The sequence below is a fragment of the Colletes gigas genome, unplaced genomic scaffold (genome assembly GCF_013123115.1).
Source record: "Colletes gigas isolate AHSC1104 unplaced genomic scaffold, ASM1312311v1 Colletes_gigas_Sc00005, whole genome shotgun sequence".
Taxonomy (NCBI): Eukaryota; Metazoa; Arthropoda; class Insecta; order Hymenoptera; family Colletidae; genus Colletes; species Colletes gigas.
Genome location: NW_025106634.1, coordinates 2,804,826 through 2,876,914, shown reverse-complemented (window position 1 = coordinate 2,876,914; position 72,089 = coordinate 2,804,826). Strand labels below are relative to the sequence as shown.

The 72,089-nt window shown below is 46.6% G+C and overlaps 1 protein-coding gene across 1 annotated transcript; it reads left to right on the top strand.

Annotated features, from left to right (window-relative positions):
• Nucleotides 1-26,641: 26,641 nt before the first annotated feature.
• LOC122395177 (discoidin domain-containing receptor 2-like) lies at nucleotides 26,642-61,165 on the top strand. The gene is made up of 8 exons (XM_043392561.1): nucleotides 26,642-26,741; nucleotides 39,493-39,598; nucleotides 44,897-45,128; nucleotides 53,207-53,662; nucleotides 59,112-59,319; nucleotides 59,618-60,169; nucleotides 60,508-60,605; nucleotides 60,998-61,165. Exons 1-8 carry the CDS (start codon nucleotides 26,666-26,668, stop codon nucleotides 61,163-61,165), a joined length of 1,896 nt encoding a protein of 631 aa, XP_043248496.1. The 5' UTR covers nucleotides 26,642-26,665.
• Nucleotides 61,166-72,089: the final 10,924 nt, after the last annotated feature.

Below are 72,089 nucleotides of genomic sequence, written 5' to 3'. Positions count from 1 at the left end.
CACGAAAGCTGTACGAAGCGATAGATAAAAGACTTTCTAAGGTAAATCGCCCATAAGTGTCTCGTGGTATGTCTGTGACTCTCACAGACGAGTGGCACTGCAATTCGATCGCTCTGATTTTCCCTTAACACGTTGACTGCCAGACCAAACTCCTCAAAAATTAAAAGGAAGATTAAATTACTGTCATACCAAAACTGTAAAATTTTGTAAACTATACGAATTAAAATTTGTCTTAGTAATTATTTTTATCAAAGTGTTAAAGTTGAAAACTTGAATTTTGTCTATAGAATGAGATTCTTAGACCTGCGGGAGGTGAGTGACCGTCACTTTAACGCGTTAAAATAACGAAATTTCCCGTGAAAGCGAACGCGGACGGAAAGTTGAAACGGAACGTGGGAGCGAGGGAGGGTGAACCAGAGGACGAGCACACGAGTTTTTCCTATTTACGCGGTGACGTGGGCCAAAAATGCAATCGTCGGTGCGGCGCCACGCGATGCAATTACCGGGGGAATTCTAGGCACGCGGAGTTTGATACCGTCCGGGCCGCGCGCCGCAGATACGCCGTGCCTTTGCACGAAAACAACCCTTCTGTCCCTAGCCGGATGGCCGTCCCTCGATGGAAGGAGGCGCGACTGAAATTCCAGCCGGATATGAGGCCCCCCGAAAAGCGGCTGTCTCCGCGAGAACGTTCCCTGTGTGTACATATCTCGGCCGCCCTTCGCTCGGTTATCATCGCTGGCTGTCGATCAATCCGATAACCGGATTAAGGGCTCCACCGCCAATCAATGCGACTCGAATGTCGGTTAAGAACCGGTGTAACGGTACACTGCCAAAGGATGTTCGATTTCCTGATTCGGCGGCTGCACCAATCGGTAAGACGAGACGCGTTACGCTCCGAACAAAATCAATTCGCTATGAAAGCCGTGCAACTGAAATCTTACCTTGTTAACCTCCTACAATCGCGCCCATATCACTGTTCAAACAGTAGCTGTCTCTTCGAAGCATAGCAACACGCGTAGGTGTATAGCATACGAAAGAGAAGACATGTGTCCAAATAGAATTTATTTTAAATACATTAACGGTCAAGTAATGTCCAATTGCAAAACCAATAAAGATATGAACGTCTCCACCTTACTCTATAACAAGTACATGATATAAATGATATACAAAATAAGCAAATATAAACCTTACGTTAACAGTCACGAGACGAATAGCAGAATGCAGGTTAAAATTAAATATAGAATACTTAGTCCTTGGCTACCTGGGCACTCGTGCTACAGGGTGGGCAGAAGGGTTTACCCGTCTGAGGAATTTCGCTAGTTTCATCGGTTGCCGAATTTTCCCAGCTTGAACGACGTTCCCGGACGACAGTTTGGTAGGAGAAGCTTAGATTAAGGATCTTTTAAGAGACTCGAGTCACTCGCCGGAGAGTCACCGAGATTCAGGTATTCGAAACCCATTATGAAACACGTGGGTTTCCAACCGGTGTGGTCCTGAGGTAACATACTTTAGTCAATTGAAATTCCTTGAGAGTTCGGTTAAGTCGGGGGCAGTCAACGAGGAATAGCAGGCCCTTCTAGAGGAATTCGTTATTCGAGAGCAACGGGGCTCTTAATTTGTTGTCCCCTAGAAACAAAGGGCTTCTCTTGGATAGCGAGGCGTGGGGCTTTGTCGTATTAAGGTTCATCAGTTTTAATTGCAGTTGAACTCGGTTATTGTTTTCCCAAAATATTTCGGTCTGTTCTTCGATCCACTCGACGCGCTACAAAAGGTTCAGCTACGCACGCAAGACTGCGCTCGATAATAGCGACAAACCGTTATCGCGGCCGAAACAACGGAAAAACTTGCAAAAACAACGGAAAATAAAACGCGTAGCTCCAAACGTTCGATAGTGTGTCTGAACCGAACAAAAAATATTGTCCAGCATCGTTCAGCGAATAAAATAAATCTGAACGCGATATTACGATCATGTCTCAAAGAGATCGTGCTTCGTCTGCAAAACCTGGTCAATATTCTTATAAAGATGCAATGGAAACTATAAAAGATTGAATTCTCATAATTGGCGACACCTTCGTACACGATAGGTCTTGTTTTAAGCTTTCAACCACACTGATTCGTGGCTCGTTCGAGTTTATCCAGTTACGACAAAGCATTCTTTCTAACACTTTTCGATGTTTAAGCCAGGAATATCGCTAGAAAATTTGCGGGAACAAGATCGACCGTATAGGTGGAAATTGCGGGCGGTGGTGCAACACGGCGAGAGCAGTCAAGTTTTCTCTGTTTTCGGTTCACATCGCGTGGAAGGTGTCCGGCTCGACGGCTGAAACGGATGCTTCCGCTGGGTCGCCGTGAATAATTCATGGGGAGGTCGGCACAAGAGTAGCCTTCTATAAATAAAGCGACGTACTGCGTTTTCTGTCGCGCGTTATTGTTGCTTCATCGATTAATCGTCTGCGAGCATCATCGACTCGGTTCGGTCGATTTCAATCGGATCGCGTGCAGTCTCTGATGATGTGTCTATTTCCGACGATCGCGCGAGAACAATGTTTCCATCGTAGCCAGTGTTTCCCAACCTTCTCTGATATTCCTTGCTCTCGATATTTATTTTGCCTTCCAATTCAAAGAGTCGATCGTCGCGATATAAATATTCTTTAACAATTTATTTACGGAAGCTCGAGAGCTCCCCTCATTCAATTTTGCAAAACCATCGTTGTAGAAAATGAAGCGTAACGAACCGTGCAATTCGAATTTTGTTCGGCCGGATCGACGATCGAGTTTCCTTTTTCGGACAAATTCGACGGAACGAAGGGTAATGAGAGGAGAGGAACGAAATTATTAAATACGTACCGGAGCGGTTGCGTCGATGTCAGAAATAACGAGACACTCGTGTAACTCTAGCCCCGCGGTCTGGAACAGTCTTCAAGAACAATGAACGCAATAACGGTCGGGTAGACGGTTTTCGAGTTTCGCGGTCGTGGTCGCTTTAATGAAGAACTCGAGGAAGAAGTATTCTCGTAGCCCGGAGATTCAACAACGGACGACGTAATATTTATATCGCGGGCGGAAAAAAGGTCCAAGCGTCGCCTCGCGGCATTCCTTCGTCCCTCTGGCTCCAGCTCCTCCTCCTCCCCGGGGGCTCTTGGTTAAAATGTTTTCCGACGCGGGACGAGGAAATAGCGCGAACAGACGCGAAAAAATAATGTAACACCAGCCCCGGGTCTCGCGACCGGCGTAATCCAAATGGGAAGTTAAAAGGTGGTTGTTCGCCGTTTCCTAGCCATCTTGTTATACGGTCGCGGTCGCGACCACGTTTCAAATCCTCTTATTCGACGAAAAGAGGACGAAAAAGACCAGTCACGGGGGAAGAAAAAGAATGGCACTGGTCGGCGAGAGGGGACGAGCGAAACAGGCGGACGCGGTAGACGGTCGGAGAGAAGAAAGAAGGGCCCTAATAAGAATGCCAATCGCAATAAAGAAGGCTTTGCATTTGATAAGCATCGTAAAAAAGCGCCGCGTAAGGTCATTACGTATACGTATCCGCGAACTGCAACAGCCTACGCCTCCCTGTTCCAGCCTTTCGAAATACCTCGTTTGCCGTAGCTCATCCCGGCCAACGGTGATCCTGGCTGCGATCGAGTCGCGGGGCTGCCTTTGAAAGATCACTGCGGGGACCCTCTATATCGCTGACTATCGGGAGCGTGCTGGTATCGACCCACTGAGAGAGCTGTCGTAAAAAATCCGCGGCGATAAGCTGTCTTTTTTAGGACGCCTCGCCGGATTGAAAACGAGCATCCACGTTGCTCGATCCTCGTATAATCCGTTGGTTTATTCTACGGACTTAATCTTTGACAAATTGAGGAAAATAGCGATTCCTCCGCGGTGTTGCGACGCTCGTAAAACGTTCAAGAATTTCGTAACATTTTTAACCCTTAAGTGGATTATTGGGGTTCTCCACAAATTTAAACTAATAATTATTTAAACTTATCTAATCTTCTATTGGTTCATCATTTTTTAAATGCTTAAAAAGCAACGTTAAGTGGACTGTAAATCTCAGCCAAATGAAACTTTTACCATCGAGCGATCGTTGTCACGTTCGAAAAAGTAACGTCTTTTCCGTGCGTCCTATTAGTAATCCCAACAATAGGACCAGAACGCGACGAAATGGGTGGAACGTAATTTTTCATCCCCGCTGTCAAACCGTCGAAGCTATTTGCCAACGAGGAACGATCGTACGAGCACACCTGTCCACGAGAAAGTATCCTGGTCCTGGGAAGGATTCGATCGCGGCGGTCCAAAGTCAACGATACCGAACAGAAACGTCGCGTTCGAAAGAGGGGGGCGAAGACTGGAAAAACAGCCCGCTAAAATGATGAAGGATCGGTCGGTGAAGATGTCATGTCGGACAACAATCGCGACGCAAAACTGGAAAACGGGCACAATGAAGTCGGAGGACGATTCATTCGCGCAACCATAGTCCAGACAGACAGCTGGACGCCCCGCAGGGATGAAACAGGAAGCCATTGTCGCCCTCGATCCTCGAAACGTGGCAGCCGTTTGCTTTTTTCCTCCGTTCTATTTTTCTTTTTTCCCTTTTTTTTTTCTTCCTTTTTTTTTTTTATACTTTCCAACCGGAGACGCGTACGTGTGTATCGGGCGTGCATGCGTGCGTGCGTTGCCGTTGCACGTCGCGTGCAAATGTTGCCTTTTGAGCGATGCCGGCGCGCACCGAAAAGTAATTACTCCGCACGCGACCGCGCATAGAATCGTTGCTGATATATGGCTACACGGCCAGCTGGAATAACATTGTCCCTGAATATATTCGGCGAGTCCGCGAAACTGCCACTCCGTATGTCGCTATTAAAACCGGATGCGGGGATATTACGCGGCGCGCGACGCGTTAACAGCCCGAAACCGCACACCACTCTCTCTTCGTTCCCAGATTCCCGTAATTAACTGTGAGTGGCGGCCATTTCGAATATTAGATTCGAAGCGGAAGAGTTCCTCAACGAAGCACTCGATCGGTATTCACCGATCTCCCAAAAACGAAACTTTGTTTTTCGATTTATTTTCTTCGACGTCCAGTCTCGACACTTAATTTCTTTAAACGGCGTTAAACGAATTCACAGTTAGGAAGACGTTGAACTCGGTTTGGGTTTTCGTCCAATCACCGAAATTAAGCTGTATCTAGGAGCCTCCGAGACCCGACTGGGACCATCATTTCCGACAAAATAACCATAGGCGGTCGATGTTGCTCAACGCACATGGACAGAAAAAGAGGAAAGAGTCCGTATGGTGTAGCCCGGCAGCGTTAACGCGAACACGTCCGACGCTTAGCGTTAATTAGCGGCCTAATGAACGCAGTCGAAATGAAACCGGGAGCCATTCGGTGAGGTGAGAACGCTAGAACCGGAAACTGGCTCTCGAGGCGTATTCTCTCGCCTTTCACGGACGACAGCCGGCCCGAGGAGAGGTCAGAGAAAGAAGAGGACAGTTGTTTCACCGCGTTGGACCGGTAACGTGTTCGGGGACACTCCTTTTTGCTAATAGCATGCACGCGACCATCCGGACCACACGTGCGCAATAATGGGTAACGCGTGGGTGTGTGTCGGTGCCAGCACAGTCGACCGACCGTGGCCAAGGGGTCTGCGCTATCCAACTTTCCGTCGTTCCATCTGCTCCTTGTTACTCGCGGTTATTAATTAGCTTTGCTCGATGCATCGTCTCGTCCGACACGGCGAGCAGAACGATACGCAGAGGTGTATGGCTACACGGAATATTAGGGATGGAACGGACCCGTAAAGATTGCGACAAATTCAACGGAACAATACTCTTTGTCTATTCTATGAATCGTAGAGATTACTTGTTGATCTTAAGGAGAATATATTGATTCAGATTCATATGTATCGATATATTTTGCAAGATTTAGAACATATGGTTGGTATCTTAAATTTATACAACATTACTAACTGAAAATTCATCAAATTTCATAGCAATAAACTAATAATTTTCGAAGCTCGCGAACCAACTTCGTAGGGCCGTCGTGATTTCTCGTGTCATGTTCCCGTACAAAGGATCGTAATATCCGCGTGGATATTCGTGGGTCCGGGAACAGCAGGCCCGAAGGCGTGTAAAAGGTGTCGGATCGCGGGGCGCGTCTCGCGTGATCCGACAATCGCGCAATTGTAAACCGTGGATCTCTGGAGGAGCGAGACCCGGTGCCAGGAGTATCGCAAACGGTCGTTCCTTGCGTGTTCTTTACGCCGTGCGTCCTCTCGACACGAGATAAAACGCGACGGGGCGCTGCTCGAGGGAGGTTCGAGGGCGATTGTTATTAGCCCGACGCTGCCGCTTCAAAGGGACTGCTCTCGCGTGATCGTCCTTTCTGCAATCTGTTTGCAGTTCGGCTGTGATTGTTGGCGGCGTTTGTAGACGGTTTCGTGTTTCGTTGAAATTAGTTGATCGTACGCGAGCGTCGTCGAACGTGTACTCGACGAGCGAAAACAGCGAAGAGCAACGTCCTAAACGGTCGCCAGAATATTAAAAATTTTTTACTTAATCGTAGGAGGGTCGCCTAAAAGCATCTCGCGACACGCGAGTCGGGTCGTTAGAGTCGTCGTCCAGGGATTCTCCGTGCTCTCTGAAAACTTTCCCAACATGTGTTTTCGACTATTACGAGCATAGTTCCGTTCGACGTTACCACAGGTACCGGTGATACCGGGGGGGTTGGAAAAAAGTTTCCTCGCGAAGAGTCCTTTGCATGGAATCTGGCAACTTCCGTCGCGATCCGCCCGGACAAAGTTCCCCGCGTTCAACTTTCCCGAATGGCCAACGCCAACAACTCCTTTGGCTTGATCGTAAACCGAGAGATCTGGGACGCAGCGTCGCGGAACGAAATTGCCAAACAGCACGAAGATTCCGTGAAAGTTAGGGGCTCGAGTCCGCGAACCGATCCCCGGTGTCAAAACGCTTGTCGGTGACGGTCTGCTGGCTGTGGATCCCGTGGACTTTCGGGGGCCCGTTTGTTCTGGCTGGCCGTCTCGGCGAATCCTCGCGAACGCTGCTGCTGGCAGGCCGGCAGCGTCAGGCTTGCCCGCTGAAATGTAAATACAGGTAGGCCAATCAGCCTGATTGGTCCCATTCGCTCGAATGCTCGTCATTCACCGGCGCATATAGCACGCCGTAAGGCAACGGTGGCTGGTTATGTGCTCTTGGATCGGCCCATTGTTCGCACGGATACGCGCCATTTGTATGCGTGCATTCGTATGCGACCGCGTACGCGAGTACCGGTTATGCAGGCGTCGAACGTTCCGCGTATCGCTCTCAATATCGTTGAATCGATAATTTTCCAGGAAATGCCAAATACTCGTGCATCCACTTTGTATCGAGTTCCTTTTCTATTAGGTACTCCGTGTTGTTATAGAGTAAGGTGTAGAGCGTAATATTTTTAATAAAATGTATAGACAGGCAGACCAAAAACAGAAAGAACCAAGAATTTATAAAATGGTCACACACGTTTAAGAATCACTGTCCCAGTAAATAAGTATTTGTATAGAGAGGGGAATCAAGTTGCAAAAGTGGCTGATTGCTTCCATGAAATGGTGGGTGGCTAGCGTTCGCTGGCCCGCGATACACGGCGGGCAGCGTTAAGAAAACGCCTAGAGAAATCGATTCGCGTTCGGAGGCTTGGTTTCGTAGGCGAGCGTTTTCTGCGTACTCAGGAAGTTCCCTAAGCCGGTTCGTGTACGCGGCCGGGTCCGTTCAATTTGTACGGTCGTTAGACGGTATGGACGAGGATCATTCGGGTACGTGGAAACGCGCCGACGCGACGATTCCTCGTGCTGATCCCCCGTGACGGGAATCGTTGCGTGCCGTTCCCTCATTGTTATGGCAATGAGCGTTCCCGCCGGTATCTTCCAATTTTAGAACGCGCCCTGCAAATTGTCTTCCTAATCGCAACGCGCGTTCCGTTCGCTCGATTACCTGGAAACGTTATTTACGAAATCGTCCGCGTATCGTCACGATGAAATTTCACCGTGCTCCGTCTTGACGGGGGTGTTTGGTTCTCGATCCGTCACCCCCAGGTTCCTCGAAACGAATTAAGTAAAATTGAACCTCGAACTTCGTTTCCAACTATCCCTAGACTTCACTGGCTTCTCGGTTTCGCGTTTTTCCCTGAAGAAAATCGCGACGACGGGAACCACCGCGCGAAAAACCGAACCGGGGGATCAAGAACCGCGACAACGTCGTCCATTCTCGGAGATAACGCATTCTTTCGCGAGCTTGTTTACAAGAAAGTCCAAATCCGGTGGAAATTCAAGGAAGAGGAAAGAAACCGAGAGCTCCACTCGAGAAGATGAAGCGTCGTGTCCTCTTTTCTTAAGTACCAGCCGCTCCCGGTGGCTCCGTCCTCTTCTCCGTCGTTTGCTACCCCGTCGACCGAGCGTTCTTTCCGTTCAGACCACGGACGGGTAAGCGTGTACGCGCGAGAGAAAGAGTATGCGCATCGGCAAGAACTCCGAGTGCATCGGTTGTTATGGGCCGCGCTTCTCTAATCTGGTTTAACTTGTTTACCGGGTCCTCGATAAAGGGGCAACGCGATTCGCGGGTAGCCCGGTCGAGCCGCCTGAAATCTGACTTGGAATTTATTATGCCGGTAAATATAACCGGTGGGAGGACCCGGCCAGGCGCTGGAAAGCCTGACGGAAGGGATGGAGAACGACGAAAGGAGGAGAAACCGCAATATTCTCGTGCGGGCATTCCTAACCGTGGCTGCTGGCGGCACGGTTTTTCGAACGCCCCGTGGAAGTCTCGAACGAGCAGCTGGTGTTTTTACGACCGTGCACGGTATCGGTTATAAACCGGCGTTGTCCTAAAACCATTTGTCCCGCGGCGTTACGGTGAGTCGTTTCAAAAAATTTCCAAGATATCGACCACCGTATATTCCCCGTCAGGCTATCGGACTTTTCTCAACTTTCGACGTTTTACGTTGTCAGATAAGGGCAAGAACGTTTGGTCGAACCCGAGATAATAGAAATATGTACCTTTCTCGCGAGTACTCGACCCACCGTTGACTATCCTGGCGTCTAAGGCATGCTCTGCCAGAATCGCCTCACTAACGAGACTCTCCTCGAGCTGTCACAGAGTGTAACCTTAATATAAACATTTTCTGATCTCGATACCGCGCGAAAAAAATGAAAGATGTACGTCGGTTGTGCATCGTACGCGTAATCGGGGGAAAGCAACGGGGTAAACGACCCGTGTCTGGTATCAGCGGTTACGCGATGCACGACAATGACGACGGCGACAACGAACAGACGACGTCGGTTTTAGCATCGCCTCAGTGTCGCAAGGATCCGCTTTAACGAGGTTGCTCGAGGGGGTTCATTGAGACGCCGGCTGGTTTGGTAACCATGTGACATATCCTCCCACCCTGTGTCCGCGGCGTGCATTTTCCTCTTCGTTTTATTATTCGCCTCTTACTCCCTTCTGTCGGTGGGTCGTTCTCTCGTTGCGTTGCCGTTACCACCGTCTAACCTTTATTTTCTTCTTCCCCGAATTCTCGGCATTATTCAACGGGCGCACGTCTCTCATTGAGGATGCACGCACGTACCGACTACCTGCTACGACGACGAAGACGAGCAGGACGACGGTCCCCGTAGTCGCTCGAAATCCGCGATAAAAACGTCTCGTCTTCTGCAGCCGGTTCTACGCACAGGGATCGCTTCGTCTCTCCCTTCGGAACGGTTCGAATATCTGCATCGCAATGAGCCACGGGGATCGTTCGTTTTTTCTTCTCTAGCTAACCCGCCTCGACGTTTTGTCATTACGCTTTTTCTCCTGTTCGAACGTGGACTCGTTGCTGCAGGTGATGCCCGGGCCAACGTTCATCGAAAAATTCAATTTAACTTCGAGCATATGGAACCTACGGAACCCGACTCTCTCTTCTTGCGATCGAATCGGCCACGCCAGATTTTATGCAGAAGAGCCTCGGCCGGAACTTTGTTCTTTGAACGGTTCGAACTATGTCGGGGCCCGGCGAAATGGATTTTTAAATACTCTCGTGGAACTCTAAATGTAATTACTAGACTGTGGATGTTTATACAAATGCATATACTAATTCAACATTTGTATACGATAGTCATGGCAGAAATGACAACATAGCTATTTAAACAGTTCAAGATGCTATTCTTGGCAGATAAGTTGGCAGATATTGAATTTCTCGGTTTTTGCGGTAAGATTATCGATCGAAAATTAAGAATTCAGCTCCAATAGCGGAGTACAAAACAACAGAAGCTCCGCAAGCTCCGAAAATCTCTCGATGGAGAGAACGGCTTCAATTGATTTTGGCTCGACTGTATCATAGCTGCGCTAGTTTCTTCGAAATTTGCGGAACTTCCCGACAAATTTTAATCGCGCGTCGGGGTAACACGCGAGCAAATAAATTCGTATCTTCCGGTCGCGTTGCGCGGGCTCGAAGCTCGTTAAAAGCTAGCGTTACGCATGCGTTATTATAAATTTTATAGACGCGGTTCTCGTAACTTCGCGCGATTCACTCGTCGACGCTAAATCCCGATTACACGGTCGGCGTTACTAATTGCACGTATCACATTATAAACTTTAATCGCTTTAATTACTTATTGCATGTAATTAAGCGTTTATTGCTGTTGCTTCTCGCGCCGGCCGTTCGATGATTCTGGCTCACTGATGCGCTCAACTCCCACCCCTTGGACTGTTCTGGTCGGCCACTAATGAAAGTTTGAATCGCAATTTTACCAAATTAAAGCCAGACTAATTGTCAACGTTATTTCGAGGCGCGGGCGATCGCTATTTTAATTATTCTTGGGCCACGATACGTTTCGTGATCCAATCTAAACGTTCATTAGCCAATTCGAACGGGCGAGCGTACGAACGGACACGCCCCCCCTTTTTCGTCCGCCGTGCAAAGAGCGAGCGAATTTAATTTACAAACGAATATATGTAGAAGACGCGAGTGTCCCGATAATCGAACGATCGCTCGTTCGATATTAAACTTTGCCTGTTCGAACGTAGATCGGTAGAGTGCTCGAATATTAGGATACGAAACGGTGCACGCTGCACTTCGAGAAGCAAGTCGAACCGAAAGAAATTGCCGGGCGGAAAATTTTGAAACAAAACTTGTTACCACTGTACGTTCAACTTTTCTATTCGACCCTTCGTAGACCCACTGGGTCTTCAAAGAAACAATCGACTTTTGGTAATTGAATTCCAGGGCTCCGGCCGAGGACTCGGAAATTCGAATATTGCAAAACTTGCGAAAAGTTTAATACTTGTTTTTAAAATACGATTCTGAAACATTGTTTCCAATACACTTTCGGTGTCCAGCTACCTTTCCTCTCGTTATAGTAGTTTAACGTATTCCAATATCGTTTTACGTCATTAACGCTTTAAACAGAGTCCCGATATCGAAGAGAATTTTAATTATGGAATAATAACGACGATGAGACTGTAATTAAGATGATTGTCGCGAACCTGGGGGGTCGTAATTATTTTTTTTATCTCTGTTATTATACGCTGTACGCGATCGGGGAGGTAGGATCTACGTCTTGCGACCCAGAAATAAAGTCACGCACGAATTTACCAGGCGTTGGCCTAACGATCGAGCCGCGACGAATGCTCGCACGCGTCCCGTCATTCTTCGCCTCCCCCCGGCCCGTTCTTTATGGGGTGGCGCGCGATGTAATGAGCTCCAGAACTCGGTCGTCCTTTTCTCATTAAAACGCCAGAGGACGTCTTATTGTACGTCGCATTATCGTCATTATCGTCGGTCGGTTCGCGAGGTTGCGACTTGATGGGGCGGAGCGAGACGCGCCGTAGACGAATTTGACGCTAAACATTTTAATTATTAATAAATACCCTCGTACCCTCCGTGATACCGATCGACGTCGACGGGGAAACGAGACGCCCCGTCGCGGAGAGAAATTTCGTAACGTTAATTCCGTGAGCTCGTCCCGAATCTCGTTTATTCCCGCGGAAAGTTTGGAGAATTAAATATTCCCGGTAGTCGGTACGCGTACGAGTAGTTGGCTCGGAAAACTCCGGACGCTAATTACGGTATTTGGTTTTTCTGTTGTAGGTGAGCGGAGATAAATTTCGCGAGGAGCAACTTCGTACGGAAACTGCCCGCTCGCGATCGTCGTAACGGTAAGCTTATACCGGTTACCGAATCCTGTTAGCAACGGTTCACGGACGATTTTGCTCCGCTTTTCCCCGTATTTTCCGAAACGCTTTTCCGCGGCCACGCAGAGATTCCAACGGGATCAAATGAAACAGCGCTTAACGCGTTTACCCGAGAAACAAAGGCCCGGTAATTTCGAAATGAAGCTCGTTTCGCGTTTCTGTCTCTTGTTTTTTTCTCTCGGCTCTTCTATTTTTCTGTCGCATCTCTGTCTGCCTCGACGTGTACACGATCGCGGGCGTGTTTGATCGCGGAGGAAGGATCTCTAGTAGAAAACTGCTCCAGCCTCGACGCGCTCGGACTCCCGGAGGGATCCCTCTTTTCCTACGAAGTACATAAACTGTTTTCTTAGGCACTCGGAGCTCTTCAAAAATTCCTAAATATTTACTCGAGCGAAGGACCCCCAGACGGACGACACTTAAACGGTATTCCACGGGCACGGTACACGAAGATGGGCTTAAGCCCGCTGAAGGACGGATTAGAGCCACTCGTGCACATCTCCGTTTTACTCTCCTCCTCTTTTTCTCCCTGTTCTTCTCCCTATCCCTGTGTCCCTGCTACCCCTCGCCCCACGTTTGGATCTCTTTTTCTCAAATTTCCGCTTCTCCGACTCACGTGCACGCTGTATTTGCACTAAGGGAGACGATCGTTCTTTGAATCGCGAACGCGTCCCGACTTTCCCGATTTTACATCGGGAAACGATAAAGCCCGCCAAATCGTCCGTAAGAATTGGAAATTTTTCCACCGCGAGCACGTCGCGCAAACACGACGGATTCCACGGGAACAATTACGATACTTCGTGTTCTTTTGCTCGGCGCAAAACATAAACCGTCGACGATCTATTAAATTAGAGCCAGGCCTTGTTCCCTTTCACGAATACCGCACTGTCAACCCCGTTTCCACCGGGGTCAAACTAATTACCGCGTCCTCCTTACCTCGAATCGCGAAAGAAAAATATATTTCGTGCGCCACCGTGTCCCCTGGTCGCACGAAATTGTTCCGTAATCGCTGGTTCGCCTTATCCGCGACCGTGAATGCTCGAAACAGAGAACACCTGGCGTCCTTTCGTGATGGAAGAATTCACGAAACACCGTCATCGATCGGAGAAAGTAGGGTAATATGCAAATACGCTTGCACAATTTTTTGAAAATTCATCGAGCTATGATTTAAAGAATAATCTCTGTAGAATTTACTTGAATTTACTTGAATTTAATTTGAATAGGACTCATGAATTTTACGAAAATAAGTACTAAGACAAATTTTTAAGTTTCTGTCTGGCAGTCAACGTGTTAACAATGGCGTGGACGAGTAGGTCGCGGTTGAAACACCAGCGAAAGAATTCCTCGAGCCGAAGGTTTTCGATAGTTGGACGACGAAGAGAATCGTTCCTGTACCAGGACTCGACTCCTCAGTTTCCAACGACTTTTTTTCCAGTCGGTTTCAGGCCTCGCGCCGATGCAAAAGCATTCCCTTGTTCGAAGTTCCCGCGTCTCCACCTACCAGTCGCCTCGTCCCCTACGCCCCTTGTCGGATCCGCGATTTCCGTCTGAGAGCTTCGAAAACTTTCGACGGCGGTCGGAATACCGGACTGCATTAAACATGAATAAACGATTTATGAGGACGAAATCGCTGCGGGTGTTTCAGGGTGGAAGGGGAGCGTCCTAACAAAACGAGGTCGACCAGATACCATCGAGTTCTCTTTCGATCCTTCTTTCTTTTTAGGATTACTTGCACGCGATTGCGGTCCAGCCTCGTTGTTCCTCGATAATTAATCGCCTTCATGGTACACGTGTACGGACCAGTTCGAAGCTATCTTCTTTGTCATCGCGGCGAATAATAACTCTTCGATAATCGATAGGTGCTTGTCGATCGAACGGATACACTTGTCACGCTGGTGCAAATAACGAATTAAGCCCCCGCGGCTATTAAATCTTTCGCGAGAGACGGGCCAGCTAGCAAGATACTGTTAGTTTATCAAGCTCAGGCGAATATTTACATTCTGAGTAACCAATCAATCTTTTTAAAGCCGATTATTTTTGAAATATTGAAATATTTGTTTGACTGTCCTTTTTGACTCGTCTTTGTTAAATCAAAATGTTTTATTTCGTGGGAATATTTCTCGCTGCGCCCCTTCAAGAAATCATCGAGATACCCAAGTTGGCCAGGTCTCCCGGCGGAACGCAAGTTTTCGGCCAGAGAATACCCGGGCACAGCGTTATCGGCTAGAAAACAGATAACGAGCGAATTATTCCTCTTTACGACATCTCTATCGCGGGTCGAGACTTAACGCGGCATCGTTCGCGAGTTTGGAAAGTTTGCTTTCCCGCGGTTCGCCGCCAGCTAATTTGCAAGCGTCAGCTGCGTGTTTCTGCGACTATCCGCGAGTTTCTACGCGTCGTTCACCCCGCCGGCCGACGGGATTAAAAACGAACAACGCGAAACAATATTTCGAGTGTATCGAAGTTTCTTCCTTCGCACGGTACGTTGCTTCCTAGCGGCAAACACCGTCCTCCGTTCCCTTTAGATTAGCGGTTTCCAGACTTTCCGGAAGGCGCCTCTACGGGGAGGGGAAAAAAGTTTCTTTGCCCGAGATAGAAACGTTTGCATAATAGTTGCGAGCCACGGAGCTTCTCAAAGACTCCTAGGACGAAAAGGGTACCAAAAAAATTTAAGGAAGAAGCATTAGCATTAGCTGTATGGTAAATTATTTAAATCGCGTGTCTATTGTATCTTTCACGATGGAATTGACAGAATATGCGGTACATCTGGGAATTTTTAACGGACTTCTCGAACGAATTGGTTATTGAAATGAATATCGTTCGTAACAAAGCATAAAGATTATTGCACACGGCGGTAAACGCGTTAAAAATTTCACACCCCGAGACTGCACCGCCAGACGCTGTCGCGACGACGATGGTTATTGCACCGGGACAGAATCTTCGACATCGGTCGCATCGATGCCCATGTCGTGTAATCTAATTATCGCATTCATGACGCGCAGTAACGACCGCTCGTAAATGCGAGTGAAATAAGGACGCGTTATGAGAATAGCGGCGCGGCTATCTCGGTGACACGACCGACCCGCGTGTTTCTCGCGCAAACGCAAAAGAACACCGACGACCGGTCCAGTCATTAATTCCTCTCTCTCGGCGAGATCTTTTATTACGGCGTTGCTTTTCCCAGCAAATGAAACAGCGAGGTACGAGTACTCGAGTTTTTCTTTTCACCGCGGAAACACGCACGAACGTTCGACGCAGTCGGTGTCGGCCATTAGGCGAACGTTAATTGCTCGGCGGATTTAATTAGGCAGTAAAAGAGCAATCGAGGGCCTCGTAGTCGTTGATTAATTGACCAAAGAACGGGAAGCTATTAATCGATAATTAATTTGCGTCAGAGGCTAATGCGCCACCGGTCGTCCCGAGGGAATGGTGAAATAAAACGACGTTCTACCTCGGTTAGAATATCACTTCGACGCCGCCTCGTCAGCAGTACGCATTGTTCTCGATATCCGTTCCCAATGGAGTGTCGAGACTCCATCCAATTCCTGCGGCTCTCCATTCCGTCTGGACCACTCGCAGCCTCGGCCTCGTCGCTGCAGATTCCTCGGCCAATCGTGCTCTCGTTAATGCACCGTCTCTGAACCGACCGTCGCTGAAAGCTGCATAGACGGATGGGTCGGGGAAAACCAGCCTCGAACGGATTCCGATGCTCGTGTTTCGCGTGCAAAGGGGAACCACCGTAACGGGAAAGAGTTTTCCAATTTTCGTCCGGCAATGGTCGCGTGACTTTTACCTACGTTTCGTTCCTCGACTTCGAAACTCACGATTACTTTCTTAAAAAATATTTTAAACGTACCTTAGGGAGAATTCAATTTTGTTAAACTAATTGGAGATTCGTACGGTAAAATATAATAATTGGTCAACTTTAGGCTGATATAAAATGGGCCTAATTACTGGCTGGAACATTCGGTATTTTTTATGGTAGAAACCGTTTGGAAATTAAATAATTAAACTGTGTAAACATAGTATGCTATCTAAATTCATGAAGAAAGTATGCATCGGAGATGTAAGTTTAGCGGAGGTGTCTGGGCATCGATCGCGTCCTCGGCGGTATCCCGTTGAACGACGGTCCCACCGCTGGCAATCTGCACGGAAAAGGTGGAAAAGCGAAGTGCTCTCGAGAGCCATCGACACGCTTCCACCGGTTGATTATCTCCTCTTGGTCCGCGCGAGCCGGCAAATGGCAAGACGAGAACTCGGATAGGGGGGTAGGGAACGCGGAATCGTCGATCCATCGACGGAATAGAGAAAAAAGGAAACGAGCGATCGACGAGGAGCGCCTAAGATGGGAGTAACACGACGTTCGACGAGAAGCAGGAGAGCAACTGGAAGCGAGAAAGGAAGCGGCGGAGGAAGAAAAAGAATCGGAAGACGAAAGACAGGGATGCGACGGCACGGCGTTTCGCTCGTTCGGGAACATAAACTGGAACGGCAGACGTGTCGGTATGAAAATTTCAATCGGCCGGGCTAAAGTGTCGGCGTAGCGACTGTCGAGGAGGCGGCAGTCGCCGAAGGTGGAGTGTGGCGACGGTGAAATTCAGGTGGTGGTGGAGAGAAGTCGGGTGTGGGAGAGGCGGAGGCAGAAAACGGGAAGGGTAAAGTGGCTCTGGACCCGTGTATAGGTGTGCAACGGGTGTCTCCGTCTCCCTCTGGCTCGTTACCACCTCGACTAACGCCGTTCTGCCGCCTCCTCTTCTATCGTGCGAGGCCCTAGCCCCCGGCAAACTGCATAATTCATGGCCCTGCTGCACACCGACCGCCTCCCCAACGGACCCTCTTCCAGAGGGCCGACGCCAGCCAACCCTTCTCCTAGCAGCGCCGCCACCTTCTATGCCTCGACCTCCTCTACCTCCACCTGGCTTGCCAGGGTCAACCTTGCCCCGGCCGCGTTATTGTACGTCACTGCGTGCGACTCGCGAACCACCATGAGGACAAAGTTGGCCCCTGAGCGCGTTCTACGCGGTTCCTCGGGCTCGGGGACGCGGCGCAGAATGTAGGCGAATATTTCGGCTGAATTATGAACGACGCCCCCCGTAGAGGTAACGGCGACCTAACGAGAGGGACGCCACAGGCGCTTCGACCGCTTTCGATCCTCCCGAAATACCTTCTCTGACAGCGAACAAGATTCGAACGCTGTAGTAATGGATTTTTACGAGTCCGGCACCGAACACGCCTCTACGCAAGGGATGCGTGCCTTCGCGCGGCCCATTGTAGCGCCGTCCATGTCACTTTTTATTTGGCATTGTGCCGTTCCGATTGTATTTCAGGCTGTCCGGAGGGCAGACGACCGACCGGAGACGTCCACGAGACTCTGCAGTGCCGAGTCTAAGACTTGGTGTAGTCTATTGTAAAGTTTGAAATATAGATTCAGAGTAGAATAAAATGGTCTTGCGAAGGTACTTGGAAAGTACTCAAGAAAGTGTCGTTCAAGTACCTTTTCTGGGCTATACGAAAGGTTAAGGGGCTCGTGTAACTCTGGTTCTAAACAAGAGAACCAAGGGTAGGTAACTCGTTTATGTCGATTCATAGACACTTATGGCGGCAGGGGGTGCCTTTCGACGAAAAAAAAAATTTCAAATCGTTCTGAAATAATTATTTTCGGTTGCGAGGGTTCATTACAATCATTTTTTATCAATGGGCATACCCCCGAAATCCTACGGGTTTTCGAGAAAAAAAATCTTCATCGAAGATACAATGTCTGACTATGGAAGATGATTCCCCTGAAATTTCATGCGTATGTTTAAAAAATCATAACTTCTGAATGCATTGGACGATTTTAATGTTTCAAAATGCAAACAACGAGCATGGATGTAAGGTCTACTCGTATACCTCGACTATGGTTACAGCATATATTACAGATCGACTGTCAGTAAGAACAACTCAAGTAAACTTTGTTACAGTTATCGTACGCTTGAGCGAAGTAGCTCTCCCAAACCCGTTACTTACGACTCTGATAACGAAGCGAGGGATAGTTATTCCGACTCCAATAACCCCCTGGTAGCCGTCCGTGATCTTCGGATCAAGGAGGTTATAGGCTCCTATAGACCGGGTGTTCCTGAGTGCTCCGACGTAAAACAGACACTCACTGCCAAGTCGACGGAAACCAATAACACCGATATCTATCGATTACTCTCCGCGTTCAATCTAGACTTACGTGCTTCACATGCTGCTCGAAATATTTGCACTGTCTATGGAGAGGAGCCTATCGAAGATTCAACGACCCTGAAACGGCTCGCGAATTTCTGAGAGGGTAATTCGAAGATAAGTGACACTCTGCGATTCGGACGATCTTCAGAATGGTAGCTCAAGCATCGTAACTTCGTGATCGTGACAGTCAGGGATCGTTCGTTCCATCGCTTTCGCGACGACCCAACCGTTGGTAGAGGCTAGGTATACCGATGCCTGATATTTAATTAAGAGATTTTGTCGCAAGAATCTCCATCGAAGAGAAGGGTTCTTTCCCAGACAAGTTCTCGCGTGAAAAAGAGCCCGGTGTATTATGCCTGTTACTCGCTCGAGAGCTTAATTCTCGAGAGTCGATATCGAGAATAAGAGAATAATCTTTCGCGAAGTTACCACGTCGATCGAAAGGTCAGCCTCCTTACTTTTAATACCGTGTTCTCTGGAGAGTCTTGTTCTTCGTACCGATTCTTGGGAGCAAAATCCTTTACGAGGTATTATTCTCGGGCTCTCAAAAGTAAAACTCCCAAGTGGTCACCAGGAGGTGGAAGGAATTCCCCTCGACAGGGCAAACCGGCAGAAATTCTACCCGGTCGATTCTTTCGCTCGGACCTTGGTCCGCCGGAGCCCTTACCGTTCGCGAAACTTTCCGAATTTCCATGGCCTCGTCGATCCACCGCCCGGAGAAAAACACAAATTGCTCCGCTTTGTCTGCTTAACCGAGACCACTCTCTTTGGCTTCCTCTTGCGTTGCCGCTCGTCGAAACTTCCAACAGTTGCTGGGAGCGCAAGATGGATCAGTGGGCGACGGTGGATGACCTGTCGATGCTTGAAAGCGATTCGTATTAGATATGTGCAACTATCCGGGCCTGAGTTTTCGTCAAGAAGTGTGGTTGTACCGTAGACCGACGAGAAAGTTGCTGTAATGATTCTTAACACTTTGACTGTCACGTCACGCGAAATTAGAAAAACTAATTATTTCGTCCGGCAGTGGACATGCTGAAATGAACTCCAAGCGTGATTCGTAAATTGAACGCATCTAGTTTACATTCATTTTAATAATCACCACCGTAAGTAATGACGCACGACGGAGAAGAGTTAAGAGCGTTAAATATTAACTTGTCGTTAACGTGTTCCATTCGATGAGACACGGGTGGAAATAATTTTGACTGTCTTGGTTCGCGTGGCTTCTTCTCGTCTCTTATGTGGGTCGGATGGCTCTGATTTAGATACCGGGAGGACGTCGTCGTTAAATCTGCGCTTGGTCCCCGTTGGCCAAGTCTCGCTGAGGGTGCGAGAGCCGTTCTGGTTCCGCGAGCACGCGCATACCGATGGAAGACGAAGTGGTCACCCGAAGCTACGCAGACCGCGCTCGAAATTAATACGAAACCGGCTCCAGAACGCGCGCCGCGACGCGACGCGTCCAGGCGAGTGGAACGAGATGCAGATATCCCCGGAGGCTCGACCCGCGACGCGGTCGTTTTCTCTCGTCCTGCCGGCAGAAGCGTACCGGTTCCAGCGTCGAATAAATGGCAGATACTCTGCCATCTTGGGCCCCCATCGGTCGCGTTCGAAGATAAACATCAGCGCCAGCAGCGTCGAGCGCGCTAACAGCACACGGTAGTCAAAGGGAGCCCTCGTAATTAGCCATGCTCGCAGCGGCGTTCCTCTTTTTTTCGCGCGCTGGAAACGCCGATGACCACGAGAATGCTTGATCGTGGCCATTTGCGAAACGTCGGTGAACCGATCAAAGGCTCCGGGGTGTCCGCGACGAGTCGAGGAGACCGAATATCTCGAAAAGGTTGTCGCGGGGTCCGCGCGATCCCCATTCACGGGCATAGGTTTTTACGAGCACGGAAAACGATGCTTTTTTCGAGTCGCGATACAGTTTACGGGGCAACGACGCCGAAGTCGTCCCCCGTAGTCAATACGACGACTGTTTCCACCCGTTATCTTCGCTACGAGAATGGCCGGATGTACGAAGGTCGAACGAGTGACTTGGACTTCTGTAAATTTTATAGATCCTGTTTGAAGCGAACGGCATACGTCCGGGGACGCACGATGCCTGGCTTCTGATTTCATGGAAAGGCCGGCCGTAAAACCTGTTTGTACGTCTCTCTGAGGCGACATCCTCCGTCGTTCGGGCGGGGAGAGAGCGCTCGTTGCATTTCCGGCATGATACTGCAAAGCGTAAGTGACTCGGTTGACCGCCGCCGGTGCTCCGTGGAAATGCTATTTGCGTCGTAGGAAAATCCGCGCAACGCCGTCCACTTTCGGCTCTCTCGCTCCGTCCAATCTGAATTTTGACGACACCGTCAAAGGCGTCCCCTTTAAGAGGCTTGCATTCGAAGGGATACGTCCGACGAATCAAATTAACAAATTGAATTCGTTTCTCGCGAACTACGTGACTAGTTGCAAATGGTCCACGAATAAAAACTTTATATTTTGAGTGGTTTGGGTGTTTTTATTCGCGAAAGTAACTCCTGCTTTTATTACTTCATCGATATTGAAAATACCATTCCTCGACCTCTTCCTAATTCGATAATTGATTTCGTGCACCGTCAAAGAAAAAGCTAGATTCGCTAGATCTCTTACCAGTATCGTAAAAACGATAGAGCTTACCAAGAAAGAGCGAGACCGAAATGTTTGGAAGCAAAGTTTCGGGAAATGTGTGCGTCAGAGCGGTTGAGTGGTAACTGCGAGTGTGTGCGTTTGTACCTACGTTCCAGCGAGAGTCCTTAAGGGTTGGGAGTACGGAGTGGGAAGAGCCAGTCTGCCTCCGTGCGCTTTAGGAAACGAGGTAATTTTCTTTGAGTCCTGGAACTGGTTAGCGAGCACACAGACCGAGAGTAATAATAGAGTTTTAATAACAACATTTTCAGCTTTCATAGTTCAACTGTTAATCCCTGAATTAAACAATACCTATTTCCTGAACTGAGGAACCGTCTACAGAAGAGTACAAAATATTTTAATAGTACCTTGAACCCTTTCGAGTTTACGCATACTATTATAAAGTTGCAAACCTACTCTTACAAATTTTTTTTTTGTTATTCCACTACCAGCCCCCTCAATTAATTGGTGACCCCGACGTGATCAACGTCATATAAACAATTTTAGTGTACGCGGGTTAATAGACGCTTTTAAGTATTGTGTTAAATATGTTGCACGACATATTTATACGATATCGGCGAACTGGAAGCCGAATTTAGGCGACGTACGCGCGCTTCTGCGTAAAAGAAAGTCGTCGCGACGCACGTGTTTCCACCTTTCGCGACGTTCGAGTATTAAAGCGGCGGGGACCCACCCGCGTCGCGAATTCTCCCGGCGTCGGCGTCGGCGTCGCCACGAGAGGGTCTACGAAAATAAGTTGCGGCGCGCCCCGGCAATTACGCGAGGACGACTTCGTCGAGTTTTAATTTGCCTGGCCACTCGAGAGGCCCGCGCGCGCGCAGGCGCTCGCGGATCCCGTGTTTCCGCGAATTCGCGCGCAAATTTATGCGACCGCACGATGGAAACGCCTGCTCAAAGAGCGCCACGCGCGACTAATTCTTTCCAGCGGCGTCGTAAATCCCTCTGGTAGGAGGACCGCGCGCTTTCCCGCCGCGGAAACGGGGAAACACTGCCGCCCGCCGCGTGTTTTCTCGACCGAATTCGAGTACTTCGTTCCGCGAGCCGTGCTTAACGATCCGGGAATCGTTAGTCGCGCGAAAACCTTCGCCGCGGATAATACGCCGACGCGTTTCCTCCAAGGTATTTTGTTTCTCGGTTGGCTCGTCGCGGAGATTTTTCAACCAGAAAATTGCGATTCCCGCGAAAATTTATCGCGGTAAGATTCCACGCTTAACTCTTTCCGTACGACCGCACGATTTAAATTAAATTTCTTTGTAATATTTATCGATACTGGCAAGAACAATTACTAGAGCGAATTTTTCTCGAGATCGAGACGAAACCTCGAAAGTATCTTATTAATTGAGAATACCTTAAGTTATTAAGTTAAATAATATAGTTTATAATTATACTCTAAATGATATCGTACTAACCTCACTTTATCATGTTAAAGACCTTGGTATAACTTTCTTTTTTAACTTATCTTTCAAAGTTCATTATGAAAAAATTATTTCGCGTAGTCTTTGATCTCTGGGACTTATTGTGCTTGGGCAAGACCTATTCCAGAATATGACAGCATAATTTGGTCTCCTTATTACAGAACACATATCGACAACATTGAGAGAGTTCAACACTCGTCTCATCTCAAACATCAAAGAAAACAAACTGTTGGTTCCTTCCCATTAGTAAAACTTTCTATTTTTAAAAGAGCTTTCCCTGGTTTTTTGCGAGAACTCTAGGCTGGTAAAAATTGCGCGAACCTAGAGAAATAATTTTACTCCCGTCAAATTGCCAGAACAGGGGGAAAAGCGCGATTTAACGTTCTTGCGAAGTTTCATCGAAGTCCGGTATTTTTCAGGTCGAAAAACGGTTCTCGTTATATTTTTACTAACGTTCGCGTCGTTCATCGCAGCTTTCGTTGCTCGGCGATTTTTAAGCTCGCCGGGAATTATTGAAAAAACTTGCGGCTTCTAATCCGACGTTCCCAGGATTTATCGATGGCGGGCTCACGTCATATTTTTCACCGCTGGCGAAGCCACTCGAGGGTGGAGGGAAACTAGTTTGGATACAAATTTTTCGCCTGCGCTCGAGAGTTTCTCGACGAGCCCCGGTTAACGATCCAGAAACGTCGGTAGCGCGGGGATGCAACGGTGTACGCTCGATTATATGCCTGTACGCAAGTGCTGTACCTTCTACCCCGGACTTCCATTACGGGAGTGTATCTTTTCAAGAAAATCGCGACTTTTCTGTAAAACGACCGTGCAAACGTTCTCGAGAGCGGAAGAACTTGTTTAATTTTAATTGCATTCGAATTAATAGGGCCAGACTTATTACGAGTATCCAACGGGGGTCTGCATGGAAACTTACAAGACGAATAGCGTCTCGATTTTCTTTTTTCTTTATTAAACTAAATCTGGTAAAAGTTATTTCGCCCCTGACAGTCGTGCAGGGTGCGTGTGTGTAATCTTTCCCTCGTATAATATTCTCTTTTCGAGTTCTCGACTCAGTACAAATACGATCTATTTAAAAAAAAGAGGGCATTTGTCAGTTTGGCTTTGTCGACTCTCCGAAACTCTACGATCTCACGTACGCGTGATCTAGCAAAGTGTAATGGAGGTGTCCCCGGTGCACCCGGGGCTCCGTCTGGCATCTCTAGTGGTACCATGAGCGAGGAGAACGTGGATCGATTAATTTTTGCTGAGTCGAAGACCTCGCGTGGGTTGACTGAAACGTCTGACCCAGCACGATCCATCATTCCTTCCAGGGCTGATCTTAGTTTCTCGTTAGAATACCTTTGATATACGAAATTTGAGTCTTCGATAAAAAGAAACCGCATCGAATCGCGTTCGTCTTGAATTTTTCTTATTTCTTAACTCCACGCTTCGGCTTATTTTTCGCCGATGAATCATTCTCCGCTAATTCCTACTACGAACCTTGTGCCCGGCACAAGAACGTCGAACGGGTCAGATACAAAAGACAGACTCCCAAACGACGGAGCCGTTCGAACGGGGGGGAAAACGGAATACCGTGGAAATCGAGCGTCCAGAGTAAATACAAGGGCACTTTATGTAGGAACTCGCGGTAAAAGTCGGCGGCCCGAAGGTGGTGTTCCAGCGGATGAAAGATGGCAGTGTGCGTATCGTACGAACTCGGAACAAACGGGCCACTAAATCCACGTGATTTCTTCGTTCCCAGGCCGGTATCGCTGGGAGATTTACAGGAGACGTTACGTCGGCGCCAATGCTGGAAATAGCGCAAACCGAGCCGTTTCAACTAGCAACTATAAACTCACCCCCGTCCCAGCATCGGGCTCGATCGAGCTACATATAGATCCGCTATCGAAATTTATACGGAGCAGTTTGGACTCCCGAGGAATTCCCGGTGTCGCGTTATTTTCCCGCTAAATTACGTACTTCGAAATACCGGCCAGAGAAATGTCTCGGAAAAGAAGTTTTTCCTTCCAATTGAACGTCTCCGTCCTAACGACACCGAATCCGTTCGACGTTCGTAATCAGCGACGATCGATATTACGCGGGCGAATCTAACGCTACGTTAACCGCGACGGACTCTAATAGATCCTGTGCCCCGTGACCAATGATTAATCACGCGTCAGGATGAATTCAAGCGGTCCTGGAACGAGTGTACGTCTCCGACACGGTCCGATGCTCCGACTCGAGTAACTCGAGCTCGGATGCACCCTATGACCTCAATTACTGCGTCGACTAATCGATCCTTTGCATTGTGATCGTGCTATCCCTCGACACCGGTACCGACGTAACCGCTTCATGCTGAATGGTATCTTAATTGCCGGTCGGATAATCCGATTCAGCCACTTAATCGATTATGCGCCTCTATGGAGCTGTCGCGCAACCATTCGACGGAGTCTTGATGGAATTTACCGATTTTAGGGGTCACCATGACATTGCGATCGGGCAACGTTCCTTTATTTTTAATTTCTCTGGTATCAGTGGAAGATCTAAGGAGCATTTTCCACCAAGACAGAAACTCGACGAAACGTGTGTATAAGCGGAAACTTTCAAGAATATTCTTCATTCAAGTTATTCGTAATATTTGCTAGATCTGCTGTCGAGCGTGGGAACTGTCGTCACTATCGATCACGAGAGACGACTCCTAAGAAATTAATTATTATTTATAGAAGGATAACCTCGAGGTCCACGTATATTATAACGCATAGTTAAAGCAGCACGCCGTCCCCCGAAGATCGTACTCAAGATCCCCCGGACAACTTCATTAAAATCACCTGGTGGTGTATCCTCTCTTTTCTTCTCCCACGATGGAAGAATCGGCGTTGGCCGTGGAATTCGTGTCGTCGCGGTGCTCCTTCGGGCGCGTTATTCGCGATGGCGGCCCGATATACGCGAAACTCGGCAAAAGAAACGCGTCATCGAGCCCGGGGATTTTTTTCACGGTCCGTTGAATAACGAGCGAGCCGCGAGGGGAGGCCCTAAACTTGCCAGATAAGCATCGCAAAGTAGTCGGTAGTCGAAGAAACTCCCGTTAATTAGCCAAAAAGTGAAGGCTCGCCTATGGTCTCTCCAGTCGGGGAACCCTCCTTTGCTTTTTTCCTCCCGGTACGCGCCGCGACGGCACCACGGTGAATAAAGTACAGTCCTCCCCTCCCCCTCACGCCGCCGTGCCTGGCCCACCCTCTTCTGCGCCATCAGCATCCGCTGCACACGAGTTCGCCCCCTCGTCGAAGAGAAGAACAACCAGCCGAAGGTCCCCGCGGCGTTCTCCGCGCGTTCTTTCTCGCTCCGTTTATCTCCGCGTCGCGTTCCCTCGCTCTTCTTCTCGCTCTTTTCCCGACCGAACTCCCGATCCTAATCTCGATAATGACGCGTAATGGCTGGTGGCGTGAATGTAGCTCTTTGTCCGTGGCTGCTGTACCGGTCGTATATCTGTCCGGTACGAGAGCCGCGCCATTTCACCCCGGCGAAAAGCACGGGGAGCCCGAAACGGCCGTTTACAGCCTGTTTTTCTGCGTTGCTCGTCCCCAGCCCTCCACCGGACGAGATCTTCCCCGGGAACCTTACGTATAATTGCTTTCCCCCGGGAATGAACTTACGCAGGCCTGGTCGACGATTTTGCAATCGGGTTTTTCTTCTTATTACTAGCTTGCTAGGACCCGCTGTCGTGTATAGTCCGGGCCACGATATAGCGAGCTCGTAAAATCGGGTAGGCGTCAAAGTAAAGATGTTTCGGCTACCGAGACAAGTAAATTGACAGAAATACGAGCAGAGGACCTTAGACCGTAGTCAGGGTAGTTCGAAAAAATGTTTTATTCAGTATGGCCATATTTAGAGGTATCGTTGGAGGTAAAGGTCTTACTCAAATCTTTAATATCTTAATTTACTTGCTCATGATATATGCAGCTGGAAAATGAAAAAGGTAGTGTAGTTATGGACACAGAAAAACATTCAGAAAGCACCCCCAAGAGTTCAGTTTACGATATCGCTATATCGTGGTTGAGCGTAGGGGAAGAAAAATGACATTCTATTTTGCAAAATGAAATTTCTCTCTCGTTGCAGAATCGGTTATGAGAGTTCGATGACCATTGGCTAGCGGACCATCCATCGACGCCACCATGGACTACCTGCAGACGTGCCTCATCTTCTACCTAGTGATCCTCTGTTGTTCCAAAGGACGATCTATAGACATATGTAAGTATCCTCGATACTCTCCAAGTTTTCTACCGATCCGGGGGAGGAAAAACGAAACTCGTGGAATCCCAACGTGGCGGCATCGTTGGTCGTCGCGGACGGAAAATCGATCGTTGTTTCCCCGAGGTGCGCCGGTTAGATCGCGACCAGCCGTTCGTACAAGGTAGAAATACGTGTTTACATCCGAGACCATAATTCTCGCAGCGGTAACAGGCTCTCTGCCGCCCGTTTGGGACGGCCGATAAAAACAGAGAGGAATCCCGGTGCCCTCGGTTTCTTGTAGCGCGTTGCCACGCATTAAACCTCGGGCCTCCGCTCGGTTTCTGCTCCGGTTGCTTTCCATCCCATTGACTTCGGATACTCGGCAGCCCGAGTCACCCTCGTGTCAGGTAAACAGGCCGAGAAACTTGCAAAGTATCCGCCAAGAGTTTCTGGCCCGGGTAAAGGCTTTCAGGTACTCGTTCGTGAAATCGAGCCCGGAGACCCGCGTCTCGCGAGGAACGTATTTCGCACCCCACGGCCTCCCGAAAGATGGATGAAGGTTGGTGTTTCGGCCTGGTTAGACGTTCCGGGGTCTATATACCGCCTTCTACATAACAGTTTTAGAAAGAAATAAATCCACACCGTGGCTCCCGGAATGTTTAATGGACTGGGCGGAGAACCGTGGAAGCGTTTTTGCCCCGAGTCCCGATGGAACGCGGCACGAGAACCGTTCTTGCGAACTCCCGAGTCCGATTGAAATTTATCGCGATGCTTGGGCTAATGACGATAGCCACCGGTCACGGTGATCATCGCACCCGGGAATACAGCAGGCAGAGAAATTAAGCGTCTAAGAAAGATTGTGATTCTCTTGCTATTTTTTTTTTGTTTTGATTATCCTACACCTACGGAGTTATTATGCATTCAGCTTCGAATGTTGTTGAAACTTGCGTTAGGAGTCGTAACATTGCGGTGAAAGATAGAAAAATGAACTGGAAATAGATAATTGAAGGCAACAAAGGAGATGCATCTCTTGTATCGCGTTGAGTTCAAGGGAAAGATATTATCGAATTTCCAACCATTGTGTATGAGTTTTGAAGGCATTGTACGCAGAGGAGGGAAAACATGGATCGTGTACAATGTTGCGATAATCGAAGGGGGGGTTACAAGAGACTGGGGGAGCGGGAGTTCCTGAGCAATGGATAGAAGATGACGAGACACATAAGATACGAGGGCGAATTATGTTACGATCTGATACTCTAACACGTTGACTGCCGCGTCACCCATATCGGGATGATTCGCGAGTTTCTACAATGGACCTGTCGTAGGAGCAATTTTACTTGCGAGGGGACGTCGCCAATTGTCACCGACTTCGATCAAACTTTGCATAATCGCTGTATCAGACTTGTCTTATTTATACCTGGATGAGTCTCAAATTGCAAAAGATATTGAAAAGTGTTTCGAATTAAAGTACCACTGTTTATAATTATAAACAGAGATCTCCCGATCCCCAGACCCTTGATAACGACTCGTGCATCGCGTAATAAATTAACACGAGCATCGAAATTAATTTCGTCCTCGAGCTCTTGTGTTTCAAGAGAGCGGCTCGTCGACGGTCGCGTTCCACCACAATCGCGATCGAGAGACAGAACGCCGAGGGAAGATTCGAACCCTTGTGGGGCGCCCTCGAGTTCAGGATATGGTGTTTGCTCTCGCGGCCTAGACTTATGAAAATACAGATCCAAAGGGCGGATTGACGGCCGCCCTTCGAACCCGAAAGTCGAGGATTATTACACTCGACGTCGCCGTCGACGTCAGACGGTTGACGTCCTTTCAGCTAGAGTCTCTCGGAATCTGCTCGATTCACCCTTCGCGTTCGATGCAACTGAGAGTCGAAACACCCGACGATTCCACCCCTCTCCGATCGTTAAACCGGTAAAAGACGTTTTAACCGTTTTGGCAGATTCGCTGGCCGTTTTGTAAACCGTCGTTTCTGGCGCGTGATCAAGCCTGACGAGATCGAGGCGCGAACGGGGCAAGAAACAGATGTCGGGACACTCTCGCTTGGGAATGTTTACGCTGCGAGGATTTTATATCCGAGAGACATACGACGTACACGTGCACAGCGGACCCCTTTGTCGTGCCAGCAATTCGACGTTTAAACAAACTCCGCGAAAGTAGAGCTCTGCAGTGTTAATGACGCCGCGTACCGTACAAAGGAATGACAAATGACAACGATCACGGCGACGTGTTGTGACGGCCGTCCGCGCGCTGTCTACGGCGTGAAACGGGCTTCGGAATCCGCGTAGCTTCGCAAATACTGCGGTGGAATATCTTCCAGCGTGGGCGTTGATGCGATCGAAATCATCCTGGATCGAGTTTACCGATTCTCGTTTAATTCCCAGCGAGGAACAGTTTCCCATAGACAAGTTAAAAAATATTAGCACAAAAATAAGATTTGTTTCTTCATTGAAAATTTATCCTTTATGTTGCACTTGCAATTTTGGAACGTTTAGTCATTTTCAAACAGATGTTCGATACTATTAATATACTTCGTTTGAGGAAATGTCTGGTCCCATTTGTACGACTGATGGATCGGTGGTCATGGCGTCGCCGGTCATTGCTTGATCCGTGGTTCGTAGGTTACCAACTACCGCATCAATCTTCTTTATGCTGAATTTGTCCTCTGATTTGCCTCGTATGGCAAAGTCTAAAGACTAATCCTGTTTCCTTCGTTACGATATTCTTCTTATTTATCATGGGCATAGAAATGTCCTACTTTTAAACTGCTCAAGCAGCCACAAAACCAATCTAATCGACTTCCTCTCGATGAATTTCCCATCTGGCCTGTCCGTTGTTGCTCTAAATTCCGCGATAAGGTTTCTTCGCGGAATATAAAAATCGTTCGAAAGACGAAAGAGTTCCAACGAAACGCTCGATGAAAAGCCGGATTGTTCGGGGATCTCGCGTGACGCATCCGTTCCGCGTTCAATACCAGTGACTGGATGCAATTTAAAAATTACTCGAAATTCTCGGGACTCCTAAGATGCCATCCTCCGTGAAATTCCAGCCAGCCCAGCCAGAAATCAGCAAGGTATTCCGGCCGCGTGACGCGCTATAACGCTTTAATTGTCGCTCGGTTATGTTAATACGCCGACAATTTCATCAGCGGCATGCGCGGACCTAATGGATCTACGGATAATTGGAAAGGAGGGGTCGTGGAAGTTCGCGGGAGGTAACGGACCGATGACAATGCCATAACGCAAGAGGGTTTTCGCGTAACGATTCTCCACCCTGGGCACGCTCTCATGCTCGTCCTGGACGTGTCGTCGACAATATGCGTGCATCCGTGCCTCGCTTTATCGCTCGTTCTGTGCATACGTGCTCGAATGTGCGTCGACCTGGATGTTATTGTTACCAACATTCGATTTGGTTCGCGTGTCAATGTTCGCGCGTAATTGCTATAATGTCGTTACTCATATCGCTGACTCCAAACCACAACCTATTATGTACCGACCACGATCATCTATACAGAACGAAATTTCTATTAGAACACCGAATATTTGTTATATAAATTTTTATATCGGTCGATTTTTTTATTCGAAAAGGTTCTTACAAAAATGTCGTCTACTGTGTTTGTTATCGTTCGAAGCAAATCTTCTACGAAATTTTTATTCCTACCAAGCGTCATGTCGAACAGATCATTCTCAAAATAAGTCACACTCTTTTTCCTTCGTTCCCACGAACGAACTGTACACGATGATTCATGTAACTAGGACGGGTCGTAGCTCTTTCTTAAGTGAAAATAAAAAAAAAAGGATGGACTATGTACGAAGCAGTGACTGTGATTTCTTACGACGTTACTTTTTTCGACCGATGTATTCATAAGCTGTAATTGTTTTATAAACTTCCCTTCCTACTTTCGTCGTGTATCTATCAAGTTGGAATGCATTTTTAGTTAGCAGGATTTAATCGAGACAAATCTTTTCAAGTTCTTAGCGAGCAGTATAGAATTCTTTTTACGAGATCAACCTTTATAGTATTGTAAAAGATGGAACGAAATGGCAGTGACATAATATTGAACAGCAACGTTGATTTTTCCTGTAGTATAATAGAATTCAACGATACGGATGATCCAGAGAAGAAAAGTCGGTTCTATAATTACTCTACATTGGAGTTCGAAATTATCATATATATTTCCCCATCATTAATATCGATCGGAAATGCTCATCGAATAAAACTGGTTTGCGACGAGATAAGTAATGCCAAATATTGAAATTAATCTATGTAAATGCGCCTGTAACGATATGCAAACGAGTGGGCAAAGCTGTCCAATAGCACAAACACATGTACACGTCCAACAGCACCGGCACATTGAAACTGACCAGCGAGACGAATATTCTTATCGATATTTTAATGTAACAAGTAAGTTTTTCAACTTGTGCGCCATTGTGGGGACACTGAAACTGCAATTTCCTGATTCTGCCATAAAAATAGACGACAACCAAATAGAAAGATTTTTAATTATAATAAAGTACGTTTTAGGTTATACATTTTAGACCATTCGCTGTGTGTTTACCTCACGGCTGACGAAACAAAAATGAAGTCCAACATTACCTCGATAGTCTCGAGGATTTAGAAAATTTCCTACGGGAAAAGGGTTAGAACCTCGTCGCGCATTACGAATCAGGAATTCCAAGAAATCAAGTTGGAGCCGCGATGGGAAGAAAATCTTTCCATTACGGGCGCGCACGTATCATTGTTAAAAAGCTAAAATTCAATTTCCTCGCGTACAGCGGTAACCCAGCATCGGCAATCTCCGCTGAGAGCGTTGTTCGGTCCGCGTCGGTGTTTCCCAGCGGATCTCGCGGCTCTCGACCATGTCGAAGCGCGCACGCGAGGCGGGCAGAAGCGTGTGTCGCAACACCGGTCGTCGCGTGGCCGTTGCACCAGGTCCGCGGACGGTGTGCGTCGGTGTGCGGCTTCGTGAGTGGTTCGCTCCGTGCATCGAAATACGGGAAACAGAACGCACGTGTCCCCTGTACGCGCGAGTGCGTGCACACACGCGACTGTGTGCGGAGGCTGGCGCTACGCGTGCAGAGAGAGAGAGAGGCCTAGGCCCGCGCAGACCGCAATCCGACCGACGTACAACATGTTTATGTATCGCAGGCAACATTAACATTGCAATTTATGCGCGCTTTAACTGCCCCGCAGCCCTTCCAGCCGGCCCTCGTCCTCTCGACGAGCGGCTGGCCCGCTTAACACGACCGCGAATTTACCAACGCGGTTCGACGCACAAGTTCACTCACCGCAGGAGGGCAGGAGATATCTCTCTCCCCTTCCATCCACCGACCTCTTTCTCGTCGCTCTAGCTTTCGTCGACCAGCTATTTATATTCCCGTCGATCGTTGCTTATCATTTTCTCTTGCTGTCCACCGCGACTTACGAGCCGCTTATTAACCCCACGCCGCGGCCGACCGTCTGGCAAACACGCGTTACGCGTTCGCGAGGAAAGCCACCCTAAACAGGTCGTTCGTTTAAATTTATTCGCGAACCTGCGAGTCTTTTATGACCGGCGACCACCCAGTGCCAAACGAGGAAACGTCTAAAAGCCAATGTTTAGACATAGCCAATACGCACGAACCAAAAATGACCGGGGGTTGAACTTCGAATTGCTGACGGGTCTTGAGTCGTTTACGACCTGTTCACAAAAGAAATGGATGTTGCTCGTGTTTAGGTAAAGAGTCGTTCTCTGCTGGACCTCGTTTAGCTAATTTTATTTGTTACTTATTTAGTAGACATATAGGGTCAGTTTCATTCATCGCCAATAGCAATAATAGAATAATTGCTTTAATATTGCTGTGATCTAAATTAGGGGCGTATTCCTTATTAGGGCAACTGACCCTATTTTTATAATCAGATTCAAGCAAACGTGTTTGGATTTATCTAGCAAGGTATGCCCAACATGGAAATAGCCATAGGGTGAATTTGTATGCACCGAATGTGCTAAGCTTGGGTTTCAGCGCAAGCGGGGTATAGATATGAGAGTTATTCGTAGAGATTTAAGGTTCCAGGCATGACGGAATCTATCGTAACCCCTTCGGAGTCCCCGAATTAAAGCACTAACATAATTTCCATCGTCAAGTTAGACCGTATTAGAAATACGAAGCATCGATCGCGACCAGCCGCAATTATGAAAACGGTAAAACTGTGTCAGCCGTTCGTTTCAGCTTAGTTTATTAGTTTTCTATGCAGGATCGATCTACGTGTTACGAAACACCGTGTACATAACTCGACATCAAAGTCGTAGCATGTCACGATTAACGAGCTCCAGAAAGCGACGCGATATTCCAAGCAGCCGAGGTCAGAAACATAACTCTAGCCCCGGAGCGACGTAGCGAGGCTTGCTTTTGATAAATCCAGGCCACGAAGGCGACCGTAACACATGCTCGCCACGAGGCACGTACCTACAAAAGGGGTTGCAGCTATGACCCCCTAGGAGTAAGCACTGCACGCAACTCGAGACGGTGATTTCAAGACTGCGGGGATGGGTCACGCCTAAGGGGAGGTTAGGAAAGGGTCGGTTATAGGGTAGAGTAGGGTGCAAAAAGACTGCGGCCGGGGAGGGGAGCGCGGGTGGGACGAAAGGGCCGTGTAAAAGTAGTACTTCCGTTTCTCCAGCCGTCCCGGCGCCAGAACGTCGAGCATGCGCCCTCGCTGGTCTCCGCTCGCGTTATCTTCTGCCTGCAACGACTGTTTGTTTTCCCTGAAAGAGACGAAAATGGCTCCCAGGGTTCCAACAATAACGTAGAAAACTGTGTTTCGGTGTTCCCGGGTCGTTCTTGAAAAGGGGTGAACGCGTGGCCGCAGGGTGGAAACGCGAACCTCGGTCCTCGAGGTCGTCGCTCTTCCAAACATTCGGTCTAATTTTGCCGCGGAACGGGCGAAACGGTTCCGGGGCAGGTGTTCACCTGCTAATTCCGTTAAGTAAATAAAACGCGGCGGCCGTTGTCATAATACGGCAATTACGGTGGCTCCTTTTTCGTTCCGTTTTTCTGCTCGTTGGGCCACCGAAGAACGTTTAGCCAAGTAATTTCGAGAAACACGCGCTGCAGATGGCCAACCCGCCTACCCGGTTCGGGAGTCTTTAACGAGAGTTACATTCCGAGTTTAAGAATACTTGGAAAAAATACTGTACGCTGAAAATCACCTGCGGGCTTTTTCAAAACGGTCCACCGTTATTCGTGTTCACGAACCGTAATTTGCATCTCGATCCTTCGTGGCATTAATTCGTGGCGGAGACAGTGTTATCGCGCGGTTGTGGTACAAAGCTATAGGCGAATTAAAAACTCGTTACACGAAACGACGCACAGGAGCCCAGGCATTACGTAGGCGGAGGACTCGATCGCGCGAGAAGATTTCGGGATTTCGATTAGCCACGGGAGGGCTGAGGGCTCCGGGTACGCGTGAAAAATAGTAATCCGTAAGTGAGTCGTGATTTATGCCGTAATATCGCAACGTAATAAGGTGGAGGGGGCGAGAGGGGGGGGGGGGCCTTAATATGTTTTTCGCGAAAGACCCGGCGAGTAATTAATTTACATTCACGCCCGCGGAGGAGGAAAACAGGGCGAAAGGAACCAGAAACGGGCGAGGCCAGACCGCCAGACCCTCGTACATCGTCATTAATAATAATTGCGGAGTTAACAAAGGCGGACCGAGCCGGAATTATTAAATCCTGCGAGATAGAAAATCTCGTTGCTTTATAAGCCGATCTCGCCCCGTCTTTCTGTTTCTTCCGCGTACTGAAAGTCTGTTGTCCCTTCCGCTTAATTCGCTCGATCCTTCGTTTTTGGCGCCAGCGCGATTAACGATAATTAGATAAAAGTCCGATCGCGCGCAAACTTTGTTATTAACGACCAACGGAGATTTGCGCCTCGTACGTCGATCGTTACTAATTTATTTTAGCAGTCGAGTAATTCATGCACAAATAGCGTGTGCTTGTTCACAACGCTTTATGTTCAAAGGATCAATATACCGTAAGAAGTTGGCAACGTGCACAGCACTTTTTTAAAGCCTAGATGGTATCAACACAATGTCTATTGTATTGTGTCTTAATTATCATAATAATAGACGTCGCAATTAGCCCCATTTTCGATTTCCATATTCCTACAAAAATAATAAAATAACATTCTCTTTATGATAGAGAATTTAAAATTTCTGACAGTCAAGAAATTTCCTCTGCTAAAACAATTGACTGTTCATTCGTCTTACTACCACATATTCTCATTCCAATACTAACAACATGTTTATGAATTGCATTATTGCAACTCTCGACAACAGCAACAGCGATAACGGTAAGAATAATTCTCCGGGCGGTTTTGTTTTTCTTTCCCGTCTTCGCGGTCTCGTATAAATTATTTAAATTGGTGAAATCAACTTGTCCCACGACGATAATACCTGAGGGAGGGTTGGTCGGTCGCCGCGACTCGCATTCCGCGGTTTCCCTGGCAGCGGAAGGTTGCGAGAAGTCGTCCCCGAAGAAAGGAGCGGTTATCAATTTGACAGTGACGCGGTTAAGAGTGGAAGAAGGAGGACCAGATGCCAGACCGAGGAGAAGAGAAGAAGTCGCGCGAGGAGGGGTTGCGAAGGCATTCAATTTCCCTCTTCTCGCGGATGGAGGGCGGCACACACCCTTCCGTTCGGAGCTGTCACTCCGCGAGAGTTATGGTCGCCGAATGAGTGGCTGGGGCGGGCCAAACGTCGCATAACTTACTTCTTCTTCTCTCGTTTCTCTGCTCTTTTCCAGGATGTCTATAAATACGGGGATCGAACCTGCCTACCCGGGCGACACAAGTTCCTGCGTTGTTCCTGCGGCCTCCTTAACGGCGGGGGCGAACTACTCCACTAAACAGAAACGCTTACGAGCGTCGTTCGCCTAATAATCCCTATTTACGCAAGTTTTTATAATTTATACGTTCAGCGTAGCAAGATAAACGTGCCAGTAGAGAACCATTCTGGAGAGCATTGTTACGAAAATTTAGATATTCTTTTAAATTTATGAACCCAGCAATGATGTAAAGTGTAAAATGATGTTTTGCGTTTGTTGGCTGGGCATAGATGAAATAGAAACATAAACAAAGTAAAAAAGATATAAAAAAAATGTATAGCTAAGTAAGCAACTCTGATTGTATCGATATAAAACGTCCAAGATGTCGCAAAGTTCCAGTCCAGCGTGGACAAGCTTTGCGCGAGTTAACGTTTAAGTCGCTCGAAGGGTTGATCGATTTGGCCCGAAAGTTTACGAGTATTTTTATTTGAAAAGAAACAGAGACGTTGTTTCGTTGAAACTCTTCATTGTTGGGCAACGGAGCCCCTATCTCGAAACGTTCGCGCCACTTGGAGGAAACTTTACCTCGCCGGAATTCAAATTCCTTCGGTGTTCGAGAGTAATCTTTCTCCCGTCGAGGAATAGTAGTAGAGTGTGTTATGGTTACGCTCGAGTCCCGAACACAAGTGGCGCGTCCAATCTCTAGCTTTATTTTTCCTAACTACACTTGAATTACCAAGACTGGCGTGTTTGTTCGAATGTGTCTTGTAATCTCGAGTTTATATTTTCTTTTCTACTGTCGCCCCTTCCCATCCGGGTTTCCCTGTAATCATTTCCTCGAACCTTTCTCCGAGTCGCATGGTTTTCTTTTCTCATCCCCCTTCTGCTATCCAAATAAACATTCTCATTCTCTCTCTATCGTTCTAATACGATCTGTTCCAAAATCTATCATCATAATTATAACTATTCGTTTCCAATTTTCCAACTCGGTATTATTCACAGTAGAATTCCACGTTCCAAACTATTGGTTTATCGCTGATCTCGATCGTGTAATTAATGGTCGAAAACGAAATGGAAAAAATAGCTGTCTTGGCTGAAAGGATCTCATTGTGATCGTTCGTTTTTACAGTTCGAGGGATGGCGGGCGAAAAACCAACGTTGGCGAAATTTCATATGGCAAAAACGGTGTTGTACGCGCGTCGCTTCAACTCCCGGGAACAAGTGCCCCCATCTAGGGAAGTTAATTACCAGAAATAAGCGGCCGTCGAGTCGTAAAACTTGCGGAGGGCCGTATCTCGTTAAAAATTTATTTACGAGTAAAGTTCGTCGTGCGGATTAGGACTTTAATTTCGCGAAAACACACACACACACACACGTACACGCGTACGCGTGTAATCGTCGTTTCCGGTTTCCACGCGAGCCTCGAGGGAGATCATCGAAGGTAACGGATATCGACGAAGCAATCGAACCGTAAATTTTTATCGCGAGACCGAGAATGTCGCCTGCCAAACTGCTGTTCGACAGAAACGAGCACATTTTACGGATCATTTGTACGGCAAATGGTGGTTTGAAACGGACGCTCGACACTGTGGGTGGTATTAAAAATAGACAAGCATCCCGAAGGTGTATCGGTCCGATAAAGTGGCTGATCATGTGTTAAAATTGAAATTGCTACATAGTGGGATTTTGTGCATGCGTGGCGGACGCGAAAATAAAAAAAAAAACGAATATATCCATGCATTTATGCAAAGAATGAAATATTCATATTATTATATTAATTTATGAAATATATATACGCCTGTTTTGCATCTGTTTCGTCGTATTAGCATATGCCATAAATGCATGAAATCTGCAGACTGGTTTATTGTATGTGTTATAACACAGTGGAAATATAATTGGTCGAATTAATCGGTGGACTATGCAGATGAGGAATAATAAAATTGAGCAGACTTTTATTAATGAATCTTGTTCGGTTTGGCCCATAACTTTAAGACACACTGCGTAGATCGCGCGACGTACAGTCTTCTACGTTTGGAAATTTATTGAAATTCTCTTGGAAGGTTTCCTCGACGATCCTATCTGCCGAAAACTTTCCTTCGCGAAGAGTTAATTCCCGCATGCTGTGACGTATTTTAACTTTATCTTCGGTTAATCAACCATTACTTGCTTTAAAGTTTGGATTTCCATTCAGCCTTTTATCGAATTCGAGAGCCTTTTCTCGTATAATAGGACCAGATAACGGTGTTTCCTTCTTTTTATACTGGGGAAGTTTCGTAGCACTTTTTAATATCATTATTCAGCTGCTATCGAAACTTAACTGTATTATAATAATCTTTATACACTTAGGTCGAACCAACTCATACACGACACCTCGTGTTATTATTCGCATTTATCAATAGATTACACGATTAGTGTGTAACGACAGTACAGACGACGGTTCAACAGTTGTACATAGGTTTCCGTCCTTTGAATACTCTTTTTCGTGAAAATGGTAGACTATTTGGACAACAGCTGGACCGTGTATGGTCCAACTATAACATAATAGTTTGCCAACTATAATAGTGTTTGATCTTGACAAAGTAAATTTCCTATCGGCGGAACGAGAGACACTCGAGCACAGTATTTACAAAACGCGGTCCTCCGTTCTAGATTCGTCCGAAACCGTGTGCCTTTGACGTCGAGAACGATTCCATTACATAGAAATTCGAAATCTTTTCCGTAACGTCCTCTCTATTTACACGACCAGATTTCCGTCTACGCCGCGGGAAAGGAGGATCGTCGACGGTTTTGGAACAGGTTCAGGAAACAGCTGTCGTTGGCTGCCATTCCAGCCGGGGCCGAATTTATCGGGTTTGCCGAACCGTGGACGCCCCCGCTCGCGATACAGATTTCACGCTAAACGGTCGTATATTATTTTCCAATTCCCGGGAAGTCCGATTCCGGGGTCGTTCGGGTAAACAGATCGCCCGCTTTGATGGTTTCCTCCACGGTCGTTTTTATTCTCGTTGGGCGACGACGTCTCGGGGCCCCCCCGGTCGCGTGTTCCGCGATCGTACGAACGCCCCGTGGCCGCAGACGTGTAATTTCGGATCGTCGAAAATGTTTCTCGCGCCTCGGATCCACCGCGATTGGAAAGCGGTTTCTCGGTATCGCAATTATCGCGAGGAGCAGCAACGCGCCACGATGAAAAATACGACGTGTCCGGGGCACCCGTAATCGCGAGCCGTTTCGCCGCGTGTTGCGAGGAAGCGGCCCTCGAGACGTGTAATGAAAGCTCGATGAACCGTAATCCGGCGTCCCGCCGAAAATAACGACGAGAACTCGCGGATCGAGCACGCTCGATCATTCGAAACGAGTTTTAACGATGACCTCGATAGAGATCCGTGCGAAAATTCATCAACAACTGACGCAAATAACATTTTTTTTTAGAACCTTAACTGTTACTCTGAAAATAAAAAATAAATATATTTTATCCATAATTTCTCTTCGTATGAGAAATAGCTTGGACCTAGCATTAAAGGGTGAGACTCATGTGAAAAGGTAAAATGACTGATATTTGACAATTTTTATCGACTTTGGATGAAATAATAAATGTAAAAGTATTGTTTCATGCAAAAAAAATTTCTTCGATCCGTTACTCGAGTCGCCTCCCTTAAGTAAGCTTGAAATACTTCTAGCCACGCGAACGAACGTTCAAGCATATTCGTTAGTCGACTCATTTTCGACAAAGACACAACGAGATTTAATATTTGAATTTTTTTAGTACACAGAGAGCATCGCGTTTGGCCTTCCCGAAAGGCAGTTGCAACGATGCATTATAATTAGCGTTACAATTGCGCCGAACAATCGAAACGTACGAATCGTAATCACGCTCCTCGCTAGCGAAAGAGCACGCGGAACGAGTATAGACGTATATATAATCAAAGCAATTTCCTTTGTTTGCAGCACAATGCATCGCACCCCTGGGGATGGAATCTGGTGTGATTCCCGATGCAGACATCACAGCGAGCTCGAGTTTCGATAGCGGAAACGTCGGGCCACATCACGGACGGTGAGTGAATTATCGTGTATTACCGTCTCGTTTATGGAGCGCATTATGCAGATGCGATGCAATACGCATTCGGAAATATGATAAAATTAACCCCTTTGTGAGGCCCGGCGAACAGAGATGCAATTTCTCCCGAAATCAGTGCGCTTCGTTAAACGACCTATTCGGGGATAAATTGGACCGTTCTCTGGGAAAAGACTCTGCAAACTTTGCCCAAAGTGCTCGGGAATTTTTACCCCGGCCTCGTCGAAAACGCTGAAGTCGTTTTAATCGACTCTCCAAGTTTTCGTCAATCCCGAAAATTACACAATTACGAATTTCTTATTTCCAAATTTACTCGGAATTTTTAATGAACACTTACGACAAGAAAAATGTTTGCCAAAGTCAGAGGTTTTTAGTCACTTCGAATGAACAAAATTTATCAGGACTTGACTACAAATCACTCTGTAAAATTTTTGGAGCGATAAGGGTTAATACACAACACTTCGATCATCGAATTTGTTCCTTAAAGAGAGATATATCGCAGCGAAAATAACTGAAAGAACGAGTCTTTCGTGCTTTTCGAAAGGACGTTGCATTCCGATACCGGTGTCTCGGCGAGTATCGATCAAAATTAAAAATAGATTTGTCAATGGGATAAATAATGTCACCGCCTTCGTTTTGTCGTCGGTAAAAGATTTGTCGGCATATCGATGGGCGGACGTTTTAAAAAGCGATATTGATTGATGCGGGTGCAATTGTGCGGCGGTGATCGACGGGAGAAAAAGAAAAGCCGAATCCCGATGCACGATAACGTTTCTGACTCTGAATGCTTTCTACGGCTTTAAACGGATGATCCTCTTCCTGTCCGTCATCCTGTCCACGACCGAGATAGCTCACGATCGGGACTCGACCGGTCACCGTATTAATCACCGACTACTAAACTGCACGTCTAATTCGGCCTTCAAGCCGCAATGAGGATTAATGACGCGGGATGTCCCGCATGCGGAACCATTTGTATCGAACGTTCCGAAGCTCTTAGCCATCGTTAACGTAGTTCTCCGCGTATTCCTTCGATGATACGTGCCAGCTAATTACCATTCCAAAGAGAGAATCTAGGCAAATACAGACAGTGTGCCCAAATACGAGGTTCCAAACGGACCACCCGTCGCGTTAATGACCCCGACGCTCGCGAATCGTTTAACTCGTGGGACGTTTCGTCGAGTGGATTTTTAAATTCCTCGATAACCTCGCGCAAAATAGTTTTATAGTCATCGAGAAGAATAACTTCGGGGATACATTAGCATTCGGACGTCTAGGGACCATGTGCCGTCCGTATATTTAGCGATACGTGGAACGATGTCTACTTTGTCGGTTATTATTCGACGACAGGCAATATAATTCCATCGAATTTACTGCAAATCGAGTCGCGTCGTGATTACGATACGAACTTACGATTAGCATTGCTTAGCGCAGGGTTCTCAGCGTTGCAACAAAATTTAAATTCTATTAATAATACCTTAATCCATACGTAGACTCTCAATCTCAAATTGGTGAATGGAAATCAACTTTCCCTTAAAGCATTTAATAGATAATGAACTAATAGAAGATTACATTCTTTTAAACCTGCAGAGGTCCCAATAATCCACTGAAGGATTAAAGAGAAGGTTGTTTCAGCTTCGCTTATATGTTATTAAAATCGCTCGTCGATTAATTACACAAAATGTAATGGCTAGTAGACGTTTCTATTAAATGAATATTCATACCAAGCAACGCGGTAGAGAAATCTTATCGATCACAGTCTCGACATCGCGAACGAACATTAGCGAACTTCTTTGATAGCAACGGGTGGTCCGAGTCTTTTGAGCTAGGAGTCAGGCGAATGCGGAATTCAGCGAAACGCCGAGAAGGCGTGACCGTGTTTATGGTCCAACGGGGTTTCCCTGAAAAGGTGTGTTAATGCTTGAATGGTAATTGAAGTTTTAACGCGTAAGAAGCTACGGCGATATTTTTCATCTGGCCACGATATAAAAGCAAGGAAAGCCTTTTCGATGCAATGCCGATAACGTCGCTTGTGAACACTCTTTACCAGTAGACCGTCTAGACCTTCTTCAACGGCAGTTCCACGGCTTCCTGATACTGCGGGCTTCCCGGTGAATACCCTATTTACCCCATACGACTCCGTTTACCCTAAAATACGCGCATCTAACTCGTATTACGTGTACTTCGTTCTCGTCGAAATACCGCGCTTTTCGAACGAGAGCCCTCGAAAAACATTTTACGAACGCATGGAACTTCCTTTCGGATCGGATTGGACCCAGAAATCTTTAAATATAACGTAGCAATCAAAATCCACCGAAAAGCCAGACGTAAGACGATTTTAAAAATTAAACTACAATATTTCTACTATCTGAAGTAGTTGAATATGTGAGGAACATCGTATCAACATTCACAAACTGCTGTGCTTCGTCGAAAGTTAAGAGATTTCATGGTACACGATTCTACCTTAACCATTGATTAGTGATAATAAGTTCATATACTTCAATATTAACTTCACTGGATCCAGGATTGGTTGATTAAAACATCAGAAAAACACTAAAAAGATCATCAAAAAAGAATCGATCTTTATTTAAATTCGAAAGTTGAAATTCCCGCAAGCCCGTAGAACACGCAAAGGGAAGCACGAACGCGCTGAGGGGCTATAAAAATAAATTTAACCGAGCGTTACTCCGACGCTTCAGCAACAGCGTCGTTTGTCTTCGGTTGCGCGCGTCCACCGGTCGCGTGTTGCTCGAACTTGCTCGCTGCCGGTCCAAGCCCCGGCACATTCACGGAAGAACATTTTCATCAAACGGCTCCCGGGTGCACCGGGGTCACAAAGAACGGCCTCTTACCCCTGTCGCCGGCGGCAACAAATCATCTCCGTCCGGACGGTTCGTAACTCCGTGGGCCGTTGGAGCTCGAGTGACTCCCTTCGTTCGCGTTCGACAAACCATTCCTCTCGATAATCGGCCTCTTCGTCGTCGCCGGGGCCGTGCTTTCGGCGATTCCGCCGACGCGGCAGCTCCGCGAGCCTCGAGGAGTCGGCGTAATCGTCCGTTCGGAGATTTATCGCGGAGCAGGGTGGCGCGCTCGCGCGCTCGCGGAATGTCTTTGATGCCCTGGACTGTATCAAAGTGGCAGCCAAGGCAGTTCGAGTCTCTCTTAATGGGCTATGAGTTATGGTCTTTCGCTGCGCTGGATAACCTCCCTCGCCCCGTCTTCCTATTTACCTTTCTCACTGATCCCTCCCTTTCTCCTTCTGCTCGCCTTTTATCCCCGCTTTTCTCCTTCTTTCCTCCCGCTCTCTCTGTTCGGCTGCTTTTACTACCCTTCGCGTCAAAGCTACGCTTAAAATTCTGACGCTTCGCACAGGAGGACTTGCGCGGCTCTTTATCGCACGACGGGCACTTTTGCCTCGTCGTCGTACGCTGTACGTCGTAACTAGGACCGACGATGGAGTTGCCACCGCCCCGCTACTACTTCCAATTTAGTCGAGACCCCTTTCCAACGCGCGTTACAACTTAACTCCTTTGTTTGTTCGTCGAGTTAAGGGCGACGAAGTCAAGACGCGACGCACGGTGGCCCATTTCACCGAAAAGCTCGCCAAAATATGAAAGCGTCTTTTGATTTGTACGAGAATTGGTATTCTAGTAATACAATTCTCTTGCCAAGATTAATCTTACAACAAATTTTAGTCATTACGATACTGTTATAACATATCCGTTCGCCATTTTTGATCCGCTATTTTGATTCTCGAAATTTTTACTTTAAATTCGTAATCAGCGACCTCGAAAAGCCTAGAATACCTTAAATTGAGTACGTGATTCGTAAGTTGAACGTTTCTATCCCTTCCAACTGGGGGGATCCCCCTTGGACCCAGCGAAGCGTGAACGAGTGGTGTCCAATTTCGCTTCCACTGTACGAAAGATGAACTTAAGATGAAATAATGATCGTCTTATAGATCATTACTGTGCAAGCAAACTGCACGCTTTCGATACAGAATAGCTCAAATTTTGGATAAACGTGTCCCAGTTAATCCAAGTAAAACACAGTAGAATTTCCTGCAACGCGATTAGCGATAAAGCTATCCGATCTAAACTGTACATCATATTAAAACGTAAAGTGGTTAAACAAGAGGTGCCGGGAATCGTCTAGAAATCGCAACCTCATCCTTCCGACTCGTGGGGCGCGCACCGGCTCGCCGTAAAACATTTACAGGGCAAGATAGCGGTTAATGAGGAACTGAAATGGTAATAAGCAGGGAGTGAGACGTCAAACGAGAGAACGAGGCGATTAGATTCGACGCGTCGGTGGTTTCTTTCTTCTTCTTTTGCGGTTTTTCCTCGCGATTCGTAGAATCCGTGCCCGGCATTCCTCTTGCAGCGCGCGTTTTTCGCGGCAATCGCGGCCGAGGGGAAGGAGCTTTTTAATGCCATGGACGAGTCCGCGAAAGGTATGTGCGAATACAATTATTAGCCAGCTCGAAGTGGCTTCCCCGTGCGCCGTTCTCGCGGCGGTGCCGGCTCATCTTTAATTCATGCCATCCGGTGGCTCGACTCGATCGATAAATTATAATTTCACCCCGTATCGCCCCGACGAGGTGACGGTTATCCGTCAGCCGCCAGGAGGATCACGTATTTATACGATTTCCTTTCTGCGACGATGTAACATTTCCGATTATACCCTCATCCTCTTCGCTTTCGTCTTATCGATAGATTTTTATCGGCATGTCAATTGCAACGTCTGCATACAGCGTCGAGTATATACGCGTTCAACGAAAAAAAGGAAGAAAAAACACCACGATTCAAGTTTTGCACGCTCCTTCCGATTCGTCGGTGCTCGTACAATTTTTATTACGCGTGTTTACAACGTTCGCGTCGGCGAGTAAATTAACGCTTCGCAAAAAATGCTTTTATTCGTTGGAAATTGATAAACGATGTCCGGAGGAAAAAACCGTAATCATAGCGTAGGTATTGATGGATGACTCGGTATTAATCGGTACGATCGATCGTTCGCGATCGAGCCGCGCTCGTAAGCGCGCGCAATAGTAATTTATCGTTGCCGTTTGATGTATCGTTGATTTCTGTGTTTAATCGTTTTTTTCTCGATCGATACAATATTCTCGTCGTTGCGTCGACGAGAAATAAAATTAGCATCCTCGTAAACTTTCCAGCCAGGAAGTACGAGGAACGTTTCCCGGGAAGAAGGGTTAAGAAATGATGGCCGCCGCGGTGAAAAAATAAAGAACGGTAATCCGAGTGTAAATATTTATCCTTGCAGGCTGAGGCAAGAGAGCCACGGAGGTGCCTGGTGCCCGAAGCAGCAGATCACCACGGAGCCACGCGAGTGGCTGGAAATCGATCTTCACACGGTCCACATGATCACCGCCACCGGCACTCAAGGCCGGTTTGGAAACGGCCAAGGTGTCGAATATTCGGAAGCTTACATGCTGGAATATTGGAGGCCGAAGCTGGGAAAGTGGGTTCGATACAGGGACGTGCGCGGCGAGGAGGTGAGTACGTTCCAAACACGGGATAATTGAGACGATTGCTCTTTTTTTATCGGGCGCGAAAACTACGTCCTTGATTCACCGTAATAAAACATCGTAGCCTGTCGGCAGTTACGAATCGTGCGAGCAAGCTTCTCGATCGTACTCCGCGACGAATAAATTCGCGTTAATTTAGACGAAGTTTAGAACGAAACAGTTATTGCTCCAAAGGAAACAGACGAGCTGACGTACGACGGGAAGCTGTGCGTCACTCGTGATTTATTTGTTGTTTCGGACAACATGAGCATCTTATCGGGAACATAGTTGCTCAGTTCGCACATGCTAATGCAGCGATACGAAAATGATTCCCGCGATGTGTTTTCCTTTGGACGATTCGAGAGAATTTAGTGCTTCTAAATCAGGTTGCGCGTCTTTTATTATGTACGAGATGCTCCGATTGCCCGTGTCTCGAAACGTTTCGAATCTAAATAAGCGTGCATTGTTAAATTACTAATTCTGATAACTGGGCCGTTGAAATTAATTTTTGCAAAGCTTCAAGGAGCGCACGGTTTATCTTCCCGTCGTCCATATTGTTAGAACTACCGGCAAATAAAAGGTTACCCGGGGTAACAATGGAAAATTTCAGCATTAATGAAGAATTTGCGCGAGAAGCAGAAGCGGCCGCGTAAATCCTGCATAAAACCCCTGTAAAATAGGGAATCAGCGAACAAAAGAAGGCGTGTACGGGAATGTGAAACGGTGCACACGTGTCGAGGGCGGGCGGAAAATTCCACGGGCGTCGGCACATTTTCTTCCTTACCTTTTTCCTGTAATTTATCAATGAACGTATGAGCACGACAAAAGAAACATGGAGCGTGATAAATGCTCGGGACACTGAACGACGTGCGGCAAGAGGTCAGTTTGCAATCGATACACGTGCTGGGCGTTAGCATTTCGGAATGAGCACTCCGTTCGGATACAGCGGTGGACTTCGAGTTGTCACTCGTGCTGTAGCAATTGGAGAGGCGGGTAGGTTAAAGGACAATGATAGAAAATGGCACAATTTTGTATCCTGCAAATGATGGGAAAGTCATGAAGAGAGTAGTGATGTTAATTGTTATTCCACTGTGTTGGATCTCGAATATAATAAAACGAAAGTTTGACCATATATTGGTAAATATTTAACCTTTTGCACTCGAAGACTTCGACCACCAACTACTAATTTAAACACACTTTCTCCGCTCATGTATTTTGTTCTATTTCACTTAAAAACAATAATATCGTTGTATTCCCTTAGAAGGTACATCCAAATTCTTTGCCTCTATCCCCTTCAGAGGGTTGAAGCAATCAACAGAATAAAAAATAGACTTTGTCTCTTACTAAAATCGTACCCAGGATTTCGGGAAGATATAGGACTACCGTTTCGTACCAACTTTGTAGAAAATGGCGTCTGCTATTGACCCTTGGCGAGGCAGCGTTGGTCACGTGTCGGAGATAAAATCGAGACCTGGTCTGTGCTCGCAGTTTCGGTTTCAGGGAACGGCGTGCATAACTTTGCAACAATTTTGGGAATAATATATGCATAATAACTCGAGAGACAATATGTGTAACAGTTTCGGGGGAGAGCGCGCGTAACGAATCGAGGGACGTTAGTGTGTCCAGAATCGCGCATCGCGGGGGCACATAATTCAATTCAATTAACCGGTCACAACAATTCACCGGGGCGAAAGATCGCCGGGGTTACGTGTAAGCGGAATTGCGCGGTTAAATTTAGTCACGGGGCGATACGCATAAAACGAGCCGGCGCGCGGATTATTGAGAATGATTTGTAGCGGTGTCCGCAAGTCTGCGGGCCGAGCGCGGGCCAGTAACTAAACCGTGACGTTAACAAGACGTAAATCTCGGACGTAATACGCTAACGCTCAAAAGTGGTACGCGACGGTCGATGCAATTTACTAGAATAGATCGGTAACCGTGAACTTACGACATTAATTAGCTACGGCCAACAATAGCGATTTATTTCGACTGAAAAATATACCTACGCGCGATGACAAAATGAAACGACATAATTTCATTTTGATTGTTGAGTTTCTCCAGTAACAATGTACATGTCTAGGATTTCTTTCCTGTTTCTTATAAAGAGAAGTTTTCATTTTACTCTCGCCTTTCTTCGGCGGGTGAATCGTACATTTTGAAGTTTGATTTAATCATACAATCCAAATCAACGCATAGCAATTTATTAGCGACGTTCGTTCGATCAAACGATGGAGTTTGTACGTGTTTGTCGTGTGGTACGCTTTTGCTTTCTATTTTGAGAACACAAAAGATTTGAAAACTTTCCCCTCAGCAGTAACGATGGCGGGATACTTTTGCAACTAATTGCATAGCTTCCGGCGCGTTGCAGTCTGGAGAATTCCGCGAATGCACCGGTGGGACGTCGATGAATGAACGGTCCTCACGCGTAGTACGCGCCGAGGCACGCGTCGCCAAAGAACCGCTGTCACTTTGTGATACCTATTATCGCGAACAGCCACGTGGAACGCGGCGTAAATCATTCTGATTTAACGACGATAGGCAGCCGGAGTCGCGTGGCGTACGGTTTTTGTTTCGTCTCGAGCTCGTGCACAAAGAGAATCTACCTCTCCGTGATCCTCGACGGCGTTGTTTTCAGTTACTTTACGATTTTCGTCGGGAAGTGGAAAGCGAAGAAAATGGCGAAACGCGCGGGTAGACTTCAACACGGGACTTCCACTGTTTCGCGATATTTGTTCTGAAGAGGTACGCGCGGGAACCAATATAAGTCATTTCGCTCCGCCGACAATAACATTATTTTCGAGCAGCGTTGTATTTTTATTTTATTTCCCGTGAACGCGAGGCGGACGTTTTTACTCCGAGGGAGAACGATCGTGATTCCAGGGAACGGAATGGGGTGGACGGGGAAGAGAAGTGGTGAGGGGGGCGAAAAAAGAAGAAGAAAGAAGGAGGTGAACGTCCAGTCGACGAGGTGGATTTCCTTGGAAGTTAGTACGTAGAGAGGGTGCTTCGAGCTTATTTGTATAGGAGGGTGGATCAATAAAACGAGGGAAGGGAAAGTCGTCGCGTGCACGCGGGTCAGACGATTTCGACTCACCTACATAGGCGTTACCTGGCTGAATAGAAACCGAGGTCGTTCGAACGTACGACCCGCGTCCCGACGAAGGTCGAACTCGTCGAAATTTCGCCGTACCTTCTTCGAGCGAAGCATCCATTCGCGTACCGTCGCGAAATAACCTTCGCCTCGCGTACGATTACTTCGCGAAAGTGACACGCGTTTTCCCTCGAGCATTCCCGACAATGGCGAGCGCCGAAAAATATGGCGGCTCTATTCGCGCCGCGATATTACGATCGCGTTTCGATCAACCCGCGCGAACGTCGTTCGAATTATTAGCCACGTAAAACATATGATTTGGGTGAAACTTTCCGAGTATTTCGAGGGTAACGTTACGCAGTGGGCGTGACTTCTTTACAGGCGAAGGACTCTCGGGACTCGCGAAGGTCACTGTTGTCCCTTTCCACGGAATTATGCGCGTTACTTGCAAGCGTACTACAGCTTTAAGAGACTGTAAATGCAATCACTCGTATCGGTAATTATCTAGGATTGTATATGCAGTCGTATAGAGAGTAATTTTAAAGCTATCCCTTTGGCTGGGAACAACGTTTCTGTTTTTTAAATATTTATGGTGCAGATCGATATACAGGGTGGGGCACGAACTAGTCCCCACGATTTTTCAGCACCCTTGAGATAGCCTGACAATGAAATTGATTTTCGATAAAAAATGAAGGTTACTGTTATATTTTTAAATTCATAGTATTGTAGACGGCGTCGAGATGAATTCAACGACCTGCTGCACGATGACTTTCAGATGACATTGAAGGAAAAATTTTTCGGAGATATATAACACTAAGCCCTAATAAGGAAAATAAATTTGTTTTTAAATTTAAGCAACTACTTAAATACTGAAAAAGGCTGAGAAATCGTGGAGACTAGTTCGTGCCTCACCCTGTATAGCTCGTTGATAGTTTCATTATCGAAACGTATAATTTACTACGAGATACTTGCTTGGCAATTTTTTGTGACATCGAAATAATAATTTCAACGCTCGTTTCAAAGCAATATATCTCGCATAAAAATTTTAAATGCCTAGCATTTTATTCCGTTTAAATAAAGGACCAGGCAATTCGCCCGGTCCGAACGAATCATTTTTCTCCGTGTTTGCCTGTCGTCGAAGGCAAATGAGGAATTTAAGAGTCTCGACGTAGGTGGGACATTTATGTAAATATTATTCGAGGCACCGAACGATTCAATCCGTAATTAAAATTGACGAGAGGAACACGGGGTTTCGCCCACTCCGTCCGCGTCCATATTTCTTCCAATGTTCCTTAATCGTTTCGAGTTCGTTTCGATCCGTCACGGTCATAACTTAAGATTAGTTATAAATCGCGGCACCGAAATGGTGGCAGCCACCCGTCGATTCTTAGCTCGGTTTAATCTCGCCCATAAAGCATACTAATTAAGTACACGAAACCGGTCGAAAAGAGTGAAAGGAAATCGAGAGTCTCGTTAATCGATGCAGACCATCGTCCGTGGAAGCGTGTGCTGGGCTGTGGAAAAAAGTCGTTCGCGTCGACCGACATTCGTAAACGTCGGTCCTTTGACCACCGGAAAGAGCCACCGGTTCCGACGAAACTGACCACCCACAAAACCTGGTCGAAGACGCCCTGTCGCGGGATAAATCTGCAGAAATTCGTGTCTCTTTCCTCCCGCTGCGCGGACCACGGCTGTTCCTCGCTTAATTACACAACGACACTCGGGGCTTATCCGACGAATAATCTCGCCTAACAGCTCGGCCTGGACCAGACGACGTCGGTGGTATCGCGCCGTGCGGTTGTCAACGGCCCTGCGTTCGCAATCCGCTCGAACGAACCGCAGAGAATACCAGTGTAAAAAATAAGAAAATCGCGCGAACCGTCTAATATTTTTAACCATCCGTATTTGGCGTGACGGAGATACGCGGCGCGGCCATAATTTATCTCGCTGATCCCTGCTGCTGACCTCACGGTCTAGCCGACTTAATCGTTTCCATAAAATGTCCGCTCCTACGCCATTATTCGCTAAAATTCGATGTAAAATCTGTTTACCAGTTGAGAAATTTAATCTCTGCGAATATATTATCTCCGACATTCCGTTGGGAAAATCTGTAAATTAAAATAGGATAGTTTTACTAACCAGAAATGATCGAAATAATTTTTGTCGAACGCTTTTCTCCAAAAATGTGAAATTGAAGTTCACCGATCGGGTCGACGAACCCCGGTCCGCGAACGCATGACGCACCGGGAGAGAAATACGCGCGGCAACACCTCGGACCACCCGTTGCGTAAATATCCGTCTAATTAAACCGTCAGACGGCTTATCCGTCACGATCTTCGTCGACGACACGAGGCCATCAACGGCGGCTTCTGTTCGGTAGCCGGCCGCCGCTGACTATTCGGGATCGAGAGGAAACATTAACATAAAATGGGCGTTGGTGGCCGTGCCACGCCCTGCTACGACTACTTCGAGCCGCGGCTGGAATTTGTTCGCGACGAAAAGTGACAGACCACTTCGAGAAACCGAGGTGGGGGTGGATGATTTTTAAGAGACACGCGATCGTTCCCCAACGTATCGTGGAAAAAGACTTTTCAGCCGAGATCCCCGCGAGTCGTTTCGCCGTGGAACGCGTGGGCGTGAAGATAAATATCGAGATTACTTATTTTTCTTGGTGGACGAGTCGACGGCTCGTAAATGCCGTCGTATTTTCGCTCTTTCGCTCGCCCCGTTTTGCCCGCCCGACCGCCATCGTGTTCTCTCGGAATAAGCTGAAAATTTCCGGAATCCTTTCGCGGTTCATCGGAAACGATTAGACGGCCGCTGTTAGCGGGACGGATTTTTCAATTGCCTTCAATTGCGCTACAAGATGGCGACTTCCCCCTCGTCGACTTGCGTCGCGTTGCGTGTTTAGTTCTTAGAATCAGAAGTATCTGAAATAGATCTCCCATTTATATAAATATTACACTCGTTTAGGATTGTATGTTAGAGTACGTTTCTTTCTTCGTTTTCTCAAAGTAGTTGTGAAAATATCTACCAAAAATCACTGAGAACGAACAATGTTCTCGAAATATTTTTCACGTTTTCGTAATTTAACGTATATATCTGTTATTTTTTCCAATTAAATACAATTTGAGAGCCAGTAAAGCCAACTTATTATGGACTTCCGACAATCGCCGGGTACGTTCGCAATTTACACAGCAATTTATTCTGATTTTCGTTGGCCCCGCGAGCCACGGAACTGCAGCGTCACCGAAATTTCAACGCCCGGTAGCCGCGATATTCTTTTTCCATCCCTCCCCCCACAATTCGACTAGACTTCTTTCAGGACTGTGTCGTTCGCGGGCGTATTTCAGCCTCTTAACGAGCGTTTCGCGCGGGCCAGCGGATCGGCGCCCGCGCTCATTAAACTCTTGTAACGAAGTAGAAAACGGGAACGTGGTTGTCTACGACGCGCGGCGAAATTTCACACGTGTCGGCTCATTGTATTTCACCGGTTCGCCGGTTCTCCGCGCGTTCGTTTCGATGTGCTAAACATCAGGTGCCCGGGCGTCGCGGCGAAGAATAACGAGCGCAAATAAAACGGTGTCAGCTACTGGTCCCAATTACCGGACCGCCCCGCCGCAAAACGTGCCGGTTCGACCGACCGCCGACGACGATCATCTTTTAATCGGAGTTTCCTTAACGCGATCCTGGTCTACCGACCAAAAGAATCTATTTATTGCTTAAAAGAATCCCAACGGACGCGAGTAAATAGGGGTTCGCGGAGAAAATTGGATTTTATATCGCGCGAAATTGTACGCCTCTCTCCACGGTTGCTTCTTTGAAAAAGAAACTACGATCCAAGTATTCGAGGAAAGAGAAGAATAATTGATTGTAGCTTCGGTATTTATTAACTCGTCGTTGGTTTTCTTGCGATCTTCGAGGCACTAGATTCTAGAAAATAATTGATGAGAAAGTTGAAGCTTCCATAGCCACGCGAACGAGGAACCTAGGATAGGATCAGGGGACACGTCACGTGTAACGAGTTAATAAAGAGCAAGGTGAATTAATTTTTCGCGATGTCCGGAATGTTTAATTATTGTCCATCGTAATTGGATTCGCAAAGGCGAGTGCGCGAAACGTTTCCACGAACGGTATTACGAGTAGTCGAGGCATTCCACGGTGCCGCGATTTCTCGTTTCACGCGTTCCCGGATAGAACAACGCGCGTTCTATTCCGCCGGCGAGCTCGAAGGTCGAAACGCGTGTATCGCGGAGGAGGATCGAGAATTTCTCGGACAGCGTCGTCGAGGATCGTCCCTTCGGAAACAAAGGACCTCTTATTTTCCACTTACCGGCTTGACAGTGCCTCTCGACTCCGCCACGAGATTCTCACGTATGGTCGTTTACGTGACCGTGGTTTATCGCGTTCGTGATCCCGACAGGTGTATACGCGCGCTATTTGAATGTTCATTACCCGATACGATCGTCGATAGTTTATGGCACTTTAATGATACGCCTCGAGAACTGTATTCGCCTCTTTCGGATGAAATTTAGATAGCCACGTTCTAAACAATTTCGACGGATAAATTGCACGACATTAGACGGGGATCGAATTAAACTTCTTGGTTGTGGATGATCAACATTCCTAATAATAATTTAACCAGAAGGAATGAAATTGCAAAATTAAATTTAAAAATGAGAACTTACTTACTGAAATCAACTCTTTTCGAACGGTGTGTGCCTATACTAATGAATGGACCTTGATAGTACATCCATATCGAGGTTGCAAGCGTTTGAAAGAAACCCAGATTCGAGCGTCAGTCACCCAGTGTACGTATTAAAAAGCTACCATAATCTGGTGAAATGAAATGAAATACGTATGTAGGTGTGAGCTTCGGACAAATTAATTACGCTTACTAAGGATTGAAGTTGCTAGATCGTTCTGCTTTTAAATTGAATGCATCGTAAAACGTGATGTAAATTGCATGTTGCAGGTGATCAAGGGAAACACGAACACCTACCTGGAGTCCAAGTACGAATTGGAGCCGCCGATGTGGGCAAGCAAAGTTCGTTTCCTGCCGTACAGTTATCATCGACGGACCGTTTGCATGCGAGTGGAACTGTACGGTTGCCCGTGGAACGACGGGATCGTGTCGTATTCGATGCCACAAGGCGACAAACGCGGGAATTGGGAGTTCTTCGACGCGACTTACGACGGATACTGGGACGGTCAGCTCCTACGTGGCCTGGGACAACTGACGGATGGCAAGATCGGACCGGATAACTTCAAGATGGGTTATTACGATTACGAGAGAGGTCAGGGCTGGGTCGGCTGGAGAAACGACACCAGGTCCGGTCATCCGCTCGAGATCAAGTTCGAGTTCGACCACGTTAGAGAGTTCTCCGCCGTGCACATTTATTGCAACAATCAATTCACCAAGGATGTACAGGTGAGCAACACTCAACGAAAGATTATAGTCGTATAGAGCAGGCGTTCATAACCATTGTCTTCGTTTGTACAAAGTGCAAAGAAATCTTTGCTCCATCGAATCTTACATTTGTTCGTACGGTAAACTTGTGCATAAAAATAAAATTGCACGAAGCAATGTAAGAAAATCATGGGGTAAGTAATAATAATGAAACCAAACCTACCGGAACACGTTGAAGCATGGATGAATTCATGGATGAATCATTCATACATGTTAAAGTACGAATGAAATATTCATAGACATGACAAACACAGCCGAGATACAAATTGAAAGCTTGTAGCGATTTGCAAATTGTAGAAAACGAAAGTGAAACGAACGGGTGACTTTATTTCCCTGTTTTATAACGTGTACGTATTTCCAAACATTTACCACAAACTTCTTCCGAAAGTCATGTTTTTCAGAAGTACATTATACGAATTCTTTTTAAAATTGTTTAAGCCGTCGTGAACTCCGAGAAGTTAAGAACCACTGGGATGGAAGATCGTCGAATCTTATTGATTTTAACAATGAAATGAAACTTCTTTCATCTCGTAGCGATACGTTTCTTTTATTATCGTACGATATCTCATTTTAAAGCTCGCGTCTTGCCATGTGAAATACTGCTAGTCACACTTAGTAAAGTAATATTTCGAATTCTGTTACAGTTCATATTACTCTATCCACTATATTGACAGGCTTCTTCCGATTTAACGCGTTAATTGATTGTGCATGGACGGTGGTAGTATTTTCTTTTCCACGTTGAAGATAGAATCGGGCAGTAGGGCTTTTAATTCAGCGATTATTGCCAAGTTTGGCGCGTAACCTGCAGCGAGGTCGATTTCGCGTCGTGATTCGGAAGGTAGAGCAAAAGGAAGAGACGGTAGGAAAACCTGGTATGAGAAACCAGAGCCTTCCCCAACGTTTGCGGGTCGTGATCTTCGTATCCCCACGAACAAACCCTCGGGCAGATTTTTGGCCCGGAGAACAGTCACGTAGTTACGTTCAACAACATGCAGGCCTGAAGTCACGCTCGATGTCTGCTAGGTTCCAGTAGTGGTGCCTCTATATCCTCTAATACATGTTCCCTGACTATTATTCCGTCAGCCGCATAAATTTATCAACTTCGTCGGTTCTTGGTTCGTCAAGCTCCGTAGCTAAAACGCCTTGATACTTTTCAATGTTTATATAGAATAATTCTTAAAATGAACCCCAAACGTAAACTCCCAACTGGGATGGCTGAGAAATTGCTCACTTCTAAATTCGTGTTAAAACAAATTATTCCTTTCATTTTCATTAAAATAGAGACTGCTTTCTTTTCAGTAGCAGAGCTACAAATTACGAAGCTCCTTGTTCGTTTCACGGTCTTTGTAATTTCGATCCGATGGTTCGAGACCGTAGTTATCGATGGAGTTCGGGTCGACGATAGAATTTCCATCCGTAATCTCCTTGGCAGCGATCTCGTCGAACCCCGACACCGGTCCGCGTTATTTTCAAATTTCCTCCATGATCGTTCACCGAATATCCGCGAAAATGCGCGAAAAAATTGTGGGTAGACGCGGCGCGCGACAGGGAGGAAATTGGAAGAGCCCGCGGCGGTGGCTCGCCAACAGAGCTACGATACAAAAAAAAAGAAAAAATATGGGGGTGGGATAAAAAAGAAGAAAGATAGCGAAGGGAAAAAAGGGACTGGGCGGCGAGAGGGAGAAAAACGACGCGAGAAATACGGACGCAAAGTGAAAAAATGCGAGACAGACAGTCGCGGGCGAAATGTGCGCGAAGATCTCGCGCCAGCCTTTAATCCGCGGCCGGAGGAGGGCGAAAGAAACCCGAGGGTAGGGGCGGAACGATGGCGGTGCACGCCATGAAATCTAGTTTCCACGTCGGAGTCAAGGTCGGACGTAGGATGGGTAACGAGGCGCAACAACGGTTAGCCCCTGGGTTCGGCTGGAACGGATGAAAAGAGAAAGAGGAAACGAGGCGCGCGATTTTACAGGGTGGCAACAACGGCGTCGGCGGTCGCAGTCTGGGTTTTAGGTGGTAGTGGTGCCAACCGACGCGGGGTGTTGGCCGTTCTGTGAAAATTTTCCGGCCCCGCGTGCTTCCGGCCACGAATTTCTATATAATGGCCCCGGCCCCGCTATCAAGATTTATTTCAATGGAACCCCTCATTACCCTGGCCAACGAGTCTGTGTTCCATAATCGAGCAGCCCAAGAGGCTCGAAACAACAAACAATCGAGGGGGAACGAAGCAGCTTTTAAGAAATGAAATCTTTACCGGTGTTTCGTTAGGTCCGAGCAACTTTATCGTCATTCTTTTCTTGCTCCTTGCAGGGCGAGATGAAAATTGAAGGGGCGGGCTAACCAAACGGTAGGGTTGCTCTCCGGTGACCGGGCAATATCTTTCGTTTAACCTTCGTTTAGCGTGCTCGATATCAGAGACACGTAAAATTCTATTAGAATTGTATGCTACGCATTTTTTCATATTATACGAAAGCGTGTATCGAGAAAAATTCTACGGAAACGTGAACGTGAGACACGCAAGGTGTTACTAGTGTTTCTTCGTAGACGGTAAACATCAACTGTGTAATCTAATATTACCAGACTGCCCCTTTAAATGAATTACGGTATACAATACGAATGATTCACTACTACTTAGCGGCGACGTTCACCGTTGACAGCAAACATATTAACCACTTAACTGCCGCGCCCGCGTTAAGTCGGGGAACGCAATCACCGGACAAACAAGTGACATACAACTCGGCGGCGAAAATAATAAAGAGGAAAGCGAAATTTACAGCAGAAATTTTGAAACGAATATTCGAAAAGTGAGACTATATTTTGTCACAGTTTTTTGAGAGTTTTCCTTCAAAGTCCCACCACTTCATATAAATAATTATGAAGCTACTGTCTTCTAAAAATTACACGTCCGCTCGTATTATAGTTAAATAAGAATTCTGCTAGGGGGAAAAATTGAGACAAGACGAAGACAGACAACCATCGAAGAAACTAAAAGATGGGAACGGCGAGGAAGGTGTTATCCCAAGTTCGCCTCTTTTTCTCGATCCACGGTCGCCTGGCGATCCGGAGGATCGTAAAGTCGCGCGCTGAAAGGCGTAGAATGGAAGTTTTCCGGGGCGACGACGCTTCATGCGCGAATCTCTATATAATGGGCCTCGAAACACTCTCCTTACCAGTATCAAGATTTATTTGAATGGAGCGCCTCATTACCCAGCTCGGGGCTCGGTTGTATGGCTCGCGAGCGGGCAAGATGGCGGGGGGTGGTGAAGGAGAGACGGCGAAGGCAAGGGCAGCAGAAACCGACGCTGCATCGGCTCGAGGGTGAGATCGAGAAGGAAGGAAGATTCGCGGAAGACGGGAAGAGAACGTCGAAGACCAAGAGAAACGATCTGCGTTGCTGTTCTTTCTCTCTCTCTCTCTCACTCTCTCCGTTACGCACAATGGTGGCGAGCAACGAGCCGAAGGAGCAGATACGCCACGTATTCAAATACAATACCGACAGTCTGGCAAGTCGGCAGTCTATGGATGAGGTACGAGGGCAAGCAAAGGGGTAGGTGGGTAGCAACCACCCCTAAACGTCCCCTTCTATTAACAAGCGCCCGCTCGCGCGGATAGGACACGTCTTCTGAAAGACAGCACTTCAAAGCATCGCCAGCTTTTCCCTCCTCGTCTCTCGTTTGTTCGTTCTCTCGGTCCCTCTTCTCAAACGGCTTCGCGGCCGCCACTTCGTCTTCTTCGGCTTCCTCATACTACCGCCGTCGGCCGTCGACGAGCTTCAGCATGCTTCGACGGTGCTACCTTGAAAATCCATACGCGTCGTCGTTGCGTTCGTCTTCGGGGCTAAGAGAGTTAGATAATCTCAGCTTTGTAATCTCCGTTTCCAAGCCCTCCGCGCTCTGTACTCTCGTCTATCCTTCTCTGTCCCAGCTCGTTCCGTTCCCGTCTAACCACCTTAACTCGCGCGCATCGCACCGGTGCGTCAACCTCTACGGCTTTCCGGCTGGCATTCTCCGGGCGCAACTATCTTACGCTTTCCTGGAGTGGAATTAGCATTCCACGCGCCTCTCGTCTGCTGGAAACGCAGCCGCGGGAGGGCTAGCAATTATCGAAGTCGTCGATGTCAACCCACTGTTGCCTCTATAAAGTTGCTCGTTATATCCGTAATAAATAGCCCGGTGTGTATTTGTGGAAGAGGAATCGCGAGATATATTAATATCCGGCGTTGGGCTCCGCGACGGAACGCCGCGGCTCCCATGAGCTCTAAGCGCCCCGGCCGTAAGATGCTGATTTATACATATAATTAATGTTGAATATTAGCCGCTATATCATGTTTAGTGTACACAATGAGAAGCTTAATTTTACTGTCTGAAATAACCTTTCCCGTGCCACGTTCCACGTATCCTTTTGCTGCGGCGTGTTTTAAGAGTACACGGTCCGAGCGTACCGCGTTCAGGATGTAACTCCCAGAGTGCAAAATAATTTCTACCATTTGTCAATTGCGTAAACGCGAAAAGTCGTGCGAATACGCGGGTCAGAAAACTCGCGACTAATGTCATCCTATAGCTCACCCTTGTCTACGAGCACCGTCCATTACATGCTTATCTGCTGGAGGAGTGTACGCGACTTTCCGCTCACGTTGGGCGCTCTTCTACAGAGCATTTCAAAACAACGGTTTTCAACATTCTTTAAAAAAATAATCGTTTTGTAACATACTAGATTCTTCACATGACATGATGATATAAACGTAGGTACTATTCGACCTTTTTTTCGAGTTATGATGAGTTTCTTTTTTAACACATTTGCTCTTCTTTAACGTATTTGCTCATCTTCACAACAAATGTCCGAAATGAGCTCCTTACATCTGAACCCAGACCTGGAGACGTTTTATCATTGACTGTCTTACCCTTTCCATTTGTTCAGGAATTGTTCGAATCTCATGGGAGCCTAGTACAATTCTTTCGCGTAGTGTACCGACGTTACTAATAGGCACTTTGTGTAACAACATAGAACTCCTCATAGTTATATGCCGGATAATTGGACTACATCTACATATGAAGTGATGAAAACGAGGAATATAATCACAGGTCTCTGGCCACACATTATATTCGTGGTAAAGAATTTTTTTCTCAAAAGTACGTAGGAATTCTGGGGTATATGTATTCACCAAAAATGATTGTAATTGACCCCTGTAAGTAAAAATAATTTTTCCAGAATAATTTGAAATTTTTTAATTTCGCCGAAAAATTTTTCCACCTTGTGTTATGGTTACTCAGATAACCGCGTGCCGGATAATGTGTACGCGTGGAAATGTTCTCAGCCTCAATCACCGGACAATCACGCGGTCGTAGGAGATATTTCAAACGTGTAGCGACGCGTAGAACAAGAGAAACAAGTGTCCCTTTTCTGCCAACAGGTGTTCTCTGAAGCGAGCATAATGTTCAGCGTCGGTGGTCGGTACTACACCGGCGACCCGATCGTGTACTCGTACATGGAGGACAGGATCTTCGAGCACTCGAGGAACATCTCGATCAAGCTGCACCATCGGATCGGCAAGTTCGTGAAGCTGAGGCTGAGCTTCGCCTCCCGGTGGATCATGATCAGCGAGGTCACCTTCGACTCCGGTGAGTGTCGTTCACAAATTACCAAGACAGTGGTTCCAAAATTCACCAAGTATTCACACGATTAAAATATGTGGAAACTTGGTATATTAACCCTTTGCACTCGGATGTCCCCTATGAAGGGACGTCTAGCAAAGAATTTCCCCTCTAAGGGAACACAACGATATTATTGTTTTAAAGTAATTATATAGGGTTAATTGTACAGTTTTGCGTCGAATTTTGCCACTGATATAAATAAGAAAAGGAGATACAAAAATAGATTTCTCTAGATGACGAAAGAAACGTCGATTGCCTGTTACAGACGTCGCTCACGGTAACTTCACGCCGGAATCGCCACCCACGACCGAGGCGCCCAGATTGCGGGATTCAATCTCGGCGCGTGACAATCCTCTCCAGGCGGAAGTGCCGGTGGCCAAGCAGGACGATCCGACTTACATGGCCGTGACCATCGGAGTCCTGACCGCGGTGATCCTCTTGTTAGCAGTCGCGTTCTTCCTGATCTTCTCGAGGCACAGACAACGAAAGAACTTCGCCAGCCCGTTGGGCGCGAAGAGCGCGATTCCCTCGGGCAATCATCAACACCTGTCGCCGGAATCCGCGTGCGGCACCACGGAGAAGGACCCGTCGTTGATGACGTACGGTGTCGAGGAACTCGACGATAGGTACACCGGAACCAAGCTGACGACCCTGCCGCGCGATCTGAACGATCGCCTGCTGGGCGACGTCCGGCTGGACGAGTACCAGGAACCCTTCCACGAGAGCAAGTACCGGGAACCGCCTCACGCCGCTTATTACGGATACAGTACCGTGGTTATAGACAACAAGGACCTTCACGACAACGTCGAACAGTCTGGTGAGTGTGATCGATTGCTCGAACACCCTACGACGGTTCACGCGAACCCTCGAGTTGTTTGACTTCCAGCGTCGGAGTCTTTAAATAGTTGTGCCTCGAAAACGAACCGCGTAGAGAAAAAGTTACCTCGGTTACCTTGAAACTCCAAGTTAGTCGAGAATAATGTGCCACGATCTCGCGAGAGTCGTTGATCGCTTACGGGGAATGATTTTTACGCGTTTCGTTCTTTTTAAACTTGGGTGAATATATTTAATTTTCGTCCAAAAAGTTTTGTACCATCAAAGGTTTATGTTTGAAGTCGAGGTAAATAGAATATGGGGAATTCGCTCTGTTCGCAGACGCCACTTACGATTACGCAGTACCGATGCCCGTGCCTAGTGTAAGCAGTGACCAGGACAGCGTATTCTCCAAGTCTTCATCAAGGGGTAGCGCGAAGGTGAGTTCGTTTTCTCCAAGTAACGAAAAAACTGTTTTAATTTGCATACTATTGTATTATAATTACATTGGAACCCCGATTATATAATCTATTTGTAACTAAAACACATTGAGTCGAGACTTCTTGAGACAAAAGATTATTAATGTGTCGTGTCGTTACCCTTAATTTCTCAATAGACTTCCGAATGGCATGATTAAATGTTGCACATTATGATTAAAAAACTCAAGGTGTTATTCATATTTTGATAAAAAAAGAAGCCAAACAGCCAAAAATTAAGGTGGAAGTGTTAAATGATTCACTCTGTACATGTTTATTTCGAAGCAAAACGACAGAAGTGTTTCGAAAGAGCCTGACATTCGCCGCCTCATAATTAACAAAATCGTTGGTATTAGGCGTGCTTGCAGAGCTTTTTCCCTCCGCCGCCGCCCCCGATGAGCGCGCCGCCCCCGCGAGGCTCCAGCAATCTGACGTACTCGAATCCGCCGAGCCCGGAACCAGTTTACGAGCGCGAGCGCAGAGGAAGCAAACGTCGCGAGCACTCATTGCACAGATACGCGTAAGGATCTCTGGAGGCTGCATAGTGCACGAGGCACGCCGTTGGATCAAAGGTACGACAGAACATCGTACGCGACGTAGAGAGATCACGCGGTTGATCCAACCCTTCAGCATCCATGGGTCCTTCCGTAGATCATCATGCGTTTCTACTCCCATTCTATCAGACTACGGAGGGACTTAGCCTCCGTATCGAGTCACGATTTCAATTTGTACATAACCAAGTTCAAATCATCGACCCGTAGTGAATAGCACGGAACGAAGCTCGGCGTTCTGCCGTACGCGCTCGAGAAACTATGGATGCTGAAGATCTAGCGAGAAATTGTACGCGCTGTTAGCGTCAACGCGAAGAAGAAGGAAGACGAGGACGAGGAAGAAGAGGAAGACGAGACCGAGAGATCGAATCGACTGCAGCAAGCCGGAAAGCTTGCGTCGTTCTCTGCTTCGAAATGTCGGAACACCCAATTAGATCGAACGCGAGTCGGTATAACCAACGGTGCTTAGACGCAGTCGATTTCATCGCGATACTTCTCGACGAGCACTGCCATTGGCGCACTTTCCGAGAATACTATACCCCATGGTAGGTGTGTACCTCGAGTGTCGTGCTCGAGAGGACTTAACCTACTTCCCGTAGGTAGGTGAACGGCGTAACCGGAGTTGTAACTACAATTGGCATATCAGTTTAACGACAGCGCGCGATAGCGGCGACGACGCTTCTGGAAATTCGGTCCGCGAACCGCTCGCGGATGCAACGACGATCCCTGAAAACGACTCTTCGACCGGCGGTCTTCACCACCGTTACTATTTTCTGCCAGTTTTACCGAGTACTGGGTGTGCACCGCCACGAGAACCAACGTTACAAGCAATCTCTCGAGATGTAAGTAATTCACTCGGATTTTTATACACAACTTGGTAGAATTTTCCGAAGTTCATATTTAATATATATTTTCTTCTGCAAAGCCGCTGGGTGTTTGTATTTGTTAATGAGACTAAAATAACAAAAAAATTGTCGAGGAGAATTCCACGTTAAAGATGAAACTGTTCCAGCTAAAAGTTTGTAATAAATATCGAATGGATTAAAGTCGTCGCGCGTTACGAGAAAGCGTCGTAAAGCTTTTAGTTTCCTGTCGACTTGCAGTCTTCATTTACCAGAAAAACACTACATGGTAATAACGCGAACGCCCAGCACATCTTTCGCAGCTTTTTCCCCCGCGAGATACGTGAAAAAGTTATTTCAACTCTCTCTTAAATTCCAAGCTACGGGTGAGTTACAGGCTTCTCGAGCCCCAACCCGGAGGATCCGCCTAAAAAAAGAGTCATATTTTTCGTTGATACCGCGCACGCATACACACAGACACACAGACACACAGACACACGGGCAGCCACTCGTAAAGGGCTCGCGTGTTTTTCCATTCGCTGCAACGTTTCTTCCGCGCCGCGTAACCGCGTCTGACAAAAAGCGAATCGCGGCTTCGTTAGCGTCGGAGTTCCGCGAAGGAATTGTCATTCGCGATTCGTCGCGTTTCCGCGTTCCTTCCCCCCCCTCACGGGGAATAACGCACAATAAGGAAATCGCGTGCGTCGAACGACGAGCAAAATTCTCGTTCGAATAGAACCCTTGAACGAAGGATAGTTTTTTTATTCATTGCGTGGACGAGCAAAACTCTCGTTTGAATAAACGTTACGAATGAATTGCGATACGTTGATTTCGTCGATCGTTCGTTATTCGAACGAAATTATGCTCCATGAATCATAGAATGATATATTTCGCGTCGAACGAACGAAACTTCGTTCGAGCGAACGTTGCCGGGCGTTGGTTTTTATTCGTCGTTTTTTATTCGAATGAAATTTTGACCGAGTCTGCGGCGAACCGTACGCGAATTTCCAGAAGCAGTTCGCGGGTTTAATGGTTTCGTCTGTTTGGCGCGCATGTGCAACCGGATCGAGCTCGCTATCGATCCGAATGAGGCGAACGATAAAACGAAACGAAAGAAACAAACCGAAGCTGCTTTTTTTAATAAGATGTTTATCCGGCCGTTCGACCGGATCGCGCGCGTTAATTAGGATAAACTTGTACCAGTAATCGACATGTTAATTAGTATAAACTTGTACGAGTAATCGACACGTTAAGGAAAATATAAGACTATATCGTGCTCGGGAACTTTGAAATTTAAAAGAAATCGTTCACCTTGGATGTTTCAACGTTTCTCGAACACATGTTTAATTACTGCCATTAGTTACTATTGAATTTACAAATTAGTTGGCGTAGAAAGTTAACGAGAAAAGTTGTAAAACATGGTTCGACGAATGATCTATACTTTGTCGAAACGATACGTACCGGGGATTACTGACGTATAAACGAACCAGTTTTCGACAGTGACAAACAGCGAGTCACCGTTTTCGTTTTTTCGTTGCTTCAACACATCAAGCAAGAGTACCTAAAAAGTAATTACGCATGATGTTTACTTGTTGGGGCACCTAATATCCTTACAGGTGCAACCATTTGTTATTAAGTTGGAGTATTAATCAATTCACGGTCGTATAAGTTTTTCTCAGTACCAAGGCGAAGCAATATGATCACTGGGCTCAATGTTTCTTTTTAACCTGCTCGTACAACGTTTTAAGAATTTATTGAAGGAAGCAATAATAATCTAATTTTACAAGACTCGAGCGCCATGTTTTCTTACGAAGATATTAAGTTCAGAGAGACGATACAATTTTCATAGCAATAAATACCATATCTTCTAAGTGTCGTGCATCGTTTTTTAGTTGAAAAGAATCATTCGATGGTACAAGTAAAAAATAATTTTTCTCGCAAAACAAGCAATAAATTCCATGCAACCGAGACTCGAGCGAATAGCAAACTAGACTAAATATTCGGCGGCTAAAATCTTTCAAAGGGGCGAACTAACTTCGAGGCTTAACCCTTTCCGCTCCGAATTTTCCTATTCGCGTTCGTTCTGACAACTTGATACCGTAGCATGTTAAATTAATAAATTAACGAACAAACGATACAGTCTAACGATCCTAAATATTATCTGAGAAAATTCTGTTTCTAATTACCGAGTTGGTGGAACGAAACGAAATAATTATAGGATTATGAATAAAGAAACTCCTCGTTGGTCCTAAGAGCGGATCGATACCTGTCGTCTCAAGAACTCCAAGTTTAATGTTCGATGAAAATTGCGTGAAACGTCGATCGCTGGATCATCGTCGATTACTGATACGTTGACCCTAATTGCTGTTAATTGACGTCTCGGACACGATCGGCGGATGTTTCGAGCTGGGTGGTGGGTTCGAACGAACGTTCAGCCTATCGTCGTGGCTGGAGTCGGCGTTGAAAAGAAAAGGAAATGACGTTCGGTGATCGACGCGCCGGTATCGAGCGTTCCAAAGGTAAAAAAGTGGGGTTCGGAAGATTCGCGGGGCAAAACGAGAACGTTAGCGAGCTTCGATCCAGCCTCACACAAGACTGACGTCAAGTAAATAATTGAGTATCCCGACTGTGCAACCGTGCACGCGCACGCGTGCGCACACATTCGTCGTATTATTTATTATTGCAGCATATAAGCGCCCTTAACGAATCTTTAATTTATATACATATATACATACACGCGTATATATGCGATATATACGAGAAGAAATATATATATATATAAATAGATATATATACAAAAGGTAAGACGTATTATCGGCGGATTTTAAGCATATGATAACGATATATTGTATAAGCCCGACTTTATTTCTCTATCACTTACCGACATCGCCTTCATGCAACGAGGAAAATCGAGAGATTTAACCGACGTAAGGAATCGACAATACAGGGATGAGACAACAATAATTAATACTTGTGTACGTAAAAAGCGAGCAAAGTTGCGGGGAGTAAGTAAATAATCGTGTACGGCGCGAAGAAGGAAAACCGACCACATTGTGATATATTAAGGAAATTAATAATAATAAAATAATGCGAACGGGAGGAACGGAACCAGCTCGACAGCGACGAGCGAACGGGTACAAGCGGCGTCAAAAAATCTCGGCGAGGGTGGGGACCACGCGATGCTTTTTCGTTCAACTTCTTTCTCGCGAACGTTCCTTGTATTTTTTCTCGACGCTCGAACGATGGAATTCTATTCGCGAACAACGAATCGACGAACCAACATTTGCCCGTGGCCCGCGCTTTGTAATTTACGAACGGAACAAAATTGTTGCTCGCCGTTCGCGAATAAAATTCGCCACGATTCTGTCCAGTGTCCATCGTTCGAATCTAGCGGAAAGCATTTTGTACGATTTAATTTTGCGTCCTGAGAACACCCCCACGCGTGACCCGCGGTACTCGTTCCTCGGCGAACGGAGGAAACCACGCGTAGCATCTACAACGATCCGGAACTTAACTATGTATATTTAGTGTTTAATCGTCGATATCGTCGCCACGTAGAATGTTAAAGTAAACCGTAAGAGTGACAGCTTCGAGTGCTTCGAGTGTAAATATAACCGTTAGGGACCTCGTGACACGTACACACACTCTCACACACACCTTTCAAGCGCCTTAAGTTGGGGGGCACTGAGCAAATAACTTCGTCGCAATAATAATCGTCGTTTACTTTTCTTCCTTTCGCGGTTCTATTCATTTTCGAAAGACAGAGAGGAGGTGCCGCGAACGAAGGCAGAGAAATATCACGTACAAGCGACTATCGTAAATAATTCAGCGGCGGACTGATAAGAGAACGGTCGCTTCGAGGTTCTTCGCCGTTTCGCGGAGAGACTCTCGATGGTCCACTCCTATGTTCCTACAGATGGGACGAAATTAATTTACCGTTCAAGGACACCGACAGGCTACCCCCACCGTTCCAATATTTCCTTCCACGACGTTCGAGCAATTTATATTTCCCTTACGACTGTTACAGTGTATTTTCCTTTTATGGATCGCTGCAATATTTAACCCTCTTCTGAAAACTAAATTTCCTCCGCGCAAAAATTTACAAAACGCCGCGTAAAATAGACTGAAGATGTAATATACCTACTGACGGGCTAGGCCAGCACGGAAATCGTCGCAAAGTGTGGGAAGGTGGCCTCGAGGCGGCGAATTCACTTGAATCCGACTATACTCGGAGTCGTTCGGGTCTCGCGCCACCGATGACAGCTTTTACGCGAGCGCGAACAGAGAAAGCAGGGTGATCCTTATCGCGCGCCGCAATTTTTCACCGAACTTCTGCAATAACACCGGGCACCGAGCATTAAGTACCTTGAACTTCCTGCACTTCCAGTACCTAGGCAGTTCGCTCCTGGCAATAATCGTCAATTTATCTTAAGCGTGCAGAGGCGGCAGGGAGCGACGTTCACGCGCAGACTATACGTTAAGGAAGAATTGAATCAATAACGGGCAGGGGTGCGAGAGAATCGAGGGGGTGGATCGTAATGAAAAAAGAAACGAAAAAAAAATAATAAAGAAAGGGGATCGTTAAGACCATGCTCCTCTCCGGCGGAGAGGTAGATAAAGATGACGAAGGAAGGTACTTTCGTGCCTGCTCACAGCATACTTCTTTGGATACTTTATGGTTCCTTTGTGCAGCGAGGCTGCATGGCTACCGACATGTCAATGACATCGGTGCCGAGTGTGCACCGAGATCGCGGCGATATCGCACGCCCGTTCTAAATCGTTCCTGCGACCCGACTTCGGGCTTATTCCGCGCGTTCCACTAAATTCTGCGCCCCCCGACGCCATCACGACTTCCGGTTCGAACGTCTTGCAATTCTAAAACGACAACGATTTTTACTATCAGATTTTAAGAGTCGATTCCGTTTAAATAGGTTATAGCGTCAACGAGGCAAAGTTTCCTTTCCGGTCGAATGAAATTCAAGTAGAATGTGAATAGCATTAATTATTAAAATGGTGTAAGTCCGAGAACACAGGTGTTATTATGTGTCTAGACTCGCGACATCAATAAAGTATGACACGAGGGGACATTTCGTCGTACATACCGCCTGTCCACTATGATTATTTGAAGACCTTTCGCGGTAGTGATAATAAAATATAAAATCACGCGTATTTGATCGATGAACCAACAATCGTCTTCGATGGAACTGTTCTGCCACGAAATTGTTCGCTCGTTTAAACTATCCAGACACGCCATTACAGTTCAGGATAGTACCACCGTGCGCAGTTTCAACATTTTCCAGTTTCGGTTCGAAATTTATCAAATTTTAATATCCACCCGCTGCTTGCGGGACGAAGTTCTGACAGCTGACAGGGGCACATTGAACGCGCTAGGGCACTGCGCAGAAACTGTTCAAATTTTCGCTTCGCCGCAATTCGTTGATCAACGTGTACACTACTATATACTATTTTCTATCTGTTTTCAGTTAGTACATAGTTTTCTATCTCCGAAGAGAATCGTAAATTGTCCCTAAAACCAAAAAAAAACTCGGTGTTTTTAAAAATCCGCGCAACTCCGATCGAAATAAATCGAGAGACGAGTCTGGCGATCTTTTCCCCTTTTTGCCTCGTGGATGCTGCAGACGCGACGTCAACGATTACCATTCCCCGGCGGCTTCTGTTTCCTGGCGCGCCCTTTATGAGCCACGTAATTTTTATTCCTGCCGCGACGTCGGTCTCGATACGCCGAAGATACGCGAACACGGTCCACCGATATCGGCGAGATACGACACGATCGGTTCCGCATCGGTACGCACGATACAGAAAACACGGGGCTGAAGGGAAGTCACGGGTATAAATCACCCGTTACAACCCTTTTTCAATCCGACATGAGAAATGCGGGAAGAAGCTCGCCGATAGCGGCGGAGAAAACTGGCCCATCTTTTATTCGACGACGACGTACGAGTGCGTACGCGTACACGCGAGACTGAGAATAAAAAATAAATAAAAACAAATAAAAAAAGGAGACGAATGGAAACGCCGTTTGATCGACCGGGCCTCCGGGCTGCATTATGCGCTCGTGCGAGCCACGCACACGATCGCCTACGCGAGGATCGTCGAGAAAAATTTGATGCAACTCTGCGCGTTGATTGCGCGAGCACGCTCGAGCATCGGGACGAACTTGAATTTATGGATCGTTCGGATTGGTCGAGCACCGGTCTAAGAGATCCCGACGACGGAACGAAACGCGGGTCAGGTTGGAGATGTCCAAGCAGTGGTTACAACGCGGACAACGTAATTCCTTTTTGCTTCTAATTAATTGCTTATAGTCGCGACTTGACAGATTCCATCGATCCTAACTGTTTTTGGAAATGTTCGTTTTGTACGTTTTTAGATTTGCGATACGTTAGCTGGTGTCGAATGTTCTGGTTAGGTTCCAATGTAAATGGGAAATTGTATAGGAAAGATGAAAGGAGAGAATCTTCAGTTTGATGCGTATTAAAAATACTAAAAGTTTAAACGTGCGCTGTTCCGAAACTACTAGTGTTTTCTCCATTATTGAGCCTCTATTAGAAGCGGTAAACCTTCCTCTTTGAAATGGCTTTTGGTTTTTGTCGATCCGACTTTCCGTTTTGGAGACATCATAAATTATGTAAAAGGGTATTTTTCTTAATTTGACTACCTCTGTCTCCGTCTGATGCGTCGCGTCGAGCCTCATTGTCCTCAAGCGCGCGAGTTCATTGACCTCAATGAACGTAAACAAACGCTTCGGATCCTCGTATCTCGGGAACTAGCCACTGCAGTGACTTGAAACTAAAATCGCTATATCTCCAGAACTAATAAAGCTATCGAATTGTTCGAACGCTCGTTTTAAAGGGCATTTCATCCTCTACCTAATGATCATATCACCTACTATAATTTTTGCTATCTTCTATGTTTATTTTGAAATTTACTTTGACGTTATACACCCAATGAAATTTCAACAATTCCTATTGATTATACGACTGGTGTACAATGTGTAAGACAGTAATAATTTTAAAAAAATGTAGTAGTATGCTATTAAGAGTTCTGGAAACATAGGTCATGATTTTATACGTATTGTGAATACCCCACGTTTTGTTCTTGTCTTTTTCTTGTCTTTCTGTGCGTGTCTTCTTGAGAACCGAACGAGGTTTTAAACGAAAGTCTATATTTGCCTCGCAAAATGCATCGAACGTTTTCCACAGACGCGGTCGAAAATGGCTGGAAGGTAAGAGGATTACGAACGAAGCGATTGCACCACCTACGGAGGCCGTGGGTCGTTCGATAAATAAGGTCGCAATTGCTAATAACTTCCATTCTGTTTGTTTTAAATGTGTGATACTTTGTACCATTCCGCGAGATAATCTCCTTCCTCGCTGAGACACACGTTTCAGCGCTTTATGTTTGCTTCTTTTATGGGGAAAAGCATTCTTCTGGCATAAAGTTTTGTTTCAATAATACTAACATTTAAAAATCGATTGACTATAATTCTTTCATCCAATACCCATTTGAATAAAGAAGCCATTAAATTGTACGAAATTAAAATGTACGAACAAGCATTTACAGATTTTGTAACGGTGAAAAAAAAAGTGGAAATCGACATTGGGCGAAGAGATTTGACATCGGGGACAAAACATTGCCGCTAAATTAAATTCGGAAACTAATTTTGTCGAGTGATCGGACTGTCCACCGTGCGCTTATACATATGTAACAGTGGAGAGAGAAAACAAAGGAAATTGGCACCGATAGTTGTGAAAACAAATTTGACAACGGGAGGGAAAAAACGCGCTAAATTCGGTTTGAAAATGAAATTAGGGGAATTTCGAGCGAAATCGAAACAGTTAGATTACACGGTAGAATTCGAAGTCTGTTACGTCGACGCTTTCACCCCCAATTTAACGCGAAAGCCGCTTACACGTTGACTGACACAACGTCGATCTTGGTACACACTCGGCGCAAAGTCAACCCCGATCGTAGTTTTGTTTGGATTACACCGGTTCGTCAAATAGTGGCCGAATAAAAAATGTATGAGCACCGCGGCGAAAGGTTGTCGCGTTGATCCGTGGTGCCCGGTGACAGAGACGCGCAAAAGTTTCGTTCGAGCAATAAATAACGAATAAAGCAAACATCCAGCGACTCGTTTGCGAGGTTTATTCGGCGGTGGAGTTAAATTTCTATTCGTTCGTTGTAATATATTTGTAATCGTAGTTGTTATTCGTTGTTCGAGATTTGTATGCGGACAAAAAGTTTGCCCCTCTCTGACCAGTGGTGCACTGGGCATCGATTGTATAAACATGCACGACGCTAGACGCTTACGTGCTGCAGCACGTGCACGCGAGGAATAGAATAGAAGTTGGTGAGCAGGCACGATGGCGGAAACAACGACAACGGTTAATATCATAGGTTTAATAGGGTCGACGGTTAGAAAAGCGTTCTCACCACCCCCGATGCTATTAACGCGCGCCGCATTATTTCTCAATGTATATAGCGATTGTAATTTATACGTATATGTGTAAACGTATTATAAATACGCCCGTCGACGCACGGGAGCGACCATTTTTGTATATAATTGTATCATATAGCGTAAAACGAAACTAAAAGCGAGAGAGAATGGTTAAGTATAGAACGATAGAGACGGGGAGAATGAAGAGTGTAAAATGAAAAAGATACCACTGTGAGTGTAATTATATTGATCAATAGCATAACGAGTACCGGATGCATATTTGATATTTGTGTGCCTGTATCCTTTTGTATGCTAACGAGATAGACGAAAATAAAACTATACATATTATATTGTACTAATTGCGACCCGTAGGGGAACTCTACGAGTAACGAGGTGCATAACGTGCACACACCACGAAATACACGCAAATGTGACACGCGTACAGAACACTCTTCCATGCATACACGAACACAGACCAGACTATCTGTCCTTGGATGGACGAAATAAAACTTTTAGCGAAGCGAAAAATCGTGTCTATAAATTCCTATGGGGTCCTGGCGACGATTCGTTTCATCCTTGACCCCACTGATCCTCCTTCGTCCTTGCGTTCGCGTTCTTCGCGATGTAATTCGTCCGGTCGCGAGTTAATTTAAACTTTTTACAAGTTGTTTATCGATCCCACGGCGCACGGAACGTTTCTGGAGAATAAAAATGATCGAACCGATCGTTTAATAATAACTGTACCTCGTCGATTTCATAAGGTCCCGATTAAAAGGAAACACCGATATTTAACATCGTTTAACGATGCAATTTTCTCGGACGAATAGTCTAGATCGGATATTTTAAGATCAATGCTCACCGACGCTGAAAATATTAATAGTAGAGCAACGTGCCAATCATGCTTCGGAGCAAACAGCTTCGAGCAACAATAATGATACATCGGTGAACGTACTCGGATATATTTAGACCGAGGAACCGCGTCGGGAAATTATTCACGGGAAACGGGTACGCCTGGTCACGCGTATTATCAAAATTGATTTCACGAAGGTCGATAATTTCGAAGCAAATCGAGCAAGAAACAGCCGAAGGAGTACGGATTCATCGGAAGCTAATTACCAGGTAATACCATCATAATCCTACTGCCAGTTTAATACGGGATCGATAGAGATTCCATGAACGCTGCTTAACGTTAATGGATGAATTTCGAGTCAGAAGTGGTCAAACGTTTCATTATTGCCACGAGTATTGTATTCTGGTCAATGTTCGTTATCCTGAATAGAAGAAGAAGCCAACAAAATTGTTATCTGAAAGATTCACAATGTTATAAATGAATAAAAATAACAATAACTGTACCATCGAGAAATCTTACCTATTAAAAAGAATCACGCTTCGTTTTACTAAATTTCAATCTCTAAGAAAAAATCAGAAGCTTAAAAACAGAGCTCCGGTTAAGAACTACCCCCGTAAGGGTTGGAGGAGGGTCGGTGATCGACGCACCAGCGTCGGGAGCGTTAATGGCCGGAATTTTAGGTCCGCGAAGATTGCAGTGGCGAGAGAACGACGATAATAAAGCTGAAGCAATAACCACGAAGAG

Coding starts and splice junctions, on each gene's coding strand:
- LOC122395177 (XM_043392561.1), top strand. CDS start 26,666: ATGGACTACCTGCAGACGTGCCTCATCTTCTACCTAGTGATCCTCTGT. Junction 45,129..53,206: donor GGGACGTGCGCGGCGAGGAG/GTGAGTACGTTC, acceptor TGCATGTTGCAG/GTGATCAAGGGAAACACGAA. Junction 60,170..60,507: donor CGACAACGTCGAACAGTCTG/GTGAGTGTGATC, acceptor CTCTGTTCGCAG/ACGCCACTTACGATTACGCA.